The 72,089-nt window shown below is 41.3% G+C and overlaps 1 protein-coding gene across 1 annotated transcript; it reads right to left on the bottom strand.

Annotated features, from left to right (window-relative positions):
• Window positions 1–28,282: 28,282 nt before the first annotated feature.
• LOC124274543 (type-1 angiotensin II receptor A-like) lies at window positions 28,283–59,333 on the bottom strand. Its single transcript, XM_046709908.1, has 4 exons — window positions 59,235–59,333; window positions 51,052–51,791; window positions 29,484–29,624; window positions 28,283–28,665 (listed from the first exon to the last, which is right to left on the bottom strand). The coding sequence occupies exons 2-4, from the start codon at window positions 51,703–51,705 to the stop codon at window positions 28,426–28,428; spliced, it is 1,035 nt and encodes a 344-aa protein (XP_046565864.1). The 5' UTR covers window positions 51,706–51,791; window positions 59,235–59,333; the 3' UTR covers window positions 28,283–28,425.
• Between the last annotated feature and the right edge of the window lie 12,756 nt (window positions 59,334–72,089).

Raw genomic sequence — 72,089 nt, forward strand, 5'->3', positions numbered from 1 at the left:
GTTGGTTAGCGTCATCCCATCAAATGGGAGGATTCACTGGGATTCTCTCCTGTTGGTATCTCGTGCATGAGTACGTTGGTTACTGAAGACGGCGACGGCTGTACGTCAGAGAATTGTAGTGTTGTCCCCCTTTAAGCAACATAGAAACAATACAGAACAACGAGATACCCTCCAGCATATATGACTCGTGAAGATCCGGGTTAGAATTAATCTTCATGCTTGTCGTAAGATCCGACTAACGGGATCGGGTGGTCAGGCTTGCTGATTGGTTGACACATGTCATTGTATCCCAATTGCGTAGAATGATGCTCATGATGCTGACGACTGGATTGTCTGGTCCAGACTCTAGTATTTACAGACCGCCGCCATATAGCTGGATTATTGCTTTGTGTGGCGTTAAAAACAACAAACACACTGATCTCATGACGCGCAGATTGTTTGGTCGGTGAGGGCGTTTAGCGTCTGGTAATTATGCAATATACCAACGAAAATAGAAACAATAAAAGGCATGTACATTTCAAGGTTTATTAAGTATCATTTCATTTCTATTACATCTCCAAGTCTACTGCACTTTTCTGACAACTGGGACGGCCCGTCTACGACGACGGCGACTCTGTTGCTTCTTCTGCTCGGCTTCCAGCTGCTCGTCATCTTTGTTGTAGTACTCCAGCCATCCACCGCCGTAGTCGTACTCGTTATACTGTCCAAAAATTGATACATTTCAGAAACTGAGAAAAAAATATTTTAAATAGATTGTTTATACATATTCGTATAGTATTTGTATTGTTTGTTTATAATTTACAACACCGGCATCAAAAGCTGTAATATGTTCTTCGGGGAGCAATGTTTTTCAAACCTGTTGGTAATGTTTAAGTAATAATATAGGAATGATCCTCATACAATCGAAATTGTAAACCGAATAAACGGGATGATCGATCACATTACCAGTGTTACCCACGCCATCTATCTTTGACCGATTACAAAAATATTAGCCACCCCCACGCATCTCTCCCTCTCTTTTTGTAAAAAAAAACATGCTAGATGATTTCCAGAAAATATCCACCGCTAAAAGATCAAATGTGCCGACAGTTCATTACGTCATACTGAATTGACGTCACTACGCCCTTTGTAATCAAACGTACCCTAGGTAACCAGCGTCATGGTTCACATCAGTTGTCTCAGTCTCTCACTCCGTAATAAGGTACCAACATTCACAAAACCTCTGTCCTCGAAACCAGAAAGAGTAGCATATTCAGTGTTAATATATACACTTCCCTGGGTAATACTCTCCAAATACTCACATAACCTTGATCTTCGTAGCCAGCAACAGAGGCAGAACCGTACGACACGTCATAATCGAAGAAGTTCAAAGCGTCTCTCTTCTGTTGCCCATCCTTCGACTGCTTTGATTGTCGGTCTTGTTTCCTGGCGTCCTTCCTCGAGTCACGAGGTGTGGCCAAGGTCAAGGCGACGAGTAGCGCCAACAGGAAGACACAGGTAACGTTCATTCTGTGAAGGAACATAGTTAACATCATCATTCGATTTTATGTTAAACCACGTGGGTGTCGCTCACTTCATGTTGGCACGTGGCTCTAAGTTTCTTGATGAAAGTGAACGAACACAAGTATATGTTATATCTAATTACATGTGGCCGTATCTTCGTTTTGAAGGACTCTTACAGAAAGGTCACACAAGCCGTATGATCTGGTAATATTTCCATATTTCCATCAGCCTAAGGTTCGGTATGGTTACTGTTTAAGGCCGCACTCAGCAATATTCCAGGCATGGTGGCGGTCTGTAAGTAATCGAGTCTGGACAAGACAATCCAGTGATCAACAGCATGAGCATCGATCTATGCAAATGGATACGATGACATGTGTCAACCAAGTCAGCGAGCCTGACCACCCGATCCTGTTAGTCGCCTCTTACCACAAGCATGGGTTCCTGAAGACCAATTCTAACCCCTATCTTCACGGGTCTTCAGCTTAAGGGGTATATGTAATGACTGACTGAGTTTGGATTTACGCCGCTTTTAGCAATATTCCAGCAATATCACGGCGGGGGACACCAGAAATTGTACCAATGTGGGGATTCGAACCCGGGTCTTCGGCATGGCGAGCCAAAGCTTTAACCACTAGGCTACCCCACCGCCCGTATGTGTAATGGAAATACATTAATAATAACCATCCATATATCATAATGAAAAATGGTTCCAAAGTAATCAGCGCAAGTTGTTGGAAAGTATCAAATAATAGCCTATGTACGCCGAACGTACCTGATGCGAGCTGCTTGGGATCTTCTACAGTCCAGGAATGACAATCACAGTCCACTCTGGGCTTATATTCTGAGCCGTGATATTCCATCCTGCAATACTTCCATGTTCTATACAGAAGTTCCTGAAGCTGAAGAAACCTGAGAAGAGGTGGCATGGACACCATACGCTGATACAGGTTTCTATCTATCCCGATCTTTGGTAAACTCAGAAGTCAGATATGGGACGGTATACATTTATACACTGTATATAAATGGTGCCATAGTTTGGTAGAATTACGGGAATACCAAGGTGTGCTCTCTGGAAGTAAGTATGCTTTTACAGTTTTAAGAGCATCATACAACAATTGTTTTTCAGGGTGACACAAGTCAAGGCTTTACACAGTAACTCTATTGTAGACATGTAGACAGAGTGAAAGAGAGCAGAGAAAATATTGTATAAAAAGCGACAAAACCCTTTTCACATCCATAAGAAATCTGTGCTAAAAGCAGTGTCGATTGTACAATTATGACTATATTGAGTATATATTTGCTTCAGCAGTAAACAGATGTAAGATGTTGTATGCTATAAACAATAACTGAAACATGTCTTTCACAAAAAGCAAAACCTTTTGCGATGATTTATACATAGTGTCAAGAGAAAAATTGCTCTGGTACGTTTGTAATATACCCAAGTTACTGTCAGTCCAACCTGTTTACCCACAGTATGTTTGCAGTTTTATTGGTCTGATCAACAGGACTATTTTGGGGCTTCTGAATATATAGATAATAGTGATATGGTTCATTATATACTGTGGACCTATGGTATGTTGTAAATTCAGAAGAGAACAAAATTGCAATGTCAAGCATACCTTCATACCTTTGCTTACCTGGTGATCCACAGATCCAAGAATGAAGGTCCTCGTCATCCTAGCAGCCTTTGTTGTCGTCGCTTCCGCCAGAGCCGTGACCAAGGCCAAGAGGTCCAACAGGAATCGCGATAACAGTGTCATGAACGCCGCCGATTCAATCATCGCCTCTGCTAACGACATGGGAAAGAACAGCAACAAGGATAAGAGGGATTATGAATATTACTACTACAACGTCAACTACGATGACTACGGTCTGTACGCTGTCGGTGCCGTGGTGGACTATGGATACGTGAGTAACTTATATTCACACCTGTCTTACACAAATATTAACTCTAGGCTCTCAATATGGAAAATACCGAATCTACGTAAATGATGTTTACGTGTTCACAGATCATATGTGTTGATGATGTTTCCGTCCAAGCATATGATCACAGTCTACTCAGTAGACGGGATCGTGTACTGTCGAATTATCAACTTTGGCAACCATATTTTTCGGGACCAATATCAAGCTGGATTAATAATGAACTATTTGTTGGAATGTCAAACTTCTTTATTCAGGTACTGTCAAACCATCAAATAAAGTATCTTTTCATTTAAAGTTTTGCTAAATTGATTTAGTTCAGTCTATCAATTGTAACATTGATCCTTTGACAATTGAACAATTGTAAATATACAGAAAAGACTAATAAAAATTCAACGACCATATATGTAAACTGCTTAAAATTTGTAAATATATCATATAATAATATTATGTGAACCATATCCAGATATTTTGAAACTAGACAAAACATCTCGATCTGAGTAACGATTATATATATGGACAGTCCACCAGACCCTTAAGAATAAAATGTTTAGGATTCCAACTCAAGTCGATTAGCAAATCTCGATTGCCTCAGCTGTACGCTAAATTTACGTATTGTTCTGAGCACCATGTGATCAAAATACCGTGAAAAACGTAGCATCTCGGATTACAACTTTAAAATCAGCGTGGATGCTGTTGACGCATGTGCCAAAACATGAGCAAAATGAGAAGAGGAATTTGAATGTCTCTGGAGTCAGTTCGTGATGCTTTAATTGGTAGAATGCACACACTGAAATAAAGCAAACAGAAAAGAAAATACACCAGTTCTGTCCCAGACAGCTGTCATCCACTGTCTGACACGCTGCGTGAAAAGATTTCCCATTGACAAGGCCTCAACTAGCATAATCATATATATCAACATTATTCCAAATACAGTGAATAATCGACAGACAGCGATCAACCTTTTATACCCATCATTGAGACTATCTGATCCCCAACTTTCACGTGCATTGCATGTGAATTGTGTATTCTGTGACACTACACGCCGAAATTGAAAATCATGCTGTTAAATACGGGTATTTTACGGATGGTGCGTTTTTTTGTGATGTTTCAAAACATAAACACCATAGGACTCATAAACAGAGCAAAACCTTTTGTAAAATAAATCACGTTGTAATTCATTGCTACATGAAATTGCTATTTTCATGATGCGTTTCTTTTTTTGTAGAGTATATATGTAAATAACACTGCATAAATTGCTTGCTATTAGTGCCATATCAAATGATGGCACACATAAGGTCAGAATATTAACTGAGGAAGAGTTCTGCCAAAACCACCCATTACTCTCAAAATTTTGCTGAAGACATGTTCATTCCTCTTTTGTACTGAATCCCAAAGCTTCATATAATTGTGTACAAAGAGAGAGATATATAGCTGGGTCCAGCAAATGTACCACCAGACCCCTGTCTCAAAGATTAACTATAATCCTTAATTCTATCAAGGAAGGACTTTATCTGTGTCCACAGACAGTATTTGAGACAAGCAGATAAAATGCCTTCTCAAAACCTGAAAGGCTATGGTTGAATTTTTTCAATCTCAGAATCTCAGTTCGTCCTGTCCAAAATTTGATACTCAGCGTTTTACACCACTATCCCACATTAAACTCTTAACGGAAACTTCATTTATTGATCTACGGAGCTTTTGTTAATAAACGTGGTGAACAAAGCTATTCTATCTTCTGAGGTTCAGCACAATCTGAACAAAGTGAAAGCAGTCCCCTGAGAACATGAGCGAGTGCGTGACTTTGGTTTTACGCAATATTCCAACAATATCACGGCGGGGGACACTAGAAGTTGGCTTCACACAATGTGCCCATGTGCGGAATCGAACCCGTGTGTTCGGCTTGGCGAGTGAAAGCTTTAATCACTATACTACCCTACCGCCCCGGTGAACATGAAATGATAACATCTGATTAGTTAAATTTGGGGTAAAACATTAGTAGGCTTCCTCATGGGCACCACCTGTGCTCCCCTCCATGCGGATCTGAAATTTGAATTTCTACTCGGTTTGGCAAAATAAAAACAAGGTCATTTGGCCAAGATTTTAACTTGAACTTCAGATATTTCGATGATCAAATTTCGCTCATTGGAATATCGATCAATTAACCATCATATAGCCAGTTCCCTTCCACTATGTAAAATAAAGGATACAAGTAAAACTGCCTCGTGTGTTTTATAGTTAGATCTATGTATAAGATTCAGAGTGACAAAACAGTCTTATGACAAAGGGGATTTTAACTTTTCGATTGTAAACTTTCTTTTTAAGCCGAGCAATATTTCAACAACTCCACCCTCTAGTGTTTACATTTCACGGCTTTTGAGTTTCAATCAAGTATTTTATTTTTACAAAGATTTCAAAGACCGTCATACATCATACGATGAAGGTTAAAACTTTGAAGCCCTCAGTAATGCTTTAGAAACGTTTTATGGTAGACATGTTCAGGGCATTTCAAAGTTTGATGCATCAGTTACAAACATATTGTCGGATTCAATTCCCCATTTTAACTTGTACCATCCATGTATGACTATCCTTTGCATGTGTAATGGCAGTGTAAATAGTGGTTAATAGAAAATCTCACCCACGTGTCTACTGATATAAATTATATCAACACGAGTTGATAAAGTTACAAATATCCGAGACTTGCCGAGGATATTTTTACCTTTATCAACGAGTATTGATATAATTTATATCAGTAGACACGAGGGTGAGATTCTATTTATCATCAAAAATCATTCTTCATTAGTTTTCACTGACAAATGTACATCTCTCAACACTGTACTGCAATTAGATTTGCAGTTCAGCGATGTCATAGCCTTGTGACGTCATCAAGTTGATGACGTCATAGCATTGTCATGGCATTGTGCAAAATCTACTGCCAAAACGATATCTCCTAGGAGATATCATATGATCTCACACAAGCGATATCTCCTGTGGAACACAGTTTTTGATGATACACCTGGTATCATCCCTTTTTGTCAGTGCTTTGCAGATATTTCTTATGGATTGGGGAAGTGTTTTGTCGCTTTTATCTAGATACAATGTATATATTTTGAAAATGTAATAACCATATTTCTGGAACTCAATATCAGTCCATAGCATGTGTGGAAAGGAAAGCATCTTCATCGTTGATGAAAATATCCTCAACTTAGATGAAAGTAATATCTACGTAGAAGTAAGTATCATCGATGTCAGAAGTTTTCGACTGTAGGGCTAATAAGCTTCCATAATTTTGTTTATGACGGTGATAACACAAGTTCTGATGTTAATGTATTTTTCCAGGTGGATTATTCTGCGTACGGGTTGTATTACTATGACGTATCCCAGGATGATATTGACCAGAAGTTGGCTTCGAAAGAGGCAAAGAAACAGAAAGACGCTGAGTAACTCTCGACAACATGTCCTGGGACCGATCTGTCATTATATAACATACATTGCGACTTGTATCAATAAAGGGTTTAAAACATTTGTGAGTGTGGGTGTTTGGTGGTTAAAGTCTCAGACGTGTACTACAGAGGTAAAACACACGAGAAGGGTCATAGAGCTACAAACTAAGGATCATAATCCCGAGGGTGAGTGAGGTGAGGTGAGGTGAGGTGAAATTGGGTTGAAAAACGTCGTGCTTGAGAATATTTCGCTCTTATGACGACGTGCACGCATGTGTATGTGCGGCTGCTTGTACTAGCCCAGACTGAAGCTGGGTTTATACCATGCCGCAGTGAAGCATGAATATCCCACTCAAACACATTATACTGACTCCGAGCCGACCAGTCCTTGTTGTACCCATTAATGCCGAGCGCCAGGCAGGGACCAACAAGTACCATATTTTAACGTCTTTTGGTTTTACGCGGCCGGGGATCGAACCCGCGACCTTCCGCTGTCCGGGCGGACGCTCTAACCACTACACCACGGAGGCGGTGGGTGAGTGAGCAACTAGTGAGACGGGTATACCTTCGCTTTGACCAGTCTATGTTTAACTTTCATCTTCAGGGAGAAGATAAAAGATAACTTCTCGCGCTTTGTTGAAATATTGCGTATAGTATGCATTATAACGTATAAACTACAAACGCGACACGCGACAAGCGACAATGCGACATTTCATCAAAATGTCGCGTTGTCGCATTGTCGCTTGTTGTGTTTTAGTCAATAGGTTATAATGCATACTATACTCAATATTTTAACAAAGCGCGACACGCGACAATGTGACATTTCATCACCTGATGTTTATGCCGATGTGGCCTGTATTTTAACAATATTTCAGTTTTTTCACAACCTGTCAGCTTGATATTGGTGAAATGTCCAAAGTGATGAATGTGTTAGGTTCTGGGATTAGAACCTATGATCATGGTTTTCTGGTGTGACTAAGAGACTCAACTCTGCACGGCAAATTGCCCCGCCTTGAATGACAGGGCCACCGTGTGCCGTCATTACAATGAATAGTAGCGCTATTAATTTGTCTTGCTGCTAAAACACACTTGATTGGCTAAATACATTTACAATATATAAGATAATTTTCAAAGCAACAATGAAAGATTTGCATTAAGTTCAAGAAAAGCAGCCCCCATTGCCATTATGAGCACTGCTTTTTTTTACACATCTTAGATGGGGCGACAATGCGACAACGCGACATATGTTGACCTTGAAAATTGTCGCTATGTGAAAATTGTCGCATTGTCGCCCTTTGGAGGAATAGAAAAATATTATTCAAAACGCGACATGCGACATCGCGACAATGCGACAAATGGCCAAAATGTCGCGTAGTCGCATTGTCGCATCGTTGCGCTTTGGTTAATTTTGCTTCATTTTGCTTGTTTTTGTGAGGGCGACAACGCGACAATGCTACAGTGCCCCTTCCAGGATTCCATACATATTAGATTTTGAACCAGTGCCTTTATAGCTAAATATTTTGATTGTTTAGCTTTTAATTTTAAATTCAGTTAGGTGTGTTGGTTTCGGACTGGAAAATGAAAGTCCTTTACACATGAACCAGAGAGTGGTTTAAATTAAGGCCCTACGTCCAGTTCAACATTTTTGCAATATGTTATAGCGACGTGTATGAACGTTTGAAAATACGAACATGTGCGTGTGTAGTTGCTTGAACATGCACAGGCTAAAACAGGTTTTATGCCGCTCAACTACTCACATGAAGACACAGTAAACTAACTCAGAGCTGACAAACTCGTTAATGACGAACCACAGGCAGGGAAACAACAAGTACCGTATTTTATCTTTTTCCAGTATGAGGCGGTCCTTTATTCTCAGGACACACACTCCACCAAATGGACCAGGGAGGCCATTCCTCATTTGCACGGAAACAGTACGGACTGATAGACATCAGATCAGAATGCGATTTGTCTCCTTAGAATGTCTTTAAAACATTTTAGAACTATTAATTATTATTTCTGCATACATTAACCGAAGTAAAACATTGATTCAGTTGTGGGTGTGGTTCAGTTCCAGTACGGAACTCAAAATCTGGTCAATATTTGTTCCTGAAACAATGGCTATACATCAGCTTAGAGCCTGTCCTTTGGTGGTCGATAGGGTGTGGATCTTTGCATGAAACTAATTAGATAAAAAAAATTTAATAATACATGTAGTTTGTTTCAAAAACAGATAAAATGTATCTGTGACACTGTGCTTGCAACATACAGCCAGGTCATGTTGAACCTTTCGTTATACCACCATACATACCTTGAAATACGTTTATCTTGGAGTGTGTGGAGGGATGTCATTTAGTTCCAGAAACTGAGAGGCTGCTGAATGAGAAGCCAAAGCTTAAATACAGTCCCCCTTTTTTGAGGGCATACGTTCAAAGGCACTAGAACAGCAAAAATTAAAAACGCAATCGCGATTGTATACGTTTCTGCAACATTCGACAGGAGGACTCCTGGGTTATGTTGTCAACCTTATCTCATGTTTAGGGAGTGAGTGAGTGAAGAGAACCGTTGCGGGCGTTATGGAAAAGTTAAATAAAACAGGATTTGTTTCCACGCTGGATTTTCTGGTTTCCAATTACATATGGCCATCTGTTCTATTCATTTCTATTCATTGCATTTCAGGATGACGTGAAAAACACTGAGATCAAAATAATGGCCCAGTGAATAATACTATGGCACTTACAGTTGTTTAGTCTGGAGCGATCACCACAACTTTAAAAGAAAAAAAGATGTCAATCACTATCTATATAACTATCTACTTGAATGAAAACTATACCTATATCAATTCATGAAAAAAGTTTGGTTAAAGTACATGAAAATCTACTGCAAAAAAAACAAAAAACAAACCCGGTAGTGAAAAAATAAGCTGAGGTACTAGTGCAGCGACGTTTCATTATTAATGACAAACGTTTGCAACCACATTTGGGGTATGTTTGCGCGCAATACACAACAACCACGACATGATTAACGGGGTTCAAACATAGAAATTGTCTGAATGACGATTGCTGTCAAAATATATCGAAATGAACTGCTGAAAACGCCTAGGCGTTTCTTTTTTCTTTGAAGAGTGTATATTTATGTGTCAGCTGTTGTAGATGCCCCTAGTTATGTTAATACCATGATCATGTGTGAGGAATCGGAAATCTCCGGATGTAACATTCATACATTTATTGAGAATGGACCTACTATTACCGCTACCGCTTGTGTACGAAGTGTTTGCTTGATGCCTGACAACGAGTACATGCAAACTGCTTCAAGGAATTTCACAACGGCCACTAAACCAAGAGTGGATCACCAGTATCTGCACCCGAGCTGGCCCCACTCAGATCCTCGGTGACCCTTTAAATTTGTTTCCAATCAATCTACATTCTTCAATAAATATATATCACCAAAGCAAACACCTCTTTAAAATATGTATACTCACACGCGTAAGAAACGCAAATATTTAATCCAAATAGGAAACAAACTCGGAGCCCTAAATTGATATGAGTTTATGGCATATAGTGAAGCCTCATGGCGTTATCAATAATTTGTGTTGCGTTTTGGGGAGGCCCGAGTAAAAACACCTCAATAGAAGGAATCACCAAAACGCACCATACCAATGAATATGTCGGTATCATGCACACACTCCTTGTGAAATGGAACATGCATGTTTTGACACCACCATCAGTGGGTATAAGACTGCACAAAAAGTTGGGTCTATCACTCCTTGTTCAACAATGTCACGCTTATCTCAAATTGAAAGAAACCAGGCTTTCGGACGTTTGGAAGCTGGAGAGTCTGTCCAAGATGTTGCCCGTCATTTCTACGTAAACATAACCACGATTTATCGTCTCTAGCATAGATATTACGCTACACAGGCGACCTTCATCGGAGCGGTCGTCCTTGGGTCACCCCTCGACAAGATCGATCGGCACACTAGCCATCAACACCAGCGAGATCCGTTCTTATCAACCCACTTTACCTTTCGGAAACTTAAGGATGTCATCAGTCTTGGTAGCCAATGAAATGTCTTCACTCAATTTTTGTCTATCTGACCCTGTTTGTACTTCTTGTATTTAATGTTGAAAATTACATACATATATACTTTATACTTGACTTGTGTTACTTTTGCGTGTGAGTATATATGACATGATTAAGCTGTAGTGAGTGAGTTTAGTTTTAAGCCGCACTCAGCATTATTCCAGCTATATGGCGGTGGTCTGTAAATATTCGAGTCTGTACCAGACAATCCAGTGATCTACAGCATGAGCATCGATATACGCAATTGGGAACCGATGACATGTGTCAACCAAGTCAGCGAGCCTGATCACCCGATCCCGTTAGTCGCCTCTTACGACAAGCATGGGTTACTGAAGATCAGTTCTAATCCGGACCTTCACCGGTTGATTAAGCTGTAATACCGGTTAAAGTTTCTCCCACAAGCACTCAAATCAATATTACTAGACAAAAAAATTGTTGTACGATTTATTGTGACAGATCATAATGGTCACAAAAACAAAACAAGACCCAGGACGTCGTCGCGAGCTACGTTGCGGCTTCTTACTGTTTCCTTGCTTCCTTCGCTGCCAACTTCTGGTCAATTTCATCCTGGGATAGGTCGTAGTAATACAACCCGTACGCAGAATAATCCACCTGGAAAACAAAGTACCAAATAATCCGCATATGCAAAGATATTTTTTATAATGTATTTTTTTATTATTTCATGACTCCCTGTAAAGTCTTATTCAAAATCATTATGGAGCTTGAAATGTGGAATATAGGATTTTTTTTTTAAAAAAACACAAAAGACACTACAACACATTCATTCACCAGTCACTCATAGAATGTTAAAACAATTACAATACATTTTTGGGGTTCAAAATTATCAAGACTAATTACATGATCATAAAAGGCAAGAAGAGAGAATTAAAAAAGATCACTTAAAATCATGGTATAACATCCACTTTTCATAAAATCTTGTTCGCTTTTATTAAAAGATATTTCACTATATGGCTGAAATATTGCCGATGTGTCGATAAATATTAACTCACTCACTCACTCACTCACTCACTCACTAAAATATACGTTTATAAACCGACTGACTGATACTTTGTCCCGGGCAGTTGCTGTATGTTTGCTGTATCCGTTAAAGCGAACTACCGTTAAAGCGAACTAAAATTAGCGGTCCCTTCAGGTATTTTACTGTTAACATGCTCTAGATATGCTAGTGGTCTGGTATTCCAACAATTTTTGTACAAACGAGCACAGTGCGCTGCACCGGGGAACACCAGTGTTTAGCTGGAGTCCATCTATGTTCATGTATGCCTTTATTTGAAGCTCGGCTCATCACGTTTGCTTGTGACATGAGATTGATATATAGTGTGTATATGCAATGCATTAAATTTTCAGTGTTGTCCTTTGATTCCCCCAAGTCCCTTAAGACAGCGCAGTCTTGTTTGATTACATGACTTCTCAGGCCTACCAATGAACTACAGCAGGGTACAATTAAAACCTTCCAACAATATTAATCGTATTTTATATTTTTAGAGGGTGTAATGGCGTATTTGGCGAGAGGCCAATCCCCTTCCTGTTTTACCCACGTTAAACTACGATAATTCCTTCATGAAGCAGTTCATAAATACTAATTCCTGATTGTATATTCATGTCATTAATTGTTAATTTTGGCCAAGGTTTTCTGACGATTTGTCAGTGATAAGATTCCCTTTCGAAAATATGGACATGAACACATGCTCACGAAAAAATGGGAATAGTCCTATTGACACACCAACAGCAACGGTTCAGTGACGACACCCCAGGCTTGCTGTAAGAGGCAATTGGCTGGATCGGGTGGTCAGCCATGTTGACTTGGTAGACACATGTCATCGGTTCCCAGTTGCGTAGATCGATGCTCATACTGTTGATCACTGGATTGTCTGGTCCAGACTCGATTATTTACAGACCGCCGCCATATAGCTGGAATATTGTTGAGTGCGGCGTAAAACTAAACTCACTCACTCATGATGTTGATCACTGGATTGTCTGGATTGATCGCCGCCATATAGCTGGAATATTACTGAGTGCGGCGTTAAACAACAACCAAACAAACCTACCGACTCTACTTATAGTGGAAACTTCTACGGATTGTGGCCAGATTTCCTCGCGTTTATATTATTCACACTTTCAAATGTATTAGAAAACTCAAGATTTAAGTACTCACGTATCCGTAGTCCACCACAGCACTAACTGCGTCCAGACCATAATCATCGTAGTTGACGTTGTAGTAGTAAGACTGATAATCCCTCTTATCTTTGTTGTTGTGCTCATCCATGTCGTTAGCAGAGGCGACGATTGCATTGGCAGCGTTCATGACGCTGTTGTCGCGATTCCTGTTGGACCTCTTGGCCTTGGTCACGGCTTTGGCGGAAGCGACGACAACAACGACTGCTAGGATGACGAGGACCTTCATTCTTGGATCTGCAGATATATATTTTGTAGTGAAAGAAATGGCAGTATGCCAAACAGTGTAAATGTTTAAATTTGTATTTATCATAATACAATGAAAATACTCATATCATGAACCTGTGCTTATCATGGGTAACGACTCGGACTCGGTGATTTCGTTAACTGCAAGTCCTCAAACCCCGATGGCATGACACTTTGCTCTCAATATTCGCCAGACCCAAATCTATATATCTACATACCGTTAGCACATCTTACAAAATGTGGCGTTAAACAGCAAAGTAGCAAACATTTGAGACTATTATTCAGTGTTGAGTACTGAAGAGGGCAATTGGCCGGCCAAGGATGTCCCATTTGTTATAGGATGTCCCAATGCTCTTATAGTGCTCAGGCTAACTCGAGGGTCTATACATCAGCACAGAATTGGATTCCAAATGCTGTATCCGTGTTGAGAATCGAAACCAGGTCTTGAGCGTAATGCTTTATCCAGCTAGCTACCTCACCAACCCTAAATGACTTATATATTGTCTGACTGAGACAATGCAGCTTTGTCACCAGAGAGCAATTTCCTATTATCTTGTGATCTTTGAACACTATGTCGGTACAGTTCAACTTATTCTAGCTCAGTCATTAACCTGAACATAGTGCAGGCAGTAGCCCTAAAATGTTGTTTTAACAAAAAAGAGTTGTCATGTCCTTGGCCTTTACAAAGATGTTTTAAAACCTGGTTCTTTGTGTGAAGACTTGTCATTTTCGATACTTAAAATGACCACAGTTATTTGTAGTACTACAAGCTGTGGAAGCAAACACAACAGAAATATAAGTTCGACTGAATCGGCAGAAATCCATTTTCCATATACATGTAGATAATTGCCACAGTTCTTGATAGCAAAGGGTCTCATTAGAATGTGTTTTCGTGGTGATTATATTGAACAGAAAAGTTAATCCTTCGCATTTTTTATCCCCATTTTCCTAGCATTTCTTTACTTCATTTTACAGAACTTAGATGTACATAGAATTAAAACTGAATATCCATGCTACTGGTGAAGAAATACGCTACCCAATTTCTCTTTCTTTAATTACAGTTTTCTAAAATTAAAGAAATCATGTCAAGGAACTTACTTGCACAGATGACAACTCGATATCCACCCGAACTGCTATTCTGCTGCTATGGTATGGCACCGTTTATATACGCTGTATATACTGTGAACCTTCACATATCAGACTTCTGTGTTAACCAGAGATCAGGATTGATAGAAACCAGTGGTGGTTTCTCAGGTTTCATCAGTTTCAGAAACTACTGCATGGAACACAGAAGTATAGCAGGATTAAATGTCAGGGCACAGAATATAAGAACGTGGTGGGTTGTGATCGTCACTCATTCTCACTAGTGGACCCCAGAAGATCGCATCAGGTACGTTCTGAGTATAGAGGTTATTAATAACATGTGAGTGAGTGAGTGAGTGAGTGAGAGAATATTGCTTAACGCCGCATCATCAATGTTTGAATTAAGTCGTTTAAGAATATAATATATCACTGTTTGTTGCAATTAGTAAATATTCCAGCTATATGGCGGCGGTCTGTAAATAATCGAGTTTGGACCAGACAATCCAGTGATCAACAGCATGAGCATCGATCCTCGCAATAGGAATGTGTGAACCAAGTCAGCGAGCCTGACCACTCGATCCCGTTAGTCGCCTTTTTTGACAAGCATGGGTTTGCTGAAGGTCAATTCTAACCAGGATCTTCACACATGTCATGGTATCCCAGTTGTAAGATCGATGCTCATGCTGTTGATCACTGGATTGTCTTGTCAAGATTCAGATATGTACAGACCTCCGCCATATAGCTGGAATATTGCTGAGTGCGTCGTAAAACTAAACTAAACATAAACAACAGACCAACCAACTATAATAGACTTGTCTTTCAGTGGCATTTAGAAGTTGTACATTGATGTCCAAGATATTTTAATGGATTAAAGTTCTTTTTTAATTTAATTAAAAAAGAAGTTTAATCGAACCATTCAGGTCCCTTCATCAGGTGAACTCACCTGATGAAGGGACCTGGAATGGTCTCGAAACGTCGTGAGAGAAATTCAAAAAGAAGTTTAATCAATAAAAATATCTTGGACATATAATAGACTTAGATGGAATTAGGTGGCACATCGCAAAGTACTCAAAACCTTTCTTGTAACACTGAAATGCTTGGTGAAAATGATTTTCTGATGGGAGTAATTGCTCTCAGTACTGACCAGATTGGAATACGGGTCATTGCTAGTCGTTGATATACGCTGATGATTGTGCTCATGCCATTGATAACTTTGAACATATAGTGCTCTGTATCGAGGAATTGTAGTTTCGCCACGGAGTGTATAATATCACTAACAGAAATGTTTACACGTCTCATGTGATCCAATTGGTGTATGTCTCGGCTGGTGTTTATGAAAAGAGATAGATTTCATACCCCAACCATTCTTGTGGCAGGTTCCCTTCGTGTGTTTGGCCGCCACTCTCCCATGCGTTTTTTGTTTTTTCCCCATTTCGGTATTTTTTCCCATTTCGTACTTTATACCACCCAATCAAATCATGTTGAACGCAAGCAGATCTGAGACAATCATGTTTGGCATTACTATTGCATGGATATCAGCAACATTTTTCACATCGGCATTTCTTTCCTTTGTTTTTTGTTGTTGTTTTTTTATCTTTTTTCTATTTTTACGAAGAGTATACATCGAATTTTCACTATATCTCTCAACAGTATGAACGTAACCTGTGTCTTCCTGCTGGCGCTACTCGTGGCCTTGACCTTAGCCACACCTCGTGACTCGAGGAAGGACGCCAGGAAACAAGACCGACAATCAAAGCAGTCGAAGGATGGACAACAGAAGAGAGACGCTTTGAACTTCTTCGATTATGACGTGTCGTACGGTTCTGCCTCTGTTGCAGGCTACGAAGATCAAGGTTATGTGAGTATCTTTCACTTTAGAAAACAAATTCCCCTGTAAGTAAGACAATTTATTAGTTATAAATTTCCCTCATATCAGTTGTTTGATCGTTAAAAACATTTCGTTCACCAGCTGATTTTACACTTTCTCGAGAAGGTACAGATTCTAGTGCGTTTGTTGGGTTGAGTGCCATCCGGGATTCGAACCCACACCTTCAGAGTCATGTACCTAATCGCCAGCACACAAAGTCAGCCGTCTAACCCGCTCAGCCACCGAAGCTTGCACAAAAGTGTGACAGCTGATAGTGAAGAGCACTGAAAACCACGGACTTTGTGTACCTCTCTGATGAATGTAACTTGGCACGTCTCCCACGGCGAAAGCTAAGAATGCACAATGCCAATTTACACTTTACGCACCATATGATAAAGCACATACATAACATTTCGCTGCGTTCCTTAAACGTTCCTTCAACTTACTGCGTTGTAGACGTTGTGCTGCCGTACATGACGTATCAATATATACTAAACAAAATATATAATATTCAATATATAAGTATTATATGGATCGTGATATGAACTATTAAATACTTTTATATTGAAAATTGGGGCGGTGGGGTAGCCTAATGGTTAAAGCGTTGGCTCGTCACGCTGAAGACCCGGGTTCGAATCCCCACATGGGTACAATGTGTGAAGCTCATTTCTGGTGTCCCCCGCCGTGATGTTGCTGGAATATTGCTAAGAGCGGTATAAAACCAAACTCAGTCAGTCAGTATATTGAAAATTGGGGTGGTCCTTAACTTATTGTGTTGAGTATATATAGTTTTGTCCAACTAAAGAACTAACCAGCAGGGCAACATAAAGAATACACCCATGCTTGACAGTGGCTAACATGAAACAATCAACAAACGGTATTCGAAGCTTACGTATTTGATACGAGTGTCATAATTTTGTTCTGGATCCTAAGTTCGTAGTGTTTTGGAAACAGGTGTTTGTATGGAATCCTGGAAGGGACATTGTCGCGTGTCGCGTTTTGGTTTATTTTGCCTCACTTTACTTGTTTTTGAGAGGGCGACAATGCGACATAGCGACAATGTCCCTTCTCGGATGCCATATGTTTGGCCTTGTAACTTGTTGATATGTATTTTTTCAATCTTCAAATGTATACTTTCATTTGCTCAACAGTATTTACATATTAAAACCCTGGCCATGAGGCCTTACAATACTGACTTATCAAATGTCCATATATGGACGCTCCACATGTCTCGAACTAACGAGAACCAGCCATATCTTTTATTGTCCCAAGCACTTCGAGTTAAACTGCTGTTTAGACAAACAAAACATACCCATGGTTGTTTTTTATCCATGTCATACAATTTCCTAAAATCATCATTTGTTCCTCAGTACAACGAGTATGACTACGGGGGTGGATGGTTGGAGTACTACAACAAAGATGACGAGCAGCTGGAAGCCGAGCAGAAGAAGCAACAGAGTCGTCGTCGTCGTAGACGTGCAGTTCCCGTTGTCAGAAAAGTGCAGTAGAATAACTGTGAAGAATCAATAGTATCGGGGGACTGTTATGGATGAAATATTTCCTTTCGTTCTCTTGTTCAGTTACCTCTTGAATCCTGCGTAATTGTTTCATGTACATGTATACATATACAACATGGGAATATGACTGTTATTCAATAAACGTGGGAAACGTGTATCGTTACTGTGCTGATTGGGTATCCTGGATGCCGTTGTACAAAACAACCATAGCGCTAAGGCGAGCACAACTCCCATACGTCAACATAGACTAACGACAGTCTTAGCGCTAATGCAGTTTTGTACAACGACACTCTGGTGTTAAAAGCGTTCACTCGTCAAGATAGAGTGCGATTCTATACGTGGATGCAATGACTGAGGCCCATTTTGGGTGTCATTGTTGAAGTATAACTATATTTAGAGCACTGATAACCACATAATTGGATCACCGGAAGTCCGTCATGACTCCAGGTGTTTACGTAATGGACGAGCATGTTCCACTCTACCGACAGCAGAAATGAAGAATGTTTCAAGGAAACGCAGTCTGACTTCTGAAAATTCGATTTTCAACTACTGAAAAAATTAATCAGAATTATTTTTTTGGTAAAATTGTTGTCATGAGTGTAAAGGAAAATATGCGTTTATTGATTTTAGTTATGCATTGGACACAGTATGGAGAGCGGGTCTGAGGTTTAAATTGTATCAAAATACCATCAAAGGGAACCTTTTTATCTCGGGTTAAATGCATAATACTGTAAAGTGCATGGTAGAATCTAGAAATTGCTCAAATTGCTTTAAATGTCAGATTGGTGTTACGCAAGGCGAATATTTGTCCCCCTTTCTGTTTTCCATCTTTGCTAATAACATTGTTGACTATATGTAACGTGAGGTTTTGTGACTCGTAAATACTGAATATACAATTAGGACGGTCTAGCGGCGGTTGCATTTAATTGTATTGTTATATGCTGACGAAACTGTTTGGTTTGCTAACTCCTGATGACTTTCAAAACCTTTAATACTTAATGCTCTTACAAATTGAGTAATATATTTAAATCGGGTGTTGAGGTAAGGATCCCAGTGCGTGTCAGTTGTATTTGCCACCATTTGGGTAGTACCGGCGTTGGTTATGTCCATAGCACTGCACACCATTCTTCAGAAAGAAGGATTATCAAGTGTTGTGTAAATGATGTGAAATGTTGAAACCCCTGAAGAGAGATGGAGGGACCTGCCGTGAATGCCGACTTATGTTTGTGTTATGCTCTAGGAAGCACTTATGTAAACGGTCTAGAATTAATCGATCATTTGTTTGTTTTTCTAAATATTGAACCATTATGATCAGTGGCTAATTTCCATTCGGTTGAGATCGAGTGAACGGTGTGAATACAGACTGGTATTTGTTCGGAAACCCGTGGTCAAAGACTGACTGACTGAGTTTGGTTTTACGCCGCTTTTAGCAATATTCCAGCAACACTACGGCGGGGGGACACCAGAAATGGGCTTCACACATTGTGCCCATGTGGGGATTCGAACCCGGGTCTTCGGCTTGACGAGCCAACGCTTTAACCATTAGGCTACCCCACCGCCCCCGTGGTCAAAGAAGCACTTTTAGCACTTAACTCTCAAATACCAAATTGTTCCGTGGTTTTTGTTGGTTTTTTATTTTTATTATTATTTATAGTATATTTATATTATTATAGTATATTGATATAGCGCACATATCCACGCAACTGGTGCATGCTCAAGGCGCTTGTATTTTTCCCTCGATCATTGGATGTCAATCTCAACGGCACATCGTATTATCAATCTCAACTCCCTGGGGAGTATACAACTCTTGCATCCACTAGGCGCACCGAGTTATTGTTGCTTTCACATCCTAACGAGGTACCCATTCACAGTTGGGTGGACTGGGACACATAGTCACAGTACTTTGTCCAAGTTTACTGCACGTTGCTGTACCCGCAACTAGGTGTTTGCACGTATTCATGTGACAGCTGACTCTCAGTGGATAATTTCCATTATCGATATCATTATATAGTACTCAGTAACAATCAAGGGGAATGACGTCGGCCTCTAAATAGCTGTATCTCGACCAGACAGACCTGTGATTGATATTACGAGCAACACCGTTGTTTCGTTGTTTGTTTGTTGTTTAACGCCGCACTCAGTAATATCCCAATATACCATAATCAACATCATTAGCATCGATCTACGCAATAGGGATACGAATACATGTGTCACCCAAGTCAGCGAGCCTGACCAGATTCACGATCCCGTTAGTTGCCTCTTACGACAAGCATGGTTTGCTGAAGGCCAATTCTAACCAGGATCTTCACGGGTCCCTCGCTATCGGATACCGTGACAAACAACGAAATTGGTATTCGAGCGTGACCAACGGATCCACTCAATGGCCTCTTACTACAGGTTGAGTCGCCACGGAACAATTCAAATCCCTACACACTTGGACTATATTGAAAAGCTACGAATAGGCCCTGGAGCTATAATTGGGCATGGTCTACCAATAACTGACAACACCATAACTTGTTCAAGTCAGATTTTCAAACCCGAATCCGTTATTGAATTACAAATGTGAACAAACTTGAGTTCCTCGAATGGTTTCATAGAAGAGACTGCAAGGATGAACAAACAAGCCTCGACATGAACTGTATCAAAACTGTTATTCATTAGGGTATCTGAGTCATCTGACTACAAACTGTTTCCTGTCGTCGCTGATGCTGGTTGACAAGTTGTAGCGACACTGTACGCTGACTGACTGACCTTCCCTACTGTCCCCGCCCTCCCAGTTATCTCCCCTTTTACAGTTATGCGATTTACACCAGATCACACTCCCAGTTATCTCCCCTTTTACAGTCATGTGATTTGCACCAGATCACATGAAATACTGAAAATATAACTCCTGAACTGTAAAATAGCAAGCTTGTTTAACTTTAGTGAGGTGCGCGAAAAACCGAGGTTAACTGTGGATTCTCTTGACAGATTTTGAAATATTGCTGATGTGACTATAAATCTTAACTCACTCACTCACTCGACAGGTTAGTGTCAGAACGCGTTGTGACGAACGGTTGTGTCGAAGTTAAAAACTTGGTCCCAGGCTTTATCTATTGGGCATTTTTCCGTTGTGTCGAAGTTAAAAAACTTGGTCCCAGGCTTTATCTATTGGGCATTTTTCCGTTGTGTCGAAGTTAAAAAACTTGGTCCCAGGCTTTAGCTATTGGTCATTTTTCTATTGTGTCGAAGTTAAAAAGCTTGGTCCCAGGCTTTATCTATTGGGCATTTTTCCGTTGTGTCGAAGTTAAAAAACTTGTTCCCAGGCTTTATCTATTGGTCATTTTTCCGTTGTGTCGAACATTGGTATCTGAAAAACGCTTCGACACAAAGGTGTTTGACTGTATGCTTAGAATGTTTCAAACAAGGGCTATAATACCGGGCATTCGCAAAAGGGAATACGCGCATACATATATGCAGATTGCATTATATGTATGAAACTGTATGTATATGGGCCCGATGGCCTTTGTACGGAAATAAAGTTTTGATTGAATACCGGGCATTCGCAAAAGGGAATACGCGTAGACTTAGCATACCCTGACCCGCCAATGACACCTGTCACAAACACGCGCAAAGACAAGTCAATTGTTTACCTGAACAAACACGGGAGCATGTCATCAGCATCTAACGCTACCTTTGAAAGCTTACTAAAGCATTGAATGGTTCATCAGAAAATCTATAGGCTACCTTACACTTTGAAAGCTTGCTAAAGCATTGAATGGATATATATTGATAAATGTTTCTTGCTCATTTGATGATTGCAGGAGCAAGAGTCATATGACGTCGCCGCTCTTTGAAACCATAGTAGAAAGGTCTGGCTATAACGTACTTCAAGAGACGTGTAGGTGTAAAGCAGCATATGCATGCTGTCAGCTGAACCTGAAATTAAAGGAAACTTGCAAATGGACTCACGTATTACTAATGAAGGACCAATGCTCCATAGCTTCTTGTCTCATTAGTCGAATAATATGTGGTGGCAGCGGATGATCATAGCATCCGTCTTGAAGAGGGTAGTTAGTGTGATGATGTGGATGTAAGTGTATATTCATATGCTATAGGCGGAAGTGCGGGCACAGAAACTGTGGCATAATGATCAACCACACGGGCGGCTCTACTCACCATGTCACTTGTCAGTCATATCGTCGATACAGTGCTGATATCAACATCATACTTTGGTAATGTAACGTTTTCATTTCAAGGCACTGAAGCATGTTTTGTTTTCCTTGTAAAAACAAAATGATCATTTCGAGGCGTTTAAATTTATAATGTTGTTTGGGTTGTTTTGTCAATGAAAAAAGTTCAGTTTAAGCACTGAAGCATTTATTGTTTTCATTGTAAGAAAAGTGCTCATTTCGAGGCGCTTAAGTTTATAATGTTGTTTGGGTTTTTGTCAATGAAAAAAGTTCAGTTTAAGCACTGAAGCATTTATCGTTTGCCTTGTAAGAAAAGTGTTCATTTCGAGGCGTTGAAGTTTATAATGTTGTTTGGGGTTTTGTCAATGAAAAACGTTCACTTTAAGCACTGAAGCATTTATTGTTTTTCCTTGTAAGAAAAGTGCTCATTTCGAGGCGCTTAAGTATATAATGGTTTCCTTGTCAGAGAAATGCTCAATTCAAGGCACAGAAGTATTTGTTGTTTTCCTGATTACAAAGTAGAAAAATGTTCATTTCAAGTGGCTTAAACATAAGATTTATAAATCTGGGCGGATAGTGTCCTTGGTTATTTCAGAAGAGCACGTCTCTGGTGCCACATTCATGACATAGGAGTTGAGAAACATTAGAGTGTGATATTATACAATTATAGGCTGGTGATGAGGTCAATACCTGTTTTCATGGACCTAGGTTGGAGTCAATATGCTTTTCTGTCGACGGTCACGTGACCGCCTCTAGACCAATCAGGTAGCCGGAAAAATATGCTTACATAATAATCCGTAATATATGTAGATACTTGCTCTCAGTGAGTTTGTTGACGGCCATAGGCTCATGGAATAATGTTTACATTTTAGCAGGATATGAGTGCACTTTCTGTTTAGCAGAGCATAGTGGAAATATAGAGAAATATATTGGCGTGGTTTGCCATTACTTGTACAAATTAGTACTATATAAATTAAACAAAGTGGTGGATAGGCTTTGTATACTCTCCCAAAAAAGAAACGCATATAGGAATTTTTTATGTTTATTTTGAAACATCTTGTAGGCTTTATGAGTCAAGGAAATATAGCGAAATTGCACACTGGGAATGCAGACTTATCCGTCTTTGGCACTAACTCGAGGATAGTCAGTTTGAGTGTCACATGGAGGCGTGTGGTGGCGCTGAAGTCAATACCTCGTGTGACCACCGTGGGCATCCAGAACTGCACGGCATCGCCTCGGCATCGAACGAATAAGTCTCAGAATCTCGTGTTGCCCAATCGCAGCCCACCCTGCCTGTAGTGCCTGTGCGAGTTGCTGAAGTGTCTGGGGCTGAGGGTTACGGCGTCGCACCCGTCTGTCCAGGGCATCCCACAGATGTTCGATCGGGTTTAAGTCCGGGGATCTTGAGAGCCAGGGGAGCACATTGATGTTGTGGTTCTGGAGGAAGTCTCTAGTGTGACGTGCTGTGTGGGGCCTGGCATTGTCCTATTGAAACAACTCCCTCTGGCGATCAATGATTGGAAGGAGGTGTGGGTGTAGGATTTCGTCACAGTACCGTTGAGCTGTCAGGTTGCCCTGGATCATCACCAAATCACTCCTCCTACGGCAGGTGATCGCTCCCCACATCATAACACTGTCCCGGCCGAATCTGTCCACCTGGGGAACGAAAGCGTCGGCGAAACGTTCACGTCGACGTCTGTACACCCGCATTCTTCCATCGCGTCGTTCCAATAGAAATCGTAATTCATCACTGAACCAGATTCTACGCCAATTCGGTAGGTTCCAGGCCCGAACGTCGGTGCACCATTGAACTCGATGTACAGGGCCAAAATAAGGTCTTCTGTCAAGTAAACCAGCCTCTCTCAACCTGTTCCTGACGGTCTGTGCAGAAAGCCTCCTCAATCCGGGTATTTGTCGAGCGGTACTGGTCGCCGTAGCTGTTCGATGACGCAGGTGATGTACCCGGATGTAGCGATTCCCTCGAGGTCGCCCACTACGAGGGGCATCTGCTACCGCATTCTGCCGGCGATATCTCTCCCAGAGCCGTGAAATGGTGCTTTGGTGAACATTCATGCGTCGGGCAACTGCACGTTGAGACTAGCCAGCTTCAAGCAAACCAATGGCGATATGACGGTTGGCTTCACTTAGACGTGGCATTTTGCGTTCGCCAACAATATTCCAAATACAGTGAATAATCGACAGACAGCGATCAACCTTTTATACCCATCATTGAGACTATCTGATCCCCAACTTTCACGTGCATTGCATGTGAATTGTGTATTCTGTGACACTACACGCCGAAATTGAAAATCATGCTGTTAAATGCGGGTATTTTACGGATGGTGCGTTTTGTTGTGATGTTTCAAAACATAAACACCATAGGACTCATAAACAGAGCAAAACCTTTTGTAAAATGAATCACGTTTTAATTCATTGCCATATGAAATTGCTATTTTCATGATGCGTTTCTTTTTTGGGAGAGTATATTTTCTGAATTCACGCTAATCAAATCACCGTGCGTAAAATGAAATTCATCTTGATGCTACATGTTCAGGGTCAGGGTCGCGTTTCACAAATATATCGTAGCGCTACGACTGTCGTACCTCTTAAACTGTAACATAGACTTACGACAGTCGTAGCGCTACGATAGCTTTGTGAAACTGGGCCCAGGATGTAATGAAACAACACTTCATAATCGGAACTGAACTCAGATAAACGTACACGTACGTCCTTATACTCACTAATGCGAGATGATCAACGCAAACATAATGCTGCTTAAACACGAGTAGGTTCCTGATATTTGTTTGGTCATTGGGTATTGACCACATTGTTTTTTAGTTTAAACATATTTTATTCACAATGTGAAAAGGATCGGGGACAAGTTCTTTCAACTTATTAAACCCCTCTCCGAAGATATTTACAATAACTAATTACATCACAAGCAACTATTAGAAACAGAGACAGAGAAAAACTGAAAGATAACAGGGGGAAATGCTATAATACAAAAGGTGTATAGAGAGAAGACTACTGGAATCGTTTAGATTTGCATATATATTGATGTACATTTTTGAATATAATTTCATTTTTATGATTTGTCAGATCTGCAATGCCGTTTAAAATACTAGTAACAGATAATGTAATCACAGAATTACTACCACATACATCTTGAATAGCTTTAAGCATGATCTTTCTATGTTGATTGTATAAAGAACATTTTAGGATCACTTTGTTGTTGGTTAGCGACGTCACAGGCTCTAAGTAACTGAGTTATACCAACAACAGCTTTAAGTTGACTGAACCTCTACACCGGTAATTGGACAGATAACCGGGCACACAACTGATGTATGATATTTGTTACTTGTGAGTCACAAGAAAAACCCTTTTCAAAATATTTACGTACCTTTTTGGAAAATAATCACATCAGGTGCAGTGTTTGCCATTAACTCTGAAAGCTGCAGGCCCTAAGGACCCAGAACCATAACAAGTTGTGGGTCCTGGTCAGAATGTGTAGGTCCTATATTCTAGCTACAATATAGGTAATTCCCAGGAACGTGTCCGAGGTTAATAGGTCATAATTCAATAATCTAATTGCTTCTTCGAAAATGATAGTTGTTTCACTTACAGACAACAGCTGCTGATCGAGATAAAAACTAGAAATTACTGAATGATATTTTTCTGAAAAATAATACGCTTAGTTATTGGGGATGAAAGGCTGTCAGCCATAAGGACCTGCAGAAAAATAAAGCTGTGGGTCCGAGTGGTTTTCAGTCAGCTCCGGGCCTAAGGACCGACGTTAATTTAGAACTCTGATCAGGTGTGTACTTTCTTTTGTGCATCAGTATTATTTAAGATCAATGGTTACACTTGTGAACGAACATCTTCGTTTTGATTTGTCTCCTTGATCAATTGCTATCTTACCTTTGATATTTGAAGATATCTTGAAAATGATCGCACACACCTGCAAAGCTTAAATATCGATGTATAGCATGAAGTGGGGTAACTGCTGAAACAATTTTTAATGACTTGTCACAGTTTCGAAGCGTTTTCCTATTAGAGTAACTACCCAGCAATGGTGTTCCAAACAAAAACATCAAGAATCGTAATCCACGAAACTGAAACACGATTCGCTTCGGAAACACCATTGTGCGGAGTTGATTTCTTTTGTTCATGACTGATGGCCAAAATCGTGTTTGGTGCGTTAGAAACACTGCGTATGCACAAAGTGAGTGAGTGCGTGAGTTTAGTTTTACGCCGCACTCAGCAAAATCCCAGCTATAAGGCGGCAGTCGGTAAATAGTCTGGGCGCACTTGTTAACGTCATAGGTATCAGTACTACAAAATTATTAGAAAATTGAAACAGAATGCGGATATATTGCGAGTATTACGTCATGAACACAGCTGAAATCCGGGTAGAATTGGCAGACAGATTATAATTATCACTGAACTTTGTCAATCACGTTTAAATACTACTGCACGGGTGTTTTGGGTTCAGTCCGTGCTGTTGATGTAGGATGTACGCACGGTACACACCTGCTAGATATAACATTTCGTGATTCTATTTCAAGTGGGTACTTTTACCCCACTACCACAGCGACAGCCGTCCTTACTTCTGGGAAAGTACAGCTTGTCCAGACATCTAGAAGAGGTAAATGAATTTCCATGGTTACAGTGACGTCATGCTCCGGGCACTATGGACATGTAAGTCTAAAATGCATGATTCACTCGAACCGAGCATTTTGAAACTTTGATGCCAAATGATCCATAATGGAAAACACGAGCCATGTCACAAATTGGAAAAACAAAAATTAAAAACGAAAATTAAAAACGCTATCGTGATTGTATATGTTTCTGCATCATTCGACAGGAAGGACTCCTGGGTTATGTTATCAACCTTATCTCATGTTTAGATTGCATGAGGGTGAGTGAGTGAGTGAGTGAATATTGCTTAACGCCGCATCAGTAATGTTCCAGCTATATGGCGGTGGTCTGTAAATAATCAAGTCTGGACCAAACAATCCAGTGATCAACAGCATGAGCATCGATCTGCGCAATTGGGATACGATGACATGTGTCAACCAAGTCAGCGAGCCTGACCACCCGATCCCGTTAGTCGCCTCTTACGACAAGCATGGGTTACTGAAGATCAATATTCTAACCCGGACCTTCACGGGTCCATGAAAGAACAATATATTGAGCTATTACGCTGTTAAGAATGAAATATTGTTTGATCAATAGTTACATGCAAACCCGTGAAGTTCCAGGTTAGAACTGGTCCTCAGTAGCCCATGCTTGTCGGAAGTGATCCCGTGGTCAGGCTCACTGACTTGGCTGACACATGTCATCGAATCCCAAATGTGCAGATCGATGCTCATGCTGTTGATCACTGGATTGTCTGGTCCTGATCGATTATTTACAGACCGTTGAATGTTGCTGGAGTGTGGCGTTAAACAACAAACCAAGCAGCCAAGTTATACGCAAAACGTATCTGCTGTACTGTGGTCAACTGACCTTCACACCGAAGAATGTTATAGATATTTACATCTTACCCATCCCGGGAGAATCAAGTGTTTCAACTTTTGCAGTGAATGTGTTGTTTTCGTGTTCCATCCATCAAACTGAACCAACACTGGTATTCCTAATTTGTATATATATTCTTGAAATGTTAATGCTTTACTTCTTCATATCAGACCGGGTACCGGAGTGTTGACGTTTACAGTCCGGAGTTTGTATCCCAGTGTAAAAGGTCCAACGTAATCCCTGGCTCAGTACATACTAACCTGATGTACAAAGGCAAGTACACACCTGGTATTTTGGGATTATTTTGCAAAACAGCAATGTCAATATTTTGAAACACTTGTCACAAAAAAACAACCTTTATAAATATTGACATTGGGGTTTTATTGGAAAACAATCCCAAAGCACCATAGAATGTCTTGAACCTAACCTTAGTTCACTCTGGAATGTCTTGGGCCTAGAGGATATTTACAATTCAAATTTCAAATTTGACAGATATAAACACCATTGGCACTACCACAGCCTGAAAATACGACTATAATACTTTATTTGGTTGAAACAAATTACAAGCACACACAATTTTTGATGATGGATGGTTCTACGGCAAGAACCCAAAACACTGACTTAAGAATACAACTTAATATTTTCCTGTACAACGCCATTGCATTCGTGCTGCTGAATTATAGAATACAATGGCTTTTGTATTGATACAACTAATATTTCACAAAACATTCAAACAAAACCGAAGACAATGATTTTTTATTTAAAATATTACATGCACAAAAATAATATATACGAAGATCTATTTACAAGATTTGTTTCAGCAAATATCAAATTATTTTTGTCGACGAATGGATCCATCAACTGTAGAGTCGTTATACAATTGTTTACGTTGTTTGTCTGGTAACCGTGTTGACGTTTGAAGTGCTGACATCAGAAGACTTGCACTTTAACTTCCTATAACCGTTTTTAATAATTTCAAGGAAACACTCCCTGAACCGTTTGTTGAAGATTCCGTACAACACTGGATTGAGAAGAGGGCTCAGAAATAGCAGAGATAGCGAAACGGAGTGTCGCATCTCATTCTGATCTGTTGCGTTGATAATCACATCGTACAAGACACGAACCTGAAACAAGTTATACAATGTTGATTATCTGGTCACAATGGCTGATAATGGTGGACAATATTAAGGTATTTTTGATTCCATTTTTCGCTGAATCTCAAGTATTTTTTGCGGTTTTATCAGTGTTGAGTCATTTCATTTTTCAGCTCACTGGATAGTATACAAACGAAGCTGTCGTTTAAGGCGCTAGTTTACCGTATTGTCACACTCCCATCGCATTCTACCTGGTACCCGTTTACTGCTGGGTAGACAGACTTATATTTGGTGGGTGGTCTTATCAAATACAAAGACATAATAGCGAATGGGGGTGTATTAAATGAGGTTTTTAGAGCAGAGTAAATTAATTCTCAAAACTTGTACGTTTACTGACAGGTTTCATGAGGTTTAAAAACTATTTTATTTATGTAAAGCTGGTAAATGCTCTTGTCAACGTCGTTTGTCGTCAACGCTTATTATTGTCCAAATACTTGGTATTAACAATAATATTTCATGGTCCCCTATTTAATTATAGTCAGTGTCTTAAACCTGGTGAAAGAATAGGCTTTTCTTTGACTTGTTTCAAGTACACAGTCTATGGAAACACTATCCCATTACAAGATACTTTTTTCTTCATGAACACTGACATAGATTGGTGGATGTATAGTAATATTGATAATCGACAACATCAGTAACCATATCCATTGTATTATCAGCTCCCTTTGGAAATATATTACCAAAGTTTCCCATGTGAAAAGGGTCTTTAGTTAATTCAAATAAGTATCTTATGCTACCGGGTACCCATTTTCTGCTGAGTTTTAGAAGAAAGTGAATTAAAATCTTACCAAAAATGGTCCATAACACAGACAGAAGAACAAGGACACGACGATGCAGACTGTGGCAAAGGCAGTGCGACGTTGACGACCATGGATGTGTGTTTGATATTCCGGAACATCCCCAGACTGAACTTGAGCTCTCTTCCGCAGCTTCATATGAAAAAGAGCAAATGATTGTCACCATCTGTTTGTTTGCTTGCTTATTTATTTAATTATTAGTTTTCATTTTCATTCATTATTTATTTATTTATTCATTCATTCATTCATTCATTCATTCATTCATTCATTCATTCATTCATTCATTCATTCATTCATTCATTTATGTATTTGCCTGATTGTTTAAATTTGGTTTTGTTTGGTTTGGAGTTGTTGTTTTTTTATTCTTTTTGTTGTTGTTGTTTTAGTGTGTGTTTTTTTGGGGGGGGATGTTGTTTTTTCTGCTATTGTGTTTACTTGTACGTTTGCTTGTCTGTTTGCTACGCCGTCGGGCGGACATGCAGCCAGCCAGTCCACCGAGTCTGACCATCGTGATCATCCAATCATGGTTCAACTGACATGAGAATGCTTAAAGGTCACATGCAACGTAAAACACAACTTTGCAGATTGTGATACCTTTCGGTATGGACTTACCGAAACAAATCATCCAAAATGCAAATTCAACTTAAAAAGAAAAAACCGCGCGAAATCGGAGTTCAAACGATTCACTTATTTTCCCCCGAAAATTTCGGGGGAAAACGGGTTTCAACAGCTGGGCTGCGCTCATAGCATGTGCGCAGTGAAATAGGTTCGCGTAACTTGGAAGCGGGCTGTCTGGTGAATACTCGGTGAAGGCTTTGGTGTGAGCTATTTTCATAATGTTTTGTTGATATCTCACAGGCGCGAGCTTTTTATATGTTATGACAGTAAATAAACTGTTAATATAATTTCATTTGTCTATTTCACCACACGTTCTTCTTACCGAGTCACTTTCTCAGTTCGATACTTAAAAGCAATGTCATTATTTAGCGTTGACACAATTTCTAACTGTGATATAGATATGTCGTTGTCACAGACAAAACTCAATGTCTTGTTTTATTGACACCTGTGTGTCTGCCTGCCTGTCTGCTAATGACAATATTCAATACACAACTGCGGTCACTGACCACATGCAGTTTGAACTTAACACCAATCAGGCTATACACCATAAACAAAATGCATTGATTTATGGCCCGAGTTCGGTCTCTGTCACATTATGTAATTACACAGACAGGCAGGTGTGATAGTTGAACACATGACATGTTATGATGTCTGTTGATTGCAAAATGTTATACACAAAAAATGAGCATGTATTTACAAAACCCAACATCTCTATATATACACACACAATGAGCCGTGAAGGCGGCATCTGCTAATGAACCAGCCGTTACACTTGAGTGCACACCCACCCGCTCTGACTGGGTTCGGTATCCCGGCTGCTTCGTTTCGAGGGAGGTAAACCCAAGTACAAAATATTGCACTTTTGATTTGCGATTATACGCTTATAATTTTGTTTATTTGTTTTTTCATAATCAGCAATGCATATTATATGTCATGAAGAAGTGATAATTGTGTTTAAATTATGTTTGATTTTTTGGTTGCATGTGACCTTTAAGACTCATTAAATCCCAACTCTCATGGTATGGACCACCTAATCCAATTAGACTGACTAGACATAGCCTGCTTCAAACCCGTTGGACCTCCCAGCGGGATTCAAACATTTTGCAGAGCTTCTCGGTTCAGAATCCGACCTATAACGATTACATGCACACTTTCAACCAAAGGCTGTGGTGTAACATCGCCCGTCACGTCACAGACCAGGTTTCGATTTCACCAAACGGGTACGCAGTGTGTTATGTTATCTTACATTAAATCGAAGCATCTGATTGGTTAAGGAGCGGAAATTTATTGCCCATGTTGCCTGCTTATGCGGAACATATCTTAGGTTACCAGTATATCCCTCATAAGTATCACTCAGCATTGGCGGATCCGGTGGGGGGGTGGGGTTGGTTCAGGGGTTCGACCCTTCCCCCCCCCCCACCCTTTTGAAAATGACTTTTGCGTTGGCGGAGCCAATGGGGTGTTCAGGGTGTTCAAACCCCCTGAACTGCCCCCTTTCGAAATTCCTGGATCCGCCCATGCTCAGATTCTCCATGTTAATCAGAGTGCATTGGGTAAAGGGAAGTAACTCGGACTGTATACGTCGACTGCACCTTGTGTTGCTTTTCACTGGGGATGAGTTTTGTTCCACAAATTAAGTCAATTGAGCTTCGGACGTGCATTGAAGACCTGTATGGATGAAGGTCGGCAACATAGATCAGTCAACCGATACCTCGAGTGTGATGTACTCGAGATACTTCGGACCACCCCATACACCCCTCGATATCGGTTGACAATGTTTTGGTGTGCCCCTCAATACGTTCCCTCGCTGTTCTGGGTGCCGTTGTACAAAACAACCATAGTGCTAAGGTGATCCCATACGTCAACATAGACTTACGGTAGTCTTAGCGCTAAGGTGGTCCCATACGTCAACATAGACTTACGGTAGACTTAGCGCTAAGGTGATCCCATACGTCAACATAGACTTACGGTAGTCTTAGCGCTAAGGTGATCCCATACGTCAACATAGACTTACGGTAGTCTTAGCGCTAAGGTGGTCCCATACGTCAACATAGACTTAGCGCTAAGGTTGTACAAATACTCCCTTGTCTACAGACGCTGTCAAAAATCTATAACAGTGCACAGATCTGATACATAGGCGGACCCACACCCACCCTTTTTTGTCCTGAGAGTTTATTAAATGACCATTGAAACTCTCGTGAAAATGAACTCTACACAAACACACACACCTCCTCCCCTTCTCCAAAAGCTGTATCCGCCCCAGTGATACATAAGCTTCATCAATCCAGACCCTCCCTTGACACGTCATCGATCGATTACTGATGAGTACAAAGTGACATAACAAAGACGACATTGCTACATTATTCTGACACATGTTACAGCACAAGATTTGTTTACCACCGTAAATACACTGAAATACCCCAATATCCACTCATCTATCAGAACGTGGATGTTTGGTAATCCGTTGGGAATTTCACTCTCAAGCCTGGAAACGTGTACATAAAAACACACGTTTGCAGTCATAACAAACGCGACTCAAATGTGAGCGTGTTTATCGATCGCTGTAAAGTAGTGGTGGTTTCAGGCGTTTGCTAAAGGTTGTGGATCCTGACCCATCTGGAACACCCGTCACAAACACATGCATGGCCAAGTCAATTGTTCACCTTAACTTACGGACACCTATGGTACAAGTCAAAGTTGAGAATTTATCAGAGATTATTTTTGTCACTGATGCTTCATAATTGGATAACCCATGCTTGTCGTAAGAGGCGACTAACGGGATCGGGTGGTCAGGCTTGCTGGCTTAGTTGACACATGTCATCGGTTCCCAGTTGCGCAGATCGATGCTCATGCTGTTGATCACTGGATTGTTTGGTCCAGACTTGATTATTCACAGACCGCCGCAATATAGCTGGAATATTGCTGAGTGCGGCGTAAAACTTCACTCACTCACTCATAATTGGAAATGTCATGTCTAGCAGAACACGTTTTAAAGTATACTATCCCCAAAAAGGAAACGCATAGGCATTTTGTATTTATATAAATCTATTAATTACCTATTGTGTCCAAACAATCGTCAAAATATGTAACAGAAGTGTTGATAACATGATTTTACACAATTGTGCAAGTCAAAAAATCGAGTTTACCTGAAAATGTGGATTTTGATGAGATTTCTTACAAGGATTAAAAAGGCGTCGCCACAACGCAACAGAAATCACCTTGAGGTTGAAATTGTGCACCAAAGAGCATGCACTGTCTGGCTATAAAAATCAAGATTACTTTCGGAAATCGACATTCGTTTTGAAGACGTTTCAAGGTCAAATCACTACGCCACGTCTTGACGCTGCGACACGCAACGTCGCCATTGAAAGAATGCACGCTGAAGATTACCAATCTTCTCTTGCCAGGCGTTTGAATGTTAGTCTGAGCACGATATCACAGCCTGCAGCTTGTTACAACCAAACAGGTATAACAAATGACCGTCCCCGTACAGGCAAACCTCGAGTCACCACTGCAGACCAAGATCGGTACATCCGGGTACTACATGTGCGTGATCGTACTGCCACGGGTGAGAGCACAACAGCCAGGGTGCCCGGACTTCGGAGGATATCCTGTCAAACGGTACGCAACAGGTTGCGAGAGATTGGACTGAGAGCCAGGAGACCTGACATCGGGACCGTACTACGTTGTCACCATCGCGCTCAAGGTCTCCGTTAACTAAAATTATACACATGGTTGTATAGACGTTACCTTCTTTTAAACTGATGTAAAATGCATGTACTAAACTCTATTTGTGGACGAGTTATACATGTTTAAAAAAACAACATTTTCGCAACAGATTTCTGAGATATGCGTTTCTTTTTTGGAAAAGTATACTTACTGAATGTAATGCTGTTTGATAACTGTTTTATAATGCTGCATTCTGATTGAAATCTTTGATAACTTTTTAGAATATTGCGTTCTTATTGAACTATTTGAAAACCTTTGAAAATACTGAAGTTTGATTGAAGTCATTGATAACTTTTTAGAATACTGTATTCTGATCGACTGCCTGCGGCATTGAATCTACGTTGGGCCATGTTTTGCTGGCGACCACTTTACCCGAAAGAAAACATTCTTTCAAACCCGTTCTTTTAGTCTATTTGGGGAAACCAATTACCGATTGGTAATTTTAAATACTTCGTACTTCGGTAACTCTAATGTGTGGTGTGTGGTGGTTTCTGCATTACTTTACAGCAACTGTGGCAATAAATTTCAAACAGAAACCTTGATGAACAAACACTTAGAGTGTTTAATGGAAAATTCAGCTGCAACAACATACATGTAGGTCGGCGTTTGTCGGAATTCCTTCACGAACTGTGACGTCATGTATGCGTCACAACACTTATTCTTTTCATCTGCATACTGTTGGTACTTTTGTGCAAAATATTATTCTCTGGGAAGATCAAATTGAATAATGCTTATATGATATTAGACCAACGCTTCGTCTCTGATAATTCTGATACAAACAAATAAATATATTCAAATTGAAAAGGAGCTCCAGTGAGCTCGGAGATTGAGACCTGAAAATGAAGAAATCTGGACTTGCTTCATCTAGAGTTTTTACATTGCAGAAAGGACTGATCGGAAGAGAAAATAATGTGGTTACAGGGACGGTGAGACAGACTTGAAATATATCTGCTTTCATTATTCGATTTCGTCTCGAAGAAGTGGTTCATGACATTTCGGATAAGCAAGAGCTAACATATATGCAGAAGAAAAAATCTCCACTGGCACTTGAACTCACCCAGATACTGGACATGTACGGATTAACCGGAACCACTGCACTAATCACTTCTGTCAGAAGCATATCACTAATCACTTCCGTGAAAAGACATAATTAAATACATCTGCTAAAACCAGAACCTATCAACAATCACTTCTACCACTCTTACTCTTAAATTACTCATGCACCTAACCGACTAACGGGATCGGGTAGTCAGGCGCGCTGACTGGGTTGACACATATCATCGTATCCCAATTGCGTAGATCAATGCTCATGCTGTTAATCACTGGATTGTCTGGTACAGGTCCGATTATTTAGAGACCGGCTGGACTATTGCTGAGTGCGGCGTAAAACTAAACTCACTCACTCGCTGTAACCATATCAGTGATGTATAACCGTGTCATCAATCATTATGTTATAACCATATCACCAATCACCTCTGCTATAAATACACCCCCAATGTAAAGTTCACCCATTGCAATCTTACATGATAATATAAACATGAAGTTGGTACATCATACTCCAACGGACGAGATAAAATTGGAACAAAAAGAAAGCCATCGAACGATCCCCAAATTATGCAGGACTACAAGTAACACGTGACCTAAATGCTTTTCACTACCCTTTATGTACACGACACGATGGACTGACTGACTGGATATGGTTTCACGCCGCTTTTAGCAATATTACAGCAATATTACGGCGGGGGACACCAGAAATGGACATCACACATTGTACCCATGTCGGGAATCGAACCCGAACGCTTTAATCACTAGGCCCCTGACACGATGGAATTACTGCCATGTAGGACGTACTTGTAGAAAGACTCACTGATACACTGATACAGCACTAAAACGTAATACTCGTTGTGGTACGTGTTTTAAGCAGCGATTGGAATATGAGGTTGATGACTACCTTTTGTAGGAACACCAACTTCTGAGCATTTACAGAAATGATGCACATGACCTCATAACCACTGTATTATCGATGTATACAGTTACAGTTTGAATCCGTGCAAACCCCCATGCAGATCCGTGTTAGAATTGATCTTCAGCAACCCATGTATGACTCGCTGGCTTGTCATCGTATCCCAACTATATAACTAGTATGACGTCTTGTCACTGGATTGTTTATCGAAGACTGGATTATTTACAAACTGACGTAACTCAGCCGGAATATAACTGAGGTTGACTTTTAAATACAAACACCAATTCAAACTGTATGTAGATAATCATGGCGATTTAATTAGCTGAAGAAGAAGAGCACGGTTGCGGTTCTGGATTTCGATAAACCAAAGATCCAAATCGGGTCGAATAGGAAAGTCGAAACCACGATCTCCGTATCCTGTTACGTCTAAGGAACGCTACACAGCACATCATATTATTTTCATAAAACAGACATTAAAATGTGTTTTTTATGGATACATATGCCTGAAATATTGGAGTTAGTGAGGTGGTCAGTGTTATTATCTGACATAATAGCAGGTCGAATAGGAGATTCGAAACCGCGATCTCCGTATCCTGTCATGTCTAACGGACGCCACACAGCAAAGCATATTTATTTCATATACATTCATTAAAATGTGTTTCATGAACAAATATACCTGGAGCTCGTGGTGTGGATATATTGGAGTGAGTGAGAATGGTCTTACGCCGCTTTTAGCAATATTCCAGCAATATCACGGCGGGGGACACCAGAAATGAACTTTACACATTGTACCCATGTGGGGAATCGAACCCGGGTCGTCCGCGTGACGAGCAAACGCTTTAACCACTAGGCTACCCCACCGACCGGATATATTGGAGCTAGTGGCGTGGCCAATGTTATTAACTGACAGTGCCTTACTGTGTACATTGCGATTTCACTTCCTTGAAATTCCGTGCAAAACAATATTCCGTAACGGATGTCCGACCAATTGGCTAATGGGTTTAAGCTCTCTAGAATAACACTGCAATGCTTCAAGTGAACGAAATACACGGTTCTTCGGTCACTGGGTTGGCATTTCCCACTTTCAATGATTTTGTTTTTGTCGCTATCATTTCCAGAGAGGTTCCTCTGAATGTACCATGTACACAGAACATATAATGTGTCATACGTTGCAACATAGGAGGTGATAGTTATAGACTTAGGATGGCCGGCAACGGAAGTTTGTGTTTTATGTCGCAATGAGTGAGTGAGTATGGTTTTACGCCGTTTAGCAATTAATATTCCAGCAATATCACGACGGGAACACCAGAATGGGCTTCAGACATTGTACCCATGTGGGGAATCGAACCCCGGTCTTCTGTGTGACGAGAGAAGCTTCAACCACTAGGCTAGCCCTATATCACGGCGCCTTCTCACAGGACGTGTTTCATTACATTAAGACTTATTACTCGACATACGATGTAAAAGGCATTACTATAATTACTCGACACATAATACAATACAAAACATAATACAATACGAAACTATACTATAACTGCTCGAAACGTGTAATAAATATCACAATAATTACTAGACACACGACTTAATAGATATCACTATAATTACTAGACACACGACGTAACAAATATCACTATAATTACTAGACACACATCACTGTAATTACTAGACACACGACGTGATAAATATCACTATAATTACTAGACACACGACGTGATAAATATCACAATAATTACTAGACACACGACGTAAGAAATATCACTATAATTACTAGACACACGACGTAAGAAATATCACTATAATTACTAGACACACGACGTGATAAATATCACTATAATTTTCTCGTCATTCCTAGTAAAATACGTATCGCCATATGTGATCGTAGGTTATCATCTAGTCTTTGTAATTGAATCTAATCTTAACAAAATAACAGTGACATGGAGCCGAGAGGGGTTGAAAAACTACAGCAGTCTTGACTATGATAGACGTGTACGGGATGTAGTGGGTCTGTTTGTTTCTGATTACCACAGACTCTGAGATGCCGGTAAACCATAACGTAATTATCCATATATTTACTTGACATGCGATAAATTGAGTGTCACATCTGTATTTCAATCTGTATTCACTTGATAAACGGCAAAGTCTTTGTCAATGTACAAAACAATATCACCTTAGCACCATAACGCCCTTGAGGAATGGGCCCCTAGACGAACGAGGTGGCTTAATGGGACGGGTGGTGACGTTGGGTGACCTACTGAATGTTATCAAAGACATGTTTGTCAACTGCACGAAACGCCTCGATTGATTTAAAATAATACACATTAGCAGGAATGAAACTATTTAGTGTTACATCTGATACTATTAGACATTATTGCAACATCGTGTCCGTCAGTGCTCTGCGGTCATCAACACACACACACACACACACACACACACACACACACACACACACACACACACACACACACACACACACACATTACACAGAACACACACATTACCTGTGTCATCAGAACACCCCACACATTACCTGTGTCATCAGAATATCCCCTACATTACCTGTGTCATCAATATTACCGTGATTGTGTGTTCGCGTCGCTAGGAAAACGGAAATCATGAATACGATGCCATCACATTGGCTCTTTTCTCCGTTCCCAAATTACATCTATTAATAGCATCCTAATTATCGCCGTTCTTCACATCGTTGTCACACACTCAGCAGCAGCAGCAGCGAGGACACATTTCAGGCGCTGCTTTCGAAAGTACATAATGGCGTTATGTGGTCTGTAAATAATCGAGTCTGTGTCTGATAAGCCAGTGATCAACAGCATAAGCATCGAGCTGTACAACTGGTATACGATGACATGTGTCAACCAGGTCAGTGAGCCTGACCACCCGACCCCGTTGGTCGCCTCTTACGACAAGCATAAGTTACTGAAGATCAATTCTAACCCGGATCTACACGGGTCGGCTTTGAGGAATGGACCCCAAGACGAACGAGGTGACTTAATGGGACGAGTGGTCATTTTCGGTAACCAAGCGGATATTGTCGAAGACTTGTTTGTCAGCTGCACAATACGTCTCGATTGCAAACCATATAGCTGGAATATTGCTGTAGCATGACCAGAAGTTATTGAGAATTTTAGGAATATGTTTAATTGGATTTCTAGTAAAAACAACCTTGACCAGCTATCAAGTGATTGGTTTCATTCAAGAGAGACAACTCCGTTAATCCTTTTTCATTAGTTTGTGAAGAGTTATCCCCCTTTGTTTACTTGCTAGCAGACGACATTTTCAGTGATCCTATTATAACAAGGACATCAGATCAGCTAAAGTGATTTCAAGTAGAACAGGCATCACTGTTTATCGTGTTTTGAAAAATATTGCAAATGGATATGGCACTGAGCACCAGGGAGGCGCAGGTAGGCCCAGAAAATTGACTTGGTGACAGGAGGCGGCTTGGTATTCTTGTTTCTAAAAAGAAACGAAGGAGTTTAGAAAACTTAAGACTGGATATGTGTGATAGAAGAACTGTGGATGTCTGTAAGGAGACAATTAGAACTGAGCTGCATGCAATGGGTTGGCAGAAAAGTCGAGGAATTCCATCACCGATCATGAAACCTGAACAAAAGGAGCGAAGGTTGAACTGGTGCTTACAGCATAGAAATTTTAATTTGGACAATGTGATTTTCTCATATGAAAGTTCTGTGTGCCTGTTTCCTAATACACTGAAATTCTAGACCAAACAAACTGAAAAACCTTTGTATCAGCGCCCAAAGTACAGTCCGAAATTTAACGTGTGGGGTGGCATATCTTTGTTAGGGGCAACGCCCCTCTGTGTATTTGAAGGGAATATGAACAATGAGCGGTACACAGATATTCTCAAAAGACATTTATTTCCATCTGCTCACGTGTTCTATGGAAATTTTTGGATTTTCCAGCAGGACAACGACCCAAAACATCGTTCAAAGCATTCACAGGCCTGGTTTCGGACCCAAAATATGACATTATTAGATTGGCCAAGCTATAGCCCTGACCTAAATCCAATAGAAAATGTTTGGGGACTTATGAAGGAAAGTGTCAATAAGAAAAATCTGACAAATATTGCTGAAATGAAAGAAGAGGTGGTCCGATATTGGGACAGCATGGACCACGACTTTCTAACTTCTTTGATCAGAAGTATGCCCCGCCGCATTAAAGCCTGCATTGCTGCCCATGGTGACTTGACAAAATACTAACTGTTCACCTGTCTTTGAATCTGGGGTTATGTTCTGCTAATATTCACATTTAATACGCGAGTAATGAGTGAAATTTTTTTTTACAATCTCTAAATTCTCAATAATTTCTGGATGTACTGTAAGTGCTACATGAAACATTAAGCAACATGTAAAAGTTCAAAGGGGCGGTGGGTTAGCCTAGTGGTTGAAGCGTCCGCTCGTCACACCGAAGTCCCTTGTTCGATTGCCCACATGGTACAATGTGTGAAGCCCATTTCTGGTGTCCCCCGCCGTGATATTGCTGGAATATTGCTAAAAGCGTCGTAAAACTAAACTCACTCACTCTCTCACTCACAAAAAGTTCAACGGTGTAACACATTACCGGTATATGTACATCTGGCATTGCCGTCATCTGTACCAACATCACAATATGATTCTAATTCTATCTTCTACGTCGTCCACATTACATTGTTTAGATAGAGGGACAACAGGGAATATATCGACATGTACATGACGTAGATCTGCACGCAAACCAGGCACAAAATAGGTCGGTCATTGTGTATTTACCTGAGTGCACTCTCAGACCGATGCCAGCGTTAATGTTGTAATGTTAATGAAATGAGGGAATAAAATGCGCGACTCTGTTTATATCGCTGTCGTCATACTGGTGTGTAGTGTACTGGGGTTAGGTGAGCGGTTCACTGAGTGAGTTAAGGAGTATAGGAAAGTGTTTGCAGGCTGCTGGAATAGTGGGAGTGGGTTAGTCTAGGGGTTGTTGGCGCTGAGTGGGTGTTTCGTCGAGCGCGTTCGTGTGTAGGTCTGTGGGGTAGGTCTGGGGTGGGGTTTGGTAGGGGATGCGTGTGTGTGTGTGTGTGTGTGTCTGTCTGTCTGTCTGTCTGTCTGTGTGTGTGTGTGTGTCTGTCTGTGTGTGAGCGCGCGTGCGTGCGTGTGTTTGTCTGTGTGACTGTGGGTGTGGCTACCACACAAATTATATTCGCAATCAGGGACTTAGTTCTAGTTCGGGGCGGCCGGACCCCTAGTGGTTAAAGCGTTCGCTCGTCACGCCGAAGACCCGGGTTCAATTCACCACAAGGGCACAATGTGTGAAGCCCATTTCTGGTGTCCCCCGCCGTGATATTGCTGGAATATTGCTAAAAGCGGCGTAAAACCATACTCACACACTCACTCCTCCTAGTTCACATTCATGTGAAATTTGTGAAGAGGAAAATAGTGTACAATTAGCAAGAAACAGCTATGTAAAACCTCACTCATTCTCTCGGACGAGCGAGTGAGTGAGTTTAGTTTCGCGCCGCACTCAGCAATATTCCAGCTATATGACGGCGGCGGTCTGTAAATAATCGAGTCTCGACCAGGCAATCCAGTGATCAATATCATAAACATTGATCAGCGCAATTGGGATACGATGACATGTGTCTACTAAGTCAGCACGCCTGACCACCCAATCCCGTTAGACGCCTCTTACGACAAGCATCGGTTACTGAAGATTCTAACTCGGATCTTCAGGGGTTCACTCGGACGACCGAACACCTATCCACCAGTTCAATGAGATAACATCGACTCCTTCGTAAAAGACAAAAATACCTCTACTAAACTGTTTTGTGATACGCCCTAAAGTTAAAAAGGAAACATTTCTCCATGCTGAAAAGTAAAAAATAACTGTCAGTAGGTTGGTTGGTCGCTTGAGGTTACACAAACCAAATGTTTTCCCATAGACAACAACATCCAGTACTGCCATGGCCGTCAAGGTCTCCAGATTACATAAAACCAAATCTTTCTTATAGATTTCCATTGTAATGTTATATGTTCTTAAAAATTACCAGGACGTTTCAAGCCAATACATGTACATGTGTGCACAGTACGTCGTTAGAGATGCAATAAAAACATAAATTATAACCAATCACTTTCCGAGTACAGAAGCTGAACACACCAGCTCCGCACCAAATGTCACCAACTTGAAAATATCTGTGCACACATTCAACATAAGTCATCCTTTTAAAAACTAGATATTAAAAAATGTGGTCAGTTTTAATTACTGGATGGATGATACATTTAAAAAGCATAATTATCTTTTACACAATATCATCCAATCAGAGCTGTCACATGCCTCCATCAGAACTGAAGTTATAGACTATTAATATACTCGCTCATGGAGCAACTGGTTTTTATTGCAGTAGAACCTGGACCGTGACGTGTGAACAGAGACAGAGATGCAACGCGTGGGCAGCACGTTACATCATTTGAACCCCCTTCAAAACACCATTGCACTTAAATCCATTAAAAGAATTGTATTTTGATATAAATACTCTATTTAAAGAAACATACATTAGCTGGATTGAGACTATTTAGTGTTACACCTTATTGCAACCTCGTGTCTCTCAGTGTTCCAGAGTACTCTCTGAACACCTCTCATTACCTGGGTCATCAGTATTACCGCGGTTGTGTTTGCGTCGCTAGGGCAACGGCAATCATGAATACGATGCCATCATATTGGCAGTGTCTTATCTCTGTTCCAACATTACATATAATAATAGCATGCTAATTATCGCCGTTCTTGACATCGCTGTCCGACACTCAGCAGCACCAGCAACGAGGACACATTTCCAAAGTACATAATGGCGTTATTGTGGTCGGATGCTCTTGCAGTACAAAACTGTTTTGATTACACAAATATTCTGCTCATGGGTTTTCTTTTGAAGTATATCACAGTGGTTGGAATGTGGTATTATTTGTTACAGTTGCATGCGGTTTGGTTGGTTGGTTGGTTGTTTTTGTGTTGTTTAACGCCGCACTCAGCAATAGTGCAGCTATCTGTCGGCGGTCTGTAAATAATCGAGTCTGGACCAGACAATCCAGTGATCAACTCGATGAGCATCGAACTACGCAATTGGGATACGATGACATGTGTGAACCACGTCAGCGAGTCTGACCACCCGATCCCGTTAGTCGCCTCTTACGACAAGAGTAGCCTAGTGGTAAAAGAGTTCGCTCGTCACGCCGAAGGCCCGGGTTCGATTCCCCACATGGGGACAATGTGCACAGCCCATTTCTGGTGTTTCTGGATAATTGCTTAAACTCAACTCATTCACTCACTTACGACAAGGATGAGTTGCTGAAGACCAATTCTATCCCGCATCTTGCAAATTGAATTTTAGATTCACAATTGTTATCAATAGTATAGATAATTATGGAGAAAGGTTTCATCGTGTATGAGTGATTTGGCCTCTCACACACACTGTTTGAACGTTATTCCAGTTACATCAAGACATGTCAAAGTGTGTAGCTGAAAAGTCCGAAGTGGTGCAGGTCTTAGACGTTGTGCATCACTCAGGTGCAGCCCACTACTGAAGCTATTGTGCTCACATTGCCGGACCGAATATTTACCAAATCCCAGAATGATAGGTTCCTGGCGTGCCCGAGGGACGCAGCCACGAATTGTGGCGTTTTGTACTGGGTCACCCGAACATCGTTCTCATTACGTTTAACGTTAGATCTAAAAAAAAGGCCATTCTTTCTGATGTAAGCGAATGCCAGGGTGAAACACTGGGCCCTTAAGAGGAAGAGATGGGAGGACAGGCTATATGGTCGAACAAAGAAAGAAGCTGAGACTAAAATCCATTACAGGTAGAGACGAAACAGGTCATCCAATGGTGTTACATGAGATTTAAGATATTTAAGTTTTGATCACAATGACCTGACATGTATGGGCGAGAAGAAATAAACCCAGATCTAACAGAGATGGGAGCTGGAAAGCAGAAGATCAGATCTAACAGAGATGGAGGCGGGAGACAGGCAATCAGATCTGACATAAACAGAGGCAGGAGACAGACAATCAGATCTGACATAGACAGAGGCGGGAAAGCGGAAGATCAGATCTAACAGAGATGCAGGCGGGAGACACACAATTAGATCAGACATAGACGGAGGCGGGAAAGTAGAAGATCAGATCTAACAGAGATGGAGGCGGGAGACAGACAATTAGATCTGATATAGACAGCGGCGGGAAAGCGGAAGATCAGATCTAACAGAGATGGAGGCGGGAGACGGACAATTAGATCAGACATAGACGGAGGCGGGAAAGTAGAAGATCAGATCTAACAGAGATGGAGGCGGGAGACAGACAATCAGATCTGATATAGACAGCGGCGGGAAAGCGGAAGATCAGATCTAACAGAGATGGAGGCGGGAGACACACAATCAGATCAGACATAGACGGAGGCGGGAAAGTAGAAGATAAGAGTTAAGAGAGATGGAGGCGGGAGACAGACAATCAGATCTGATATAGACAGCGGCGGGAAAGCGGAAGATCAGATCTAACAGAGATGCAGGCTGAAGACAGACAATCAGATCTGATATAGACAGCGGCGGGAAAGCGGAAGATCAGATCTAACAGAGATGGAGGCGGGAGACAGACAATCAGATCTGATATAGACAGCGGCGGGAAAGCGGAAGATCAGATGTAACAAAGATGGAGGCGGGAGACAGACAATCAGATCAGACATAGACGGAGGCGGGAAAGTAGAAGATAAGAGTTAAGAGAGATGGAGGCGGGAGACAGACAATCAGATCTGATATAGACAGCGGCGGGAAAGTAGAAGATAAGAGTTAAGAGAGATGGAGGCGGGAGACACACAATTAGATCAGACATAGACGGAGGCGGGAAAGTAGAAGATCAGATCTAACAGAGATGGAGGCGGGAGACAGACAATTAGATCTGATATAGACAGCGGCGGGAAAGCGGAAGATCAGATCTAACAGAGATGGAGGCGGGAGACGGACAATTAGATCAGACATAGACGGAGGCGGGAAAGTAGAAGATCAGATCTAACAGAGATGGAGGCGGGAGACAGACAATCAGATCTGATATAGACAGCGGCGGGAAAGCGGAAGATCAGATCTAACAGAGATGGAGGCGGGAGACACACAATTAGATCAGACATAGACGGAGGCGGGAAAGTAGAAGATAAGAGTTAAGAGAGATGGAGGCGGGAGACAGACAATCAGATCTGATATAGACAGCGGCGGGAAAGCGGAAGATCAGATCTAACAGAGATGCAGGCTGAAGACAGACAATCAGATCTGATATAGACAGCGGCGGGAAAGCGGAAGATCAGATCTAACAGAGATGGAGGCGGGAGACAGACAATCAGATCTGATATAGACAGCGGCGGGAAAGCGGAAGATCAGATGTAACAGAGATGGAGGCGGGAGACAGACAATCAGATCTGACATAGACGGAGGCGGGAAAGTAGAAGATAAGAGTTAAGAGAGATGGAGGCGGGAGACAGACAATCAGATCTGATATAGACAGCGGCGGGAAAGTAGAAGATAAGAGTTAAGAGAGATGGAGGCGGGAGACAGACAATCAGATCTGATATAGACAGCGGCGGGAAAGCGGAAGATCAGATCTAACAGAGATGGAGGCGGGAGACAGACAATTAGATCTGACATAGACAGAGGCGGGAAAGTAGAAGATAAGAGTTAAGAGAGATGGAGGCGGGAGACAGACAATCAGATCTGATATAGACAGCGGCGGGAAATCAGAAGATCAGATCTAACAGAGATGCAGGCGGGAGACACACAATCAGATCTGACATAGACGGAGGCGGGAAAGTAGAAGATCAGATCTAACAGAGATGGAGGCGGGAGACAGACAATCAGATCTGATATAGACAGCGGCGGGAAAGCGGAAGATCAGATCTAACAGAGATGGAGGCGGGAGAAACACAATTAGATCAGACATAGACGGAGGCGGGAAAGCGGAAGATCAGAGTTAAGAGAGATAGAGGGGGAGACAGACAATCAGACCTGACATAGACACAGGCGGGAAAGTAGAAGATCAGATCTAACAGAGATGGAGGCGGGAGACAGATAATCAGATCAGACATAGACAGAGGCGGGAAAGCGGAAGATCAGAGTTAAGAGAGATAGAGGGGGAGACAGACAATCAGACCTGACATAGACACAGGCGGGAAAGTAGAAGATCAGATCTAACAGAGATGGAGTCAGGGAGACAGACAATCAGATCAGACATAGACACAGAGGCGGGAAAGCGGAAGATCAGAGTTAAGAGAGAGAGGGGAGACAGACAATCAGACCTGACATAGACACAGGCGGGAAAGTAGAAGATCAGATCTAACAGAGATGGAGGCGGGAGACAGACAATTAGATCAGACATAGACAGAGGCGGGAAAGCGGAAGATCAGAGTTAAGAGAGATAGAGGGGGAGACAGACAATCAGACCTGACATAGACACAGGCGGGAAAGTAGAAGATCAGATCTAACAGAGATGGAGGCGGGAGACAGACAATCAGATCAGACATAGACAGAGGCGGGAAAGCGGAAGATCAGAGTTAAGAGAGATAGAGGGGGAGACAGACAATCAGACCTGACATAGACACAGGCGGGAAAGCGGAAGATCAGATCTAACAGAGATGCAGGCGGGAGACAGACAATTAGATCTGACATAGACAGAGGCCGGAAAGCAGAAGATCAGATCTAACAGAGATGCAGGCGGGAGACAGACAATTAGATCTGACATAGACAGAGGCGGGAAAGTAGAAGATAAGAGTTAAGAGAGATGGAGGCGGGAGACAGACAATCAGATCTGATATAGACAGCGGCGGGAAAGCAGAAGATCAGATCTAACAGAGATGGAGGCGGGAGACAGACAATCAGATCAGACATAGACGGAGGCGGGAAAGTAGAAGATAAGAGTTAAGAGAGATGGAGGCGGGAGACAGACAATCAGATCTGATATAGACAGCGGCGGGAAAGTAGAAGATAAGAGTTAAGAGAGATGGAGGCGGGAGACAGACAATCAGATCTGATATAGACAGCGGCGGGAAAGCGGAAGATCAGATCTAACAGAGATGGAGGCGGGAGACAGACAATTAGATCTGACATAGACAGAGGCGGGAAAGTAGAAGATAAGAGTTAAGAGAGATGGAGGCGGGAGACAGACAATCAGATCTGATATAGACAGCGGCGGGAAAGTAGAAGATAAGAGTTAAGAGAGATGGAGGCGGGAGACAGACAATCAGATCTGATATAGACAGCGGCGGGAAAGCGGAAGATCAGATCTAACAGAGATGCAGGCAGGAGACAGACAATTAGATCTGACACAGACAGAGGCGGGAAAGCAGAAGATCAGATCTAACAGAGATGGAGGCGGGAGACAGACAATCAGATCAGACATAGACAGAGGCGGAAAACCTGAAGATCAGATTAAGCAGAGATGGAGGCGGGAGACTGACAATCAGATCTGACATAGGCACAGGCGGAAAACCTGAAGATCAGATTTAACAGAGATGCAGGCGGGAGACAGACAATCAGATCTGACATAGACACAGGCGGAAAACCTGAAGATCAGATTAAGCAGAGATGGAGGCGGGAGACAGACAATCAGATCTGACATAGGCACAGGCGGAAAACCTGAAGATCAGATTTAACAGAGATGCAGGCGGGAGACAGACAATCAGATCTGACATAGACACAGGCGGGAAAGCGGAAGATCAGATCTAACAGAGATGCAGGCGGGAGACAGACAATCAGATCTGACATAGACAGAGGCGGAAAACCTGAAGATCAGATTTAACAGAGATGGAGGCGGGAGACAGACAATCAGATCTGACATAGACAGAGGCGGGAAAGTAGAAGATCAGATCTAACAGAGATGCAGGCGGGAGACAGACAATTAGATCTGATATAGACAGAGGCGGGAAAGCAGAAGATAAGATCTAACAGAGATGGAGGCGGGAGACACACAATTAGATCTGACATAGACAGAGGCGGGAAAGCAGAAGATCAGATGTAACAGAGATGGAGGCGGGAGACAGACAATCAGATCTGATATAGACAGAGGCGGGAAAGCAGAAGATCAGATGTAACAGAGTTCGAGGTGGGAGACAGACAATCAGATCTGACATAGACAGAGGCGGGAAAGCAGAAGATCAGATCTAACAGAGATGCAGGCGGGAAGACAGACAATCAGATCTGACATAGACAGAGGCGGGAAAGCAGAAGATAAGATCTAACAGAGATGGAGGCGGAAGACAGACAATCAGATCTGACACAGACAGAGGCGGGAAAGCAGAAGATCAGATCTAACAGAGATGGAAGCTGGAGACAGACAATCAGATCTGACATAGACAGAGGCGGGAAAGCAGAAGATCAGATTTAACAGAGATGGAGGCGGGAGACAGACAATTAGATCAGACACAGACAGAGGCAGGAAAGTAGAAGATCAGACCTGGTGGAGGCGGGAGACTGACAATCATCATGTATGAATAAGTGAAAACATTAGAATAAGTTATGTCCTTATGTTTACGTCATTTGAAGGTGACTCCAAGACACGTTCTTTTAGTAAACAGTAGGGGGGAGTCACTTTAACAAGCGATTGTAGTTTCAAATTGATTTTTTATGCACTTTAATATCTAAGTTTAATTCTAGCGGACTTCTGCCTATCTCAAACACAAAAAATGTTTCTCGCATATATTGTTTCCTGAATTTTGTAATGCATTTCTTGCAGATTTTGCGTTTTTCCGGGGTACCAAGATCTGTCTATGGTGATCGTGAGGCTGGAACATGGCAGAACCAATTTGCTTGAGGTTGACAGATAATATGTAGGAAAATGAAACATAAAAACAGCTGCATTTGTATCATTTTTCAAGGTGAGGCTGACTACATTTTGAACGCCCCTCGAATGGAAATAGTTTTGTACTTGACTAAATGGTATGGCTGTCTTCTGGTAAATAGGTTCCTAGGCAACGGGCACATGCATTTAAAACAGGCGTGTCGACACCACTAGTCCCCGGGAAACATGCTTATATAAGAGGTGAATTAACGGATCGGATGTTAGTGACTTGGATGAGTGTGTGTTGGTTGGTTGGTTTGTTGTTTAACGCCGCACTCAGCAATATTCCAGCTATATGGAGGCGGTGGTCTGTAAATTATCGAGACAATCCACTGATCAATAGCATGAGCATCGATCTACGCATTTGGAATACGATGACATGATAGATAGATAGATAAATATTTTATTAAAGTCTCACCTCTGCACTTAATATGAACATAAAATACAAAAGCATATACAATACACACAAGACGTGAGCCACGATTGGATGCAGGCAAGGTGGTCCACTTTCGCCATACATATGTGCAGAGTGAGTGAGTGACTTTAGGTTTACGCCGCATTAAGCAATATTCCAGCTATATGGCGGCATTCTGTAAATATTCGAGTCTGAACCAGACAATCCAGTAATCAACAGCATGAACATCGTTCTGCGCAATTGGGAACCTATGACATTTGTCAACCCGATCCCGTTAGTCGCCAGACCGCCTACGTGGTGTAGTGGTTAGAGCCTCCGCCCGGAGAGCGGAAGGTCGCGGGTTCGATCCCCGACCGCGTCATACCAAAAGACGTTAAAATATGGTACTTGTAGGACCCTGCCTGGCGCTCGGCATTAATGGGTACAACAAGGACTGGTCGGCTCGGAGTCAGTATAATGTGTCTGAGTGGGGTATTCATGCTTCACTGCGGCATGGTATCTCAGTGGGCTAGCACTATAAAACCAGCTTAAGTCTGGGCTAGTACAAGCAGCCGCACATACACATACACACGCATGCACGTCGTCATATGAGCGAAATATTCTCAAGCACGACGTTAAACCCAATTTCACCTCACCTCACCTCACCTCACCTCACCTCACCTCACCTCACCTCACCTCACCGTTAGTCGCCTACAGCATGGCTTGGATGTCTTGTATCTCAATTGCGTACATCATGCTCATGATATCAATAACAGTAAAAGTGCGAGAGTTAACTGAAGAGAACTATGTTCGTATTTGGCTGACACGGTTGGTAATGGGATCATTGTTTATAATTACAATCACCGGTTGGTATGACCCAGGATAGAATATTTACAGGATGCAATCATATAGCTGTGATACTGCTGTTGGTAGCGTCAAAGACAATACATTAATGGGTACCCGGTGGAAAAAAGTCATATGACTATAACCTTCTAGCGCCTAACAGGCAGCTTGGGTTATCCGGGGTAATAATGGCCTTGATTGTTAGCGCTATGAGCATACCTAGTGTGGAGTTTGGCGCTATATAAATGGACACATTATTATTATTATTATTAAGCATACTCCATCATAGCAGTGTTATTTAAAAAATTCAGGGTTTTACGCGACGCGCAAATGTGCGTCCAATACGCTCAAATGAAGAGAATGGACGCACAATATTATTCTCTGTAACCACAAATAGGACTTTGCTAAGGTTTTGGCTTCTTTCAGATCAGTTCATTTCATCCGTCATTTCATCCATCAGTCCACATGTTCATTGATTCATTCCAGGCTCTAAAATACAGTCAAATTCCGATGAGTCGAATCGCTGGGGACCAAGTAATAAATTCGACTTATCGATGTATTCGAGACATAGGTATGTCTATGAGGGTAGAAAAAAAGATGATCCAGTCCTAATTCCTCCGCCTAAGCATTTGTTTATCTAATGATTCCCCTATCACTAATAGGGGCACCTTATCAGTTCCAGTCTGATTAGCACAGAGAGTGATTTCCGTAAAGTCGCTAATCTGCCTTGTGAACTCACCCGTCAAAGGCGGAAAGGTGTGGGCCGCGCTGGTTTGTTAATTGGATCAGTTTGCTACACCAATCAACTTCTCATTGACTGACTTCGGGTTATGTATACAAGATTGCTGTTGTTTGAATCTCATGGGAACAAATTTTCTTCTCGAGTCATCGTGTGTATTTATGAGACGAATTCGTGTAACCGGAAATCAAATGATGACAACTATAACAGGGAATGGTCGTGACCGACAGGTACTTCGAGTTATGCATAATATTCGAGACACCGAACATACAGTTCTCTACACTGTTACGTCACTGGATCCCCGTATGATCCTAATAGCTAAAAACTTAGGGCCCGGGACCATGTTTGTGAGTCGAGGTAAAACCCTGTTTAAATATAAGTCAAAATGATTCATATATCAACTCACCTGATGTATAATAGATATATTGAAGAATAAAACTACGACGATTGTCAGAAGACCTTCAACGCTGATGAACCCTAATATCACCTTGTGAAAGGATCCGCCCGCAGCAGGTGTGAACTCATAACCACAGATCTTATTGGACTCGTAGATCCTGTAGGGTGAATCCAGGTGGAAAAACGGAAATATCAGGTGCAGGGTCATCCATATCAGAGTTCCAACAAGGGCGAATTTAATCGACTTCGCCGTGACCTTTGACCTGTGGTAAAGAGGCTTGACCAGAGCTAAATACCTGCATGACGTCATAACGGTGATGACACCGGCTGACCACATCACCATGGTCGTCGTCAGCCAACCCATGAGACCACATAAGAACGGCTTTTTAAGGATTAATCCACAAGACAGCCATCCCATTAGGAACGTCAGTAGGTACAGGCAGGTGGAGAGGAGGTCGTTGACGACGAGGCTGGTGACGAGAAGCCTGTCGAGGGAGTCCGCAGATCCCTTTATCTTCAGAAGAACGACTAAGGCGATGACATTGAAGATGAACGTCGGGATCAGAATTAGCGGAAGTTCAGCTTCTGAAAGGTCAAGGCCACAGTCTTCTGACATGGTCGTACTTGCCGAGGAGGTGTTGGTCGTTGTGGCTGACGCTGCCATGATCGTTTCGTTTCAAGTTTGGTTCTTGCACATAAAATGGAAGCATTTAAACCGATTTTTCTATAAATCCTCCGAAACTGTTGAATCTGAAAGAATACAGAGGACACAGAAATCAGGCTAAAACAGGCCACGTAGAGGATCAAATAGACTAATGCTTAATCTCTGAATATATATAATTTTGTTAGTAACAAACAAGCCCATTTAAATTGAAAAGGAGCCCCAGGAGAACCTGAGGAAATCTAGACTTGCTTTATTTAGGGCTTTAGCACTGCAGATAGTGCTTGGCAGTAGGGAAAATAATGTGGTTCAGGGACTGTGAGACAGACTTAGGATCAACCTCCATTTGAACAGCTAACCCAAGGACAGCGGTAAACGATTTAACACTACGATATTACGTCTCTACGACAAGTAAACAGCTTCCGTCATTATACGATATTAATACGTTATTATTTCTTGTAAAGTTTCTTGATGAGCGATATGAACCACTGTCCCTGCCTCTATCATAGCAATTATAATTACATTTAACGCAGTCACGTTGTCTTATCCATCAGTTTCATTGTCTTTGTGGACAATCAGCTTGGTTAGATCACCTCAACAGCAGAATCCCATCAGGATAGTATTCCTGTTATAATTGTATCGTAATGCATTATATACTCATGCCAATAATGGTTGTCACCCCCTTCAATTTTTTTAATTGAGAGGGGGTGGGTGAGGTGTGTGTGTGTGGGTTGGGGTTGGGGAGGGGGGTGACAACCATTATTGGCATGAGTATATGATGAGAACAGTTCCCTATACCTTACTTTTCAACCCTTATTAGGGTGGTTTGGGAGGGTGTATTAGTGTTCGTAATTTAAAGTAATTTAAACGTGACGTAAACATGGATTACGGTAAAGTCCTACGACCAATCTCATCTCTCATCACACACACAGACCCGGGCGCTCCCGGTGGATTCAGAGTCAGGGCTAATGGAATCAGATCGACTTTCAAGCGTTTTGTGTTTGCACGCTCTCGATGGAGGTATGTTGGCAATTCATGATGAACAGCATTTTTCACGAATCCGAACAAATAAAAACACATCAGCTATGATCAAGGGACATGCAAGCGATGTGTACAGCTTAATGACTTGAAAACGGACAAACTGAATAGATTTAATGGTTTTGTTTACATACATAGTACGGGCGGTGGGGTAGCTTAATGGTTAAAGTGTTCGCTCGTCACACCAAAGACCTGGATTCGATTCATCCACATGGGTACAGATCATTTCTGGTGTACCCCTCTATCATATTGCTGTAATATTGCTAAAAGCCGTGTAAAAGTAAACTCACTAAACTAAACATAAATAGCAATGCCTAGCCCAGATTCCAATAGTTATATATGGGGAGGGAGGGAGGGAGTTGGGTTTTACGCCGCTTTTAGCAATATTCCAGCAATATCACGGCGGGGGACACCAGAAAATGGGCTTCACACATTGTGCCCATGTGGGGAATCGAACAAGGATCTTCGGCGTGACGAGCGAACGTTTCAACCACTAGGCTAACCCACCGCCCCAGTTATTTATATATGGAATCCCGGAAGGGGCGTTGTCGCAATTGCACGTTATCGCCATTACAACAATATGCAAGAACTGGCAAAATGAAGCAAACGCGACAGAATATTGCTTTATATTAACCTACCTGAACTCATTAACAAACAAGCCTCGTATATATCCACCTTTTAAGGCCATACAACGCATCACTAAGAACCATAACCAGGTTATTATGATCAACTGAAACATTAATTCGATGTAACCTTCGGTCTCTCTCGCGTCCTAATGTTTGTATGTTTGTATGTTTGTATGTTTGTTTGTTTGTTTGTTTGTTTGTTTGTTTGTTTGTTTGTTTGTTTGTTTGTTTGTATGTTTGTTTGTTTGTTTGTTTGTTTGTTTGTTTGTTTGTTTGTTTGTTTGTTTGTTTGTTTGTATGTTTGTATGTTTGTTTGTATGTTTGTTTGTATGTTTGTTTGTATGTTTGTTTGTTTGTTTGTATGTTTGTTTGTTTGTTTGTTTGTTTGTTTGTTTGTATGTTTGTATGTTTGTTTGTTTGTTTGTTTTTTTAACGCCGCACTTAGCAATATTCCAGCTATGTATTTCGGTAGTCTGTACGTAATCGAGTCTGGACCGATGCCATGTGTCAACCAAGTCAGCGGACCTGACCAGCCAATCCTGTTAGTCCCCTCTTACGACAAGCCTGGGTTACTGAAGATCAATATTCTAACCCTGATCTTCACGGGCTACTACCTGTTGTGACCACCGTTTGCTGCAAGACGATCTGTGGCGATGTTACGATTGACAGCATTTAGTCTCGGCATTTTCCAGATCCCAGCAAGTTGACAAACGTATATTGTTTTAATTGTTGACTGATTTTTGACCTTACATAGTCATTGTCAGTGCTCTTGATTATTATGTTTTGTATATTGTATATACCAGCTAACTGGTATATGTCACTAACATCGTCCAATCAAAAATATCGCATGCTGGAATGTTTTCAGGAATATTGTCAATGTTTCATGTGCGTTTCTTTCTTTGACTGACTGACTGACTGAGTTTGGTTTTACGCCGCCTTTAGCAATATTCCAGCAACATCACGGCGGGGGACACCAGAAATGGGCTTCACACATTGTACCCTTGTGGGGATTCGAACCCGGGTCTTCGGCGTGACGAGCCAATGCTTTAACCACTAGGCTACCCCACCGCCCTTTCTTTCTTTGAAGAGTATATTGGGATATATGACCATAGCGTCCGTTATAGTGTGTGCGCTCACGCCACACGGTTAAACAGTAGAATCGCATTGCAGAGAGAGAGAGCACTTAAGGTTTAAAGTTACTGATTTTAGCAATATTTAACAAATGTCACACCGGGGGCACCAGAAATGGGCTCAAACATTTCTAGCCATTGGGTTAATGGCACCGGCCCTTTGACGTCACTATCGGACGTTTTAACCAGTAAGCTACCCCTAGTGATCACACTTGTGAATAAGAAGTTTTGAAGTGGGTTTTTTTTCAAGTTAAGAATAATGACCGATGGTACATTTGTGAGTAGGGGAGACGTGAGCTCTATTACTAGAGGTCTTCAACTAGGACATCTTATCAGTAATCAGCCAGTGCGGTGCTCGCCCAATCTTAAATAAACAAGAAATGTATATTAAGCTCCAGTGTTTTGGACCGGGAAATCTAGCGGCCGTACTAGTATCATGGGATTGGTTGGTGTGGTAACACAGTTGGGATGATTACAAAATATTTTAACTGAAGAACAACTCTTAGGATCTTCGGACACTGAAACATCTCTCAAAAATGCTCATATCGTTAGGACCGTTGTTACCGTAATATGCGTTAAGCTAAGGTGAGTGAGTGAGTGAGTGAGGAGTGTGAGTGAGTGAGTGAGTGAGTGAGTGAGTGAGTGAGTGAGTGAGTGAGTGAGTGAGTGAGTGAGTGAGTGAGTCGTGAAGTGAGTGTGAGTGAGTGAGTGAGTGAGTGAGTGCGTGAGTGAGTGAGTGAGTGAGTGTAGTGAGTGAGTGAGTGAGTGAGTGAGTGAGTGAGTGAGTGAGTGAGTGAGTGAGTGAGTGAGTGAGTGAGTGAGTGAGTGAGTGAGTCATGAGTGAGTGAGTGAGTGAGGAAACATGTAAATTTACTTAGGTGGGGAATCACATGTAAATTTTCAAATTTGCAAATGTTTACACACTTTAGATGTGTATGAGCTCATCAAAACCGTACTTAAATGGCAGTTTAAGACCGCAAATTAAAGTGACCGATTCACCGCGTATGAATACAACGAACTCGTTGACCCTATTGTTTGTAAACAAACTTGTCGGACATTGGCAATTTCTATCTCGGCAGCATCTTTGGTGTTTTTGAAGTAAAAAGCGAATGGTTTGAAGAAGAATTTCTTGATCAATCCCAGTGAAGAAACTACGAAGCTAGAAAATCAGCAGCGCAAAAGCGGCAGTATATTTAAACCGTGTCCAGATCTACGTGTGTTGACGTCGACAACACACGTCGGCCCACACGTCCTAACCTGACCGCTTCCGTCCCGGCCGTCATACCCAGTCCTTCCACTTCCACTGCCCATGTATCCCACATAAATCGTGGCATGTCAGGTCTTTTCCAAATTGGGAATAGTAAGGTGGTTATCAACAATTATTTCCGTGAATAAAGTTGGCGGCGACTAAATTTAGCGAGTTCACGGCTTGAATTTGGGCGAGTCGATCATCATACAGTAGGGGAGATCAATTATTCGCTTGAGAAAAATCAAATAATTGTACTTGCTCACATTATAAACTATTTTCATTTATGTATGCTATTTGTTACAAATACAAGCATACTAGTTCCTGAAATAAAGCATTTATGTTGTTGAAAATGTCTTATTTTGTTCATTTCACAACCTGTCCCTCAACGGGACGATTCCAAGCGATTTCCAGGAAAAAGGCCCCTTCACGATTTGTGTTCTTGCGCACCAAACAGTTCGGTTTTAGAACGCTTATCAGTCGTGCTAGAATGAAGATAAAGCTACTCTGTTTTCAATTTTGCGGTCCTTTATCGTTGATTTAAGACCGCTAAATGTTTAATTTAGCGGTCTTAAATCAACGATAAAGGACCGCAAAATTGAAAACAGAGTAGCTTTATCTTCTAAGGAAAACTCACTGCAGGGTTAGGGTTACAGAGTAAACAATACCAAACACCCATGGCTAGTCTGTCTCACAGTCCCTGAACCACATTATATTCCCTACTGCCAAGCCCTCTCTGCAGTGCTCAAGCCCTAAATAAAGCAAGTCTAGATTTCCTCAGGGGGGAATCTCTGGTCTCCCTGGGGCTCCTTTTCAATTTAAATGGGCTTGTTTGTTACTATCAACATTATATATATATTCAGAGACTAAGCATTAGTCTAACCCATGGCTGGCGGGACCTACATCTCCAGTAACATTTACATCTGCCAACGCTTAATTCGCAAGTGGTGAGGCAATAAGCTAATGAGGCTAAGGGTCCTGTACCATGTTTGTGACATATCTAAGATGCCTTATACGAAGCATTTTTTATAATCTAAGCAAGCCTAGCTAAGTTAGGCGTTAAGTCGTTGCTTGAAGAAAGGCTCCTTTAGAATTATATTTGGTAAATATTAGTATTTCACTGACTCAATCATATTGGAAAACACATGGCAACCTATACTTCATTGTGACTATGATTAAGGCATCATTGTAACTCCGGCCAAAGGTGATGTTATGCTGTCTGGAAATATGGCATTTATGTAATGCTTTGGTTGCACTTAATGATAAGTGATTGTTAAATGTACATATGATGTTTTTGAAGGATAATCTCAGCTGACTCAGATACTTCGCATGTGTTTTCCCCCACTCTTTCCATACCCGTAAAAATTAATGTTCTATATACATGTTCTATATATGTCTGTAAGAAAATACTGTAAAGAAATACTGTAGCCCCAATATAGATGTTGTTAGTCTGTGAATCTTCCAAATTACTTGGTCTTTTTTCCATTGAAATTAAGTTTTTTGCCTTATCAAAATAATATATTTTCAAGACACTAAGCGTCAATCTTAATGTGCCTATGTCGGGAATCAAACACCGGCTTTTGACCTGACAAGCGAACGCTTTAACCACGAGCGTACCCCATCATTCCTTGATACTGTTAAAGAATATACATTGGTACATTTATTATACATTCAAGATTGAACCCAGTTTTGTCACTATATATCTTTCAGTTTTTATGTGACTGACATGATTTGCAGCCCACCATTGATAATTCAAAACAGGTGAAACAATATAAATAATGACTTTGAGGTTTTGTTTTGCAATCGTTAGTAATTTAGTTTTCCATTTAATTAACAATTTTCAGTTTCTATTTCCTGAAATTCTGTACGAAATTTTCAGTTTCTATTACTGGAAATACACTTAACAGTTCCACCCAATAACAGTAAAGCATACAGATAATACGTTTCGGTACTTTGATAGATTAATAAGTACAAATTATATTCCATCATATTGGGATGCAAAAATGATTAACATAATTGTATAATGTATGACAAATCAGACAGCAAAATGCAAAAGCAAAAATGAAAACGCATGAGCAACATAAATGCTGTCAGGTAGTAAGCTTTCAATAATTATGGAAACTGCTTAGTTATCTAAGTTTATGAACTAATTGCAATCACTAGAATTTTCTATAATCTATCCAAGAGATGGAATCAAAATAGGTGTACAGTATATTCCGTCGGGTGACTGAAATTTGAGAAAACGTCCGTATGGGATAATATCTGTATTCCGAATCAAAAAGAGGTCATACCAAGTATGTGCATGTTTACATATATTTACAACAGTAATTTACACCGGGAATCATTAATACATTGTAATCATCTTTTATGAAAGTATAGATAATGAAATTTGTTCAGTTATGATCAGTCGGATAACTCATACAACTGGGCATAAAATTAGGAACCTAAAATTAGGCATATATAAGAAGTGTACCTAAGGTCAGTTATTTAAACTGTAATGTATTTTCCATTACAACAAGTATAAACGATATTACCTACTGATCAGAATGACTTATCAGTACCTCAACACCGACCCACCGCCACCACCCCACCCTAAGCCTACCCCATCGCACACCCTCTCCCTCTCACACACATGCACACACACTCCCTAACATACATATCGCTCTGGCTCATAGACACGATATTTGAACCTTTCAAACAGGCTTAATGTGTATGTTATCACTTCACCATGTGTTTCTAATTATCAGAGTACATTATGGCGTGGCCGGACGCGCTAACGAACCCTATGTGACAGTTATATTACAGAACCATTGAAATAAATGTTAAAGTAGGTTCAGTCTTGTTACCCATTACCAACTATTTACGCATGTACTAAATATATGACACACCTAACCCTGGTCATACGAGATTTCAAAGGTATTGAAATGCATGTCCTACAATCACAGCATTTACATGTTACACATGCAAGAAAATACATGAAAACAATGGCCAAATTAACACACCGGTGAAATACATGTAAATGCAGAGTTGAGTGTTCGTTTATTTTAACACCCTTTTAAACGTGTGTAAATCAGACGGCTAGATGATACGTAGATTTCAAACGTTGTTCATATGGCCGCCGGATGACAAGTATATTTACTAACGTTAGAAAATTTGGGTGATACAGTCATTTCGTGTGGGGTTGAGTGAATAATTAAAAGACATAGTTAGAAACGACATCTCCTTTAGCTTGCAGCATCAGCAGCATCAATAGCCAACACATTAACCCTGAGAGTGAGGTTTATATAACACCCTAGTAAGAATGAAATATACACTTATGAATATTACACTTACGTACATATGGCAAACGCAGAAAACGTGGTACTTTTTGATCCGTTAATACATTTTTCACCTGTTTTACCTTTAATGCAAATTCCGTCTCGGAGGGTAAGCGATACAGGTTATTCAATGATTTTAACATATTAAGTTTTCACAAAAAATAGTAACTCTTACCTTTCAACATCAAACGAGGTTGATGAGGATAACCTTCCACACCCTCACTCCACACCCTCACTCCACACCCTAAACACTCCCTGTTTACAAGGAGTCAGTGCGAGCTCCATTCATCCACCCAAACAGCTTCATCAGTCGTCAGTGGCTATATTTCCTGTGAATGATATAAGGGACGCCAGTTAATCACCAGCCTATAGTACAGTATCGATTTGTGTCCCGGCTCGCTGGTGGAAACAATGACCCTTTCTCTCATTGGCGCTACAAGTTCACATCAAATAATGAATAGTGTTGTTGGTGTTAACTAGTTACATGTATGTGCATACACTCCTGAAATTCCATTCTAAGAGGGCCGGTTTATGTTCGATACTGACAGTCCGGGCGAGGGCTGAATGACCTATTTACAGCACAGAACAGACTTATATACATGAACAGGGATTAAGTAATAACAACATGTAGGACTGAATGAGGGGGATTGACAATAACAACAAGGCACGGTGGCAATAATGTAGTGACAATAGGAAGCCAATGGTGGTGGAGGTAAAAAACAAAATATACATGCTGATGAGATTACTAGTAATTAACAATGATGGCTGAGGTGCTCTAATCTGTTGTTTTTATGAGATCATTGTATGCAGAAGGGATGAGATATCCCTGGTCTCTGTTGATTGAGGGCTTGTGTCTCCGGATTTGAACTGCTTCTGCAAGTTTCCTTTTGGTGAAGTCCTGGTGGTTTTTGGATAATATCTCATCCCTTCTGCATACAATGATCTCATAAAAACAACAGATTAGAGCACCTCAGCCATCATTGTTAATTAATCTCATCAGCATGTATATTTTGTTTTTTACCTCCACCACCATTGGCTTCCTATTGTCACTACATTATTGCCACCGTGCCTTGTTGTTATTGTTAATCCCCCTCATTCAGTCCTACATGTTGTTATTACTTAATCCCTGTTCATGTATATAAGTCTGTTCTGTGCTGTAGTACTTCACTCTTGCTTGACAACGGTATAAGAATCCATACCGAAACGTCGCATCATATATAATAAAGAAGTTGTTATCCATAAACTTTCTTACTTTCTTATTAGTCACCAACTTCTAAATGCCAATCAAACAGATCATAAACAGATGAATGACCTATTGTATGGATTGTTACTACCTAAACTGTATTGTATTGTAGGTATCTATATGCTTAGTGGTTCAACGCTGTTCGTGATGATTGTCTCTCAGATGATCACTCGTTGAGTCCTGGGCCCCTTTCCTCAAAGCGATCGTAGCGCTACGACAGTCGTAACTCCCATACTTTAACATAGACTTACGACTGTGGTAGCGCTAAGATGATCGTAACTCCCATACTTTAACATAGACTTACGCTTGTCATAGCGCTAAGATGATCGTAACTCCCGTACTTTAACATAGACTTACGCTTGTCATAGCGCTAAGATGATCGTAACTCCCATACTTTAACATAGACTTACGCCTGCCGTAGCGCTAAGATGATCGTAACTCCCATACTTTAACATAGACTTACGACTGTGGTAGCGCTAAGATGATCGTAACTCAAATACTTTAACATAGACTTACGACTGTGGTAGTGCTAAGATGATCGTAACTCCCATACTTTAACATAGACTTACGACTGTGGTAGCGCTAAGATGATCGTAACTCCCATACTTTAACATAGACTTACGACTGTGGTAGCGCTACGATCTCTTTGAGGAACGGGGCCCTGGGCCCTTATTCTCGAAACGTTCGTAGCCTTAAAACTTCTTAACTTTGATCGTAGCCAATGTGTTAAGAATGGGCTTAAGAAGTTCGTAAGGCTACGAACGTTTCGGGAAAAGCTAGCCTGGCTGTTACTTTTAGGAAAAGCAAGATTTATGGATGTCAACCACATTGTGAATAACACGACGTTTCGGAGTTTATGCTTGCTCCTTCATCAGGTAAATGAGAATTCCAGCAATCATCGCATGTTCAACGGTTCCCTGCCATTGATAAGATCCTTCCTTCACCATGCCAGCTCCAGAATAGTTGACACCCGTAAATCTTGCTTTTCTTATGCATTCCACTATAAATGCCCTTTGTCACTTGTAGTTCTTATCATACGTATTGGTTAATTTATGCATAACTTTTCAGTGTCAAATTTTATCATTTATGAATAATGTCAAATATTTATAAAAAGACGTTAAAATATGGTACTTGTTGGTCCCTGCCTGGCGCTCGGCATTAATGGGTACAACAAGGACTGGTCGGCTCGGAGTCAGTATAATGTGTCTGAGTGGGGTATTCATGCTTCACTGCGGCATGGTATCTCAGTGGGCTAGCACTATAAAACCAGCTTAAGTCTGGGCTAGTACAAGCAGTCGCACATACACACATACACACGCATGCACGTCGTCATATGAGCGAAATATTCTCAAGCACGACGTTAAACCCAATTTCACCTCACCTCAAATATTTATATATGAATGTTTATGCATTAATGAAGAGCCTAAAATTCTTCATTTATAGTGAGTGAGTGAGTTTAGATTTACGCCGCGTTTAGCAATATTCCAGAATTATCACGGCGGGGGACACCAGAAATGGGCTTCACACAGTGTGCCCATGTGGGGAATCGAAACCGGGTCCTCGGCGTGACGAGCGAACGCTTTAACCACCAGGATACGCCACCACCTTCTTCATATATAAGAAATTCGGAGTCTTGGTATATGCACCAATGGATCTTTTATGACTTTATAGATTCATAGATTACAATCTTGGTATATTACTATAGGACTTTTTCCGATATATCGTTAATATATCTGATTATTCATTTCTTGGTACATCCATGTTACATCTTCTCTGATTTATCGTTTATAGATCGTTAAATGGGTTTGAAGTACGTGTATGCTCCTTTGAAGATCCGGGTCTTTAGTAAACCATGTTTGTCGTAAGAGACGACAAACAGGATCGGGTAGTCAGGCACACTGACTTGGTTGACACATGTCATCTTATTCCAGTTGCGCCGATTGATGCTCATTATGTCAATCCCAGGGTTGTCTGGATTTCTGAGTATGACATTACACAACAAACAAAGCTAAACCTCCAGACTGATATCGATACATGAAGACTGACATCTTCGTATATGTCACCCAGTACGGGTCTGTGTCTATTCGCTATTACGTGAATCTCATTAAACGCCATGTAAGTGGCCATCTCATAAAGTGTGGCCCTGGTAGTGTTGATTATCACTACCGCATTGTTGCCACGGTATTATTGGCGCTGAGCCAGGACTCTCATCTGGTTGCTGATGGTGACTGATGGATACATGCTACAGGACAAGCTGCACCATGGAACAGATATTTCAGTATAACTCTTAGAAGTACATACGCTCCCTTGGCTGCGTGGAAGGGGGCGAGAGAGAGAGAGAGGATCTGAGCTGGTGTCAGGCTAACCTGAACCCTGTATTTTTATCTTATTCTGTGAAAACTAATTATAAAGGATTTGTATAGAGTCTAGAATTGCCACATACGGTGCTCCACGGCGCTGATTATTATTACCCCGGATAACCCAAGCTGCTTGTTTGGCGCTAAAAGGTTAATAGTCACATGACTTATCCCACCGGGTACCCATTTCTGCTTGGTGAACAGGGGCAATTTTTGAACAAACTCACTTGCCTAAGGTGAGACCACATGTATCATCATATGTGCTTCGTTGTGGGGCAGGAGTGAACATTCAGGAGTCAAGCTGCCAAACACGGTCACCCATCCAAAGACTCTCCGCGCCAAACGTTGCCTGACTTCAACTGATTTGTGACCTGAGCTCTTCACACAAGACCACACACCACCATATACAGTGGTATAATTGCCATATAGAGTGGTATATTTGCCATATAGAGTGGTATAATTTCCATATACACTGGTATATTTGCCATATACACTGGTATAATTGCCATATACAGTGGTACATTTGCAATATACAGTGGTATATTTGCAATATACAGTGGTATATTTGCAGTTCAGAGTTGTACTCCCAGATTGTACCTAAACCAAAACAAACGTAGCCAGCTTGTTAGCATGAGATCAAATTTATGCAGAATTCAACACGGTGACCTCATTTGGGGAACATAAACTGGGACATCGAACAGATGAAAGTAATGCAGTATCTTGCTTTTACCTATGGTTACGGGGATTAAGCGAATGAGAAGGTTGCGTAATTGCGCTAATGTGGAATAGTGAGTGAGTTTAGTTTTACGCAGCTTCGAGCAATATTCCAACAATATCAAGGCGGGGGATACAAGAAATGGGCTTCACACACTGTACACAATGGGGGGAATAGAACCCGGGTCTTCGGCGTGACGAACGAACGCTTTAACCACTAGGCTACCCCACCGCCCCTTATGTGGAATGGTGAGGAATGTTGCTGTACTGGGCGTTTGGCGAATGGTAAAGAACATTGACTCAGTGGGGCGTTTCTTGTGTTGATCTTTTTTCGTACTGGTGTAGAAGTTGGCCAAACGGGAAAGGTGCTGAATAAAACGTCTGATGAATGGTAGAGGAGAGTGAAAGGTAATGGGGGCATGATACACTGGGGAGATGGCTAAATGTAGCGTATGATGATAGATGGAGACTGAATGGTAAAGGGCCATTACTTCCATAACAAGTTTCTGAATGAACTTTTGAATGATACACATGATAAAAATGGGTTCTCTTATAATGAAAATACCCCTCCCAATGAAATTTGCTGAAGAGAGGTATGCATAATTTGAAAGTTATCTAGTGGGATGGTCACGTCAAAAGACTGCTACTAAAAGTCTGGTATAGAGAAATGTGATGTGATAACATAGCATCAGAATGTGAAGGTAACTAAATAGTGCACATATCTATCTAGTGATTAATTGTGGACACGGTTGCAATGCTCCTAAATGCGCTGGAATTAGCTATGCAGAGTTGCCTCACTTGGAAATGCCAGCATCCTATGATTGTGGGTTCGAATCTCGGTGTACTGTGATTATATTTCTGTAAAGGTTTAAACGCGGAAGACCTTCTTCACTCTCTACTTACCTCGCCCATAAAGATCCGGGTTAGGAATTGGTCTTCAGAAACCCATGCTTGTCGTAGAGGCGACTAACGGGATCGGGTGGTCAGACTCGCTGACTTGGTTGACACATGTCATCGTATCCCAATGACGTTTCCAAACTTATTCGCTCATCCACTCATCCGCTTATCCACTCGTCTACTTATCCTTTTTCATACAATGGCTAACGATCAACGTCGAACGTATACTCACTACATCAACGCCTTACGTATCATTGTTTCCGATCAAAAGAATAAAACCCTGTGGATGCGAGTTACTGGAAATTTGTCTTTCTTGCGTCTACATTTGTTTGGAAAAAATTACAGTCAGAGGATGACAACGATGATCTTGATGTCTTCTGTGTGAGGCCTTATTGCTACCACTCTTCCAACCTTGCGTGGTGTCGTTTCTGTATTCAACGTGTGCAAGGTATCGTGCTTATATTTTGACTTTGTTATGCAACGTGAACGATGTATTCGCACAACATAACTGGTGACATTCTAATGGCACTGAGAACGTTTATTCATCCGATGTTCATGACTTTGATGGTGTCAGGGCGCTGTTGGTGGTTCACAAGACAGAAGTGATGACGTTCGACGTTCTTCTCGTCAAGAACTCTTACTGAAAAGGCTAAAATTGAACATTTACATCTGTTGAGAAATAAGGCTGCTACTTCCCTTTCAGCTGTTACTAAATGTAGAAATAAGCTTAATGAGTTGATGGAAAGTGTTGACAATTTGCATTTAGTTCTCCTTCTGATACATTTAACCAGTTGTATTTTAGGTACCTCACCTGTGCTGAGCTCCATTGCAGCGAGTTAGAACCAGCTGAGAGGCACGGTGTGCAGCAGATCGTAGACATCAGGGTAAACTCCATGATGGCATTCAAGGACTTAATCCAGCACTGGATCCAATCCACTGAACGGGACTTGGCAGAGGAGGTTCAGAATGAGTCGGTATCTGCTACAGGTTCGTGTAAAAGTAAGAAGTTTAAGTCTTCCAGATCACGTACAAGCGTCAGTGGGTCAGTATCTTCTCATACATGTAAAAAAGCTAAGCTTGCAGGTCTACTCGCAGAGAGGACTCTGTTGCATAAATAGATGGAGAAGATGATGTAGCAGACAAAGATGGACATTGAAGAAATGAGGTTGGACATTGCTATCGCCAAGTCTTGTGCCTGTGAGCAAGTCTTTGCTGAAGCTGAAGGTCAGGACTATGCAACACTTGATCTACAATCACATGAGTCGAACCCTAAGCATATGGTTTCACATGTCATTAATGGTGGCAGAGAATGTTCCAATACTTCTCTCAATGAGACAAAGCCTAAAGTACCCATATCCACGGCCAGTGTTAACACTTGCAAATATGATATTCATACTCGGAGGCATTCTTCAGCATGTAAAGAACCAAACAGGAAAGTTCTCAATCCTGATGCTAGGGATTTTCAGCCTACATCTCAAAGATCTCATACCAATGTAACTCACGACATGAGGTATAACCGTCCAGATCAAGATGTCACTTCTAGTCAGCTTTTTGTTGAGACTCAGAAACAGATGGTCAACGCGATGTTTCTTCCCAAGCCAGAAGTACCGAAGTTCCAGGGTGACCCTGCTTCTTTCATAATGGCCTTTGACGCTCGGATCATCCCACATGCAAGTACTGACGCAGACAAGTTGTACTATCTGAACCAGCACTTACAAGGTAAGCCTAAGGATCTTGTCTCTGGTTGTCTATATATGGACATGACTACTGGCTATCAATCTGCAAGAGATTTGCTATTCAAAGAAAATGGAGATCCATATAATCATCAGCATACCAGAACAAAGTGCTATCATGGCCTACACTGAAAAATGATGATTATTCTGGACTTAAACAGTTTTCCTATCTTCTCATCAAGTGTTATCACGTGGTGGACAGCATATCTCATATGTCTGTATTAAACCATGCTCCTTATATGCAGTCAATTGTACAGAAGTTTCCACAACATCTACAGACTAGATGGAGAGATCATGTTACCAAGGCCAGATGAATGGAGCACAGTATATTGGATTTGGAAATCTAGTAGACTTTGTAGACTTTGCAGCTAAATCAGCAAATGAGCCAACTTCTGGTAAGCAGGCACACTCTGTGAGTAATGGTCGTCCTTGCAAAGCTAATGATGCTTCAATCAACAAATCACAAGTTCCCAAGTCTCAGAGGTTTGCTACACAAGTTGACAACAGTGCTTCAAATGGTAAGAAAAACGTATCTTGCTACTTCTGCAAGGAACCTCATGACATTTATAATTGTAGTGCGTTTTGCAGTAAGTCTCTGGCAGTAAGACGTTCCTATTTGAAGGAGAATAAAAGATGCTTTGTTTGTTACGGACTTAATCACTCTGTCAAGGGATGCATGAAGAGGAGAAAAAGCAGGATCTGTGGTAAAAGTCACCCAACTGCTTTGCACGATGAGAACTTCAAGCCTATCAAGAAATCTGAAGACTCGACCGAGGCATCCACTATCAAGACACACCGATAACTACTAGCACAACAAATTGTAACTCCATGAGTTCCAATGTCAACGAAACTATCCTTCAATCGATCATTCCTGTAAACGTCAGACAGAAGGGAAGTGAGAGGGTAGTTACAACGTATGCATTCTTGGACAATGGTAGTACTGGCTGCGTCATAACGGACAGTCTCATCGGGAACAATTGGATGCTAACCATTTGTCTACTGTCTTAAAGTTACAGACTATGAATGTCGGATGCAACTGTCCAGAAGCTCTACACCCGCTAGGGATAATCTCTTCAGATGATGGAGGACCGTTTGCAGTTTGTTACAAGCTTGGCTGGACAGTGAACGGACCACTGCAACTAACCCGTAATCTCCAGAACAATACAGTAGTCTGCAACAGAATAGTTCTTCAGGAAACGGTAAAAGTCAATGAGAGTGTATTACACCGGAGAATGTACTGAAACTGTTTGAGCTGGATTTCAATGAGCATGATATAGGTCAGGATCCTGTTCAGGATGAAGAGACTGCTGTCACACTGATCTCACAGTTGCGATCGGCATGCGCTGAAGGGGGATTCAATCTCACAAAGTTTACCAGTAACAGTAAGCATGTCTTGTCTTCCCTTCCTCCAGAGCATTGTTCTAAAGACATCCAAGCCATAGATCTTAGCTGTGACGACATCCCCATGAAACGGGCTCTCGGTATGCAATGGCACATTCAATCTGACTCATTCAAGTTCTCAGTTGACTTGCCAGAAAAGCCTGCTACACGACGAGGGATTTTGTCTACAATGTCCTCCCTTTATGACCCTCTTGGCCTTGCATCTCCAGTTCCAGCCATGAAAATATTGCAAGACCTGTGCAAGGACAAGTCTCTTGACTGTGATGATCATGTAGGAAAGAGCTGTTGTGATAGATGGAATATGTGGCTGTGAGAACTTGAGTTGCTTAAAGATCTTGAGTTAAGACGCTGTTTGAAACCACCCGCTTTTGGTAATGTTGTCTCTTGCCAGCTGCATATATTTTCGGATGCAAGTGTTACAGGGTATGGATGTGCAGCCTACATTCGACTCTGTAATGAAGAGGACATTCACACTGCCCTGGTGATGGGTAAATCACAACTTGCACCTCTCAAGGTCATCACTATTCCACGACTGGAGCTGACAGCAGCAGCCACTGCAGTGAAGATTGGGACATTTCTTCATTGATAGTACAACATACTACACTCCACAACAGTACTTCACTACATCACCAACGAACGAAACAGGTACCCTGTGTATGTGACTAATAGAGTAAAGCTTATAAGAGATTACACTGATCTTCAGCAGTGGAAGTATGTGGACTCCCAAAGTAATCCTGCTGATATTGCATCACGAGGAACTACATGTGCCAAGGTTTTGGAATCTTCTCTATGGTTTGATGGTCCACCATTTCTTAGATGCTTTGAAAAGGATTGGCCTGAGCAATCATGTATTGCAAGTAATGAAACCTCAGAAGCTGTTGCTATGACTTTGACGAAATCAGTTGTTGCCGGAACATTGGCATCAAGTGAAGTTGCTCCAACACTACTCATCATGGCAGTAGTGGCAAGACACAGAACGTAAAGGTCAGTAACCTAACGTCTTTATCGCTAACTGTCCAAGAGTTGCCTCGTGCTAGAGAAACTATCCTTAGGTCTGTTCAGCATCAAGAGTACCAGTCTGAGATGAACTTATTGCTGAAAGCAGCAGATGAACGAGGCCGAGTACAGAATGTAAGCAGAAGCAGCCCACTATACAAGTTGAACCCAGTTATAAGAGACGACTTTCTCTGTAGTTGCGGACGCCTCAGTAGAGCCGAAATTTCTGAAGACATGAAACATCCTATCATTCTGCCCCAAAAGAACCATGTCTCCACGTTAATCATTAGAGACACTCATGACAGGCTTGGGCATGTTGGGAGAAATCATGTTCTATCAGCCTTGAGGGCCAAGTATTGGATCACAAGGGCAAATTCTGCTATAAGAAGTGTGATGAACAAATGTGTGTTTTGCAGAAGCTTTAAAACCCCAACAAGTACCCAGATGATGTCTGACCTTCCAGCATGTAGAGTGACTCCAGCTGGTCTATTCACCTACACAGGAATTGACTTTTTTGGATAGTAGGGAAGGAAGTGTGTTAAACGCTATGGCGTGCTCTTCACGTGTCTCAGTAGCCGAGCTGTCCATATTGATACTCACTCGATACAAGTTCCTTTATTAACTCTCTTCATCGCTTTATTGCCAGGAGGGGACCAGTTCAGGAAATCTTCTGTGATAATGGGACAAAACTTTGATGGTGGAGCTAGAGAGCTCAAGGAGTCTTTGGATCAGCTCGATCAAGAAAAAATTCATTCTGATATGCTTCACAAGTAGATCAATTTCAGCTTTAAAATTCCATCAGCAAGCCACATGGGTGGCGTTTTGGAGAGTCTGATCAGATCTGTCCGCAGCATGCTCAGTCCCATGCTTCATGAGTTTGGATCATGCCTTGACGATGAGCTGTACAGTCATTATTATGTGAAACTGAGGCTATCCTGAACTCTAGGCCTCTTACTACAGTTTCTGGGGATCCAGACGACCTTCACCCCCTTACTCCAAATCACCTCCTTATGATGAAGCCTGATGTTTTTATCCCACCGCCTGGCACGTTTCAGTAGAATCATGTGTACGCCCGCCAGCGTTGGAAACGTATTCAGTATCTGACCAACGTCTTCTGGTCCAGATGGAAGAAAGAGTACCTTCAGTCTCTGCAGCAACGACAAAAATGGAATTGTCCTAAGAGGAACTTTCACCTGGACGATGTTGTGCTTATCAAGGATGACACTTTACCCAGGAGTTTATGTTCCATGGGTCGTGTAATCCAGACTGAGGTGGATACGCATGGCACTGTCAGAAGTGTTTTGTTGAAAGCAAGAGGTGCAGAGTTACGACGACCTATTCACAAGCTGGTTCTGCTCCTCCCATCGGGCTCAGCACAGGTTGGAATGTGAGGCATTTATTGAACATTGCATTATACATGTATATGTCTGAGTCTGAGTATGGTGTTACGCCGTTTTTAGCAATATTCCAGCAATATCACGGCAGGGGACACCAGAAATGGGCTTCACAAGTTGTACCCATGTGGGGAATCGAACCCTGGCCTTCGGCGTGACGAGCGAACGCTTTAACCACTAGGCTACCCCACCGCCCCGCATTATATATGTATTTGTTAAACTATATTGGTATGTTTAAGAGGCCGAGTGTGTTAATGGGAGATTCATATATTACATTTATTCTGTGTACACTTTCCTCATGCAGATATCATCACATAACTTCCATATACATCACAAATGTTTTCCTAATCTGTACTGTCTCCGTAGCACAGTGCAGCTGTAACTTCATCATACCAGTATCAGTTATTACCTCCCTTGGTAGTAATCCAGCCATCTAGGGTTCAAAGTACATGTGGTACTGGGACCCCATGCTTCAGTGTGTTAGCAGCCTCCATACTGTCAAGAGGTCTCCTCTGACTTAAATTTCAACGTAGCACACAGGAACACAATTTTTTCCAAACCTCATCCGCTCATCCACTCATCCGCTTATCCACTCGTCTACTTATCCTTTCATACAATGGCTAACGATCAACGTCGAACGTATACTCTACATCAACGCCTTACGTATCATTGTTTCCCATCAAAAGAATAAAACCCTGTGGATGCGAGTTACTGGAAATTTGTTTCATTTGTAAATGAAAACGTACATGTATGTTTGTCACCAGCAAGATGAGAATAAATAGAGGATATTATATGAGTGCCCATGGCATACTATGTTTACGACACGAGTGCCTAAATGTCAGTATTTCCCGAGCGAGAGCGAGGGATACACCGATATTTAGGCACGAGTGTCATAAACATAGTATGATATGAGCACGAATATGATATTCTGTTTATTACCGAAGTCGTCAAATTGGGGAAAATAAACTCAAATCTACTTTCAAACATAGGCTGGCTACCCGCCATAGCCGCATGTAGAACGCAACGTCACAGAGGAAACCTGACGTCATAGCATTGTTCATGACGACATGTCACCATGACAAAGTGATATTTTGACCCAGGGCATCGTATGAAAAATATGATCCCACACTCCGGCACAGCGATGACTAACATAACATCACTGCCACAGGCTAATTTGCATATCACGTGACCGGACTTTTCTCTTGTTTGTAATCAAACGCGCATATTCATAATAAGAAGAGACTGGACTCACGAAAGCTATTCGGCGCTCTCTTCATAATGTTTTACATTGTTACATATATATTCTTCCACAACTGCGACAGTAAAGTCTATGACAGTACATATTTAGATATCAAACTGGCTGCATCGTTTGCTTTCCATCAGCTTCGATGACAGCACGTGGAGCCGTACAACCTATGTAAACAAAGGATCGCGACGCAAATCGAAATAGTGTTACATGTTTTAGGATATTTTCTCAATGAAACTAAACCATTCCACCAAAGATGTTTAATTAGTTGTGTAGACTCGTCAAAAATAAAAGAGTTGAGAAATATGTAAATTATATTGAATGGACGGTGCAAGATGTGACGAATCGTCACATTTTTCACCAACCTGTGGCAGAGATACTATGCTGGCTTGCCGCATGGAACTCTGGGTAAGTGATATGATCCCCGATATGTTCGCCCTCGTAGGTAATAAATATATATATAAATATAGACAATACCCAGTCTGGATAACATGTCGAAACAGATGCCACTGCTTCTCTGCTCGCCTAATAGGTCTTGGTATTTGAAACACAAACTCATAACAGAATAAAATGTATTATCACAAATATATCTTACATATCTCACATATTATCAATCCACATTTATCACGCAATAATATTATCACAATAACTATTTCATCGATTTACCGTGGATGTAAATATAAGGGACAAACCCTTGGATAATAATTGAAGCAGACTGTACGATAACGATTACATCAATAGCAGGTGTTAATGAAATGTTTATCAAATAGTGATGACACAAAAGTCCATGGCACGCGTATTCCACATGATTACAATAGGAAACAGATGAGGGCTTTCTTAAAGTTTGGGGAGATTGGGGAAGCTTCGTGGTGGAAGCGTTCACTCGTCACGCTGAAGACCCGGGAAGCCCCTTTCTTGTGTCCCCTGCCGTGAGGTTGCTGGAATATTGCTAAAAGCGGCGTTAAACTAAATTCACTCACTCACTCAAATTCTAGCTCAGTTACGTAATCAATGGAAGGGAACTAGCTAAACATCCAAACGAAAACAAC

The sequence above is a fragment of the Haliotis rubra genome, unplaced genomic scaffold (assembly GCF_003918875.1).
Source record: "Haliotis rubra isolate DU_JTF1 unplaced genomic scaffold, ASM391887v1 Scf1916, whole genome shotgun sequence".
Classification (NCBI taxonomy): Eukaryota; Metazoa; Mollusca; class Gastropoda; order Lepetellida; family Haliotidae; genus Haliotis; species Haliotis rubra.

Coding starts and splice junctions, on each gene's coding strand:
- LOC124274543 (XM_046709908.1), bottom strand. CDS start 51,705: ATGGCAGCGTCAGCCACAACGACCAACACCTCCTCGGCAAGTACGACC. Junction 29,625..51,051: donor ATATATCTATTATACATCAG/GTGAGTTGATAT, acceptor TTTCATATGAAG/CTGCGGAAGAGAGCTCAAGT. Junction 28,666..29,483: donor TGTGTTATGGACCATTTTTG/GTAAGATTTTAA, acceptor AACTTGTTTCAG/GTTCGTGTCTTGTACGATGT.